This window comes from Watersipora subatra, chromosome 7 (genome assembly GCF_963576615.1).
Source record: "Watersipora subatra chromosome 7, tzWatSuba1.1, whole genome shotgun sequence".
Lineage (NCBI taxonomy): Eukaryota > Metazoa > Bryozoa > Gymnolaemata > Cheilostomatida > Watersiporidae > Watersipora > Watersipora subatra.
Window position 1 is genome coordinate 15,811,373 of NC_088714.1, and position 72,089 is coordinate 15,883,461.

General features: G+C 35.1%; 4 protein-coding genes across 5 annotated transcripts in view; 3 read left to right on the forward strand and 1 right to left on the reverse strand.

Moving 5' to 3' along the window:
- Window positions 1-16,235: 16,235 nt before the first annotated feature.
- Window positions 16,236-29,737, reverse strand: LOC137400465 (probable tubulin polyglutamylase TTLL2). The gene is made up of 8 exons (XM_068086789.1): window positions 29,618-29,737; window positions 29,071-29,221; window positions 27,812-27,964; window positions 24,944-25,737; window positions 24,145-24,304; window positions 20,641-20,805; window positions 18,316-18,430; window positions 16,236-16,347 (listed from the first exon to the last, which is right to left on the reverse strand). The coding sequence occupies exons 1-8, from the start codon at window positions 29,705-29,707 to the stop codon at window positions 16,236-16,238; spliced, it is 1,740 nt and encodes a 579-aa protein (XP_067942890.1). The 5' UTR covers window positions 29,708-29,737.
- Window positions 29,738-31,491: 1,754 nt separating this feature from the next.
- Window positions 31,492-45,369, forward strand: LOC137399485 (uncharacterized). 2 transcript variants are annotated; one of them, XM_068085619.1, is made up of 11 exons: window positions 31,492-31,601; window positions 34,105-34,192; window positions 36,106-36,203; window positions 37,456-37,564; window positions 37,697-37,740; window positions 38,989-39,060; window positions 39,981-40,004; window positions 41,664-41,764; window positions 41,979-42,116; window positions 44,362-44,532; window positions 44,739-45,369. In XM_068085619.1, exons 1-11 carry the CDS (start codon window positions 31,524-31,526, stop codon window positions 44,944-44,946), a joined length of 1,131 nt encoding a protein of 376 aa, XP_067941720.1. In that variant the 5' UTR covers window positions 31,492-31,523; the 3' UTR covers window positions 44,947-45,369. The 2 variants fall into 2 exon arrangements, with proteins under 2 accessions (XP_067941720.1, XP_067941721.1); XM_068085620.1 differs by lacking the exon at window positions 39,981-40,004.
- A 789-nt stretch (window positions 45,370-46,158) lies between these two features.
- LOC137400467 (potassium channel subfamily K member 9-like) lies at window positions 46,159-52,290 on the forward strand. Its single transcript, XM_068086790.1, has 5 exons — window positions 46,159-46,341; window positions 47,210-47,423; window positions 48,429-48,619; window positions 49,337-49,565; window positions 52,100-52,290. Exons 1-5 carry the CDS (start codon window positions 46,159-46,161, stop codon window positions 52,288-52,290), a joined length of 1,008 nt encoding a protein of 335 aa, XP_067942891.1.
- An 18,328-nt stretch (window positions 52,291-70,618) lies between these two features.
- The window catches only part of LOC137400468 (protein rolling stone-like), a 6,202-nt gene continuing 4,731 nt past the window's right edge, over window positions 70,619-72,089 (forward strand). The window contains exons 1-2 of the mRNA XM_068086791.1: window positions 70,619-70,708; window positions 71,288-71,356. Of these exons, the coding sequence (XP_067942892.1) occupies window positions 70,619-70,708; window positions 71,288-71,356 (159 nt within the window). The remainder of the gene's footprint in view (window positions 70,709-71,287; window positions 71,357-72,089) is intronic.

Below are 72,089 nucleotides of genomic sequence, written 5' to 3' on the forward strand. Positions count from 1 at the left end.
TTTTATTATTTGTGATCGTTTTTTATGTTTGAGGTAGTCTGACTATCAGGATGGTTCAAGATAAAATCAACAAAACTTGATCACACTTAAAACTTTCAGATCAAGCGAAAGTGTGGTTATGTCATCTATAAAGTGTGGTTATGACATCTATAAAGTGTGGTTATGACATCTATAATTGCAAAAAGACTGACAGAATAAAGACGTGAAACACTGCAACTGGGATGCAAAGTCCAGTACCGACCATTAACTAATGCAATGATAACAACTAGTGGCGTCATTTTGCACATAGTTTTCTTCTAAGCATTTTGAATGCGATCAAGTTTTGTCGATTTTAATCTTGAAACATGCTGGTAGTCAGATCACCACAAATATTAAAAACAATCGTAAAAGATAGAAAAATACCGATACTTTCTGATAAAATCTACTAAAGTGTTTTGCAAGGTCATCTTTTAAGGTTGACTTGCAACAAAATTCACATTACAGTTATTTGGTATCAAAAGATTCACCATATCTTACTCTGCTGTGTTGCAGGTGCAAAATATGTAGAAATGTGATTACAAGCTCTTAAAAGCTAAAAATCGAACAGTTAATCGCAGCTACCACGAAAACGCCGTAGGTTGGAATCCCTTTATTTCGATAATGTACTCAACTCGACATGGTTATTGTTTTGACAAGTGATGTTCTCATGTGAATTAAAAGGTCAATAAAAAGGTCAATATAAATCGCCTCGAAGCACTAGTTTATGACAAACACTTCGGGGTCTATCAAAAAGCCCGTATCAAATATAGATGCTCGCCACTTTACAATTTCGTTTCAGCTTGATCTAATCATCTAGTCGTAATCTGATCGGGTAACTCATACTTCCTGCCAAATGACGCGAACAATTTCTACAGCATTTTTCGAGTATCACAGGTGACCAACAAGCTCCTCATGTTTATCAGAGGATGATATGCGCACCTTCGAGCTAAGGTTAAAAAAATAAACTAATTTTTAGGTTAGGTTTGAGATATCATTTCTCAAAGTGACAGCATTACAATGATGATAAAATAGACGCGTGAAGACAATAGACATGGTTTTATTGAATGCCAGAATTATATTTGTAAAAATTATTTCGACGAATGAGGTTGCATGAAAGTGTAAACAGAAGCACATCCTGTTCAACTATGTCACATTTGAGCCGTTTTGGAAAGAGATTCCAACCTACGGCGTTTTCGTGATGGCTGCGATTAACTGTTCATTTTTGAGATTTTAAGAGCTTGTAATAACATATCCTCATATTTTGCACCTACAACACAGCAGCGTAAGACACAGTGAATCTTTTGATACCAAATAACTATTATGTGAATTTTGTTGCAAGTCAACCTTTAAGAACACTTAGATTAGTTGTACTACTTTAATTACCGTACGTTTATATAATGTTAAGTGTTGTTTTTAAGATTAATATTTAATAACAATAATTACTGATACACATACTTGTTGATGTTAAGTCTTTCACCTCTTACCAGGCGCTGCATTGTTTTCTGCAAGCAGATACCAGCTGATTGGTACTTGTAGTTCACAAAGTAGCAGGGAATTGTCACATGTCATAACATAACGTAAAGTGGAAGTACAGCGTAATGTCACAACTAACAAGCTATTGAGAAATAGATGCATCAATGTGTAAGCAACAGTACAACTGCACATAATACACAATTATGTCGTCAACACATATTTACCAAAAGCTTTAACCTACACAAAAGATTATGAAAAGGCATTTGAAAAGTTCCCTTCGAGAATGTGAAATTTAGCCAAAGAGAACTTTTTTCTCTGGTTAAAAAGCCCTGATCTACAGCATGGCTGTTTTACCCTGTAGGTACATAAGCATCTTAAAATACACCTTTATTGTGACTCAATCGTAAACGCTCTTGTATAGCATGTCAAACATAGCCTACAAGTCTGTTGTCTCATTTTAGTCTTAGCTTATAATTCTGTTTTCCATCCCCTAGCAACGTAGACATCAGTTTCTATTTCATCTGTTTTCTTCTTTAATTAAGCTCAAAACTTTAGCCTTAGTACCAAAAACAAAATTGAAAAGAATCTTTCAAAATTTCAAAAATTTCCTGTCTAACCATTGGCCTTCGTTATATTTTTCCAAGAGCTAGAAAATACAAAAGCTTATCTTTAACGTGGCCATACTTTTCCTACACATTGAAACTTTCGCATTATTTTTAGCTTTTAACTCACTCCAGTTTTTGTAAACTTCGAAACACTATTTTATTTCTTTTAAATATTTTGCTTTTGCATCGTGGAACTATGAATCTCACTTTAATGAAAATATTGGTTATTTTTCAATTTTATTCATATTTCATTGCTATGTTTGCGCTGCTTTGCAAAGTGACAGGAAATAGACATTGTTTTAAGAATGTTTGTAAAAAACTTCTAAAACAATCGCAAGTATTTTTTTCAGGAAATAAATGTATCTTTGTAATTTGCTTGACTCATATCATCAAATTTAGGAAAACTTTCAAGAAATACATTTACAACACTAAGAGAGAATATTATTGGCTGCTGGTGTGTTTTAGACATGAAATAGGAATAGCGGCTGCTCGAAGCAGCCTCATCATTGCTACAGTCTATGTTCTCCAGCCAAGAAAAAGTTAATAACACCATTGCTAATCTCAAACAAGCTAAAAATACTCTGTGTCCATCAGTTGTTTTTTAGACAATTCTGTTCTGCACCCTGGAGATCCTCTCACATTTGATGTATCTTCTAGTTCTTGAACAAATATTTAGAAAAATATTATTTCTAGTTGTAAGATATCATAATATCTCAAAGAAGAAGACCGCCGGAGTTGACCTAAATATGTCAGCTGTATAGGAGAACCATTATCTCTTCATAATAACATCACAGTAACATTCCAAGACAAGAATAACACTCATTTACGCAAGCTATGCAATGCTTACTGTTTTATTTATATCGACAGTCATTGCTGACATTAATTACTATGAACAATGCCTAAAGCCAACAATCTCATCCTGTCTCTGCCTTCAAGATTTATTCTTGATACATTTCATCATACCTAATGATATATTCTGCGGTGAACTTTTGTCGTGCCATCGGTGTCTAAAACATACAATGTATATTTTGTCTAATGTTGTGCGCCACATATACCAAGTTGTGTTTGGCAATGTTTATACTTTGATGTCAATCATGCTGTCACAGTTTTTGTATATAAGAACGGTTTTTAGCTTTATATCAGCAGTTAATTTACAAGTGATTGCTATGTACACACTGTATCTGACTCAAATATATTATCTCGCTTAATGCTTAGAGTGAACGTCTTGTTTCACGCCGAACCCATAAGTGTGAGGACAGCACCCCCTCACATTCTGGTGTCAGAAGTTGAGGAAAGAGTTGGAAGAGAGAGCGCCAGTTGTCGAGAAAGACATAATTAAAGAGATGGCGGATCGTGACCAGCAAAGAGCTGAGGAGAGGCGAGAAGATGACACGGAGACCATGATCACGCTGAGTGAGGTAGAAGATGAAGAGATAGATGCCATCGAGGCACTAGAGAGGAGGATGGAAGAAAGACACGAAGATGCCCGCCTGTATGCGGATGAGACATACCGAATGCTGACAGACCGTGTAGAACGCCAGTTGGATGAGCGGACCAGACGCTTGGAAGATATGCTAGAATCTTTAGCAGTAAAAATTGACAATATGGACAGGAGAGAGCCAGCCTTAACAAGCTCTCCTCTCCGTAGGTTCCGGGACAATAATGATGACAGGAGGGAGCCAGCCAGCACAAGCTCTCCCCTCAGTAGGATCAAGGAAAATCGGGGTAAGTACAGCCATTATACTAAGTATGCCAGTAACAGAAAAGACTGGGTAAAATTTGGCCTCTCTTTTACAGGCAAGTCGATAGACGAAGATTTTGAGACGTTTATCGAAAAATTTGAAACGTGTTGTGTGCTAAATGATGTCCCGGAAACGGAATACATCGTTATTTTGCCAGTTTATCTAAAAGATTTGGCCGCAACGTACTGCAGAGAGATTGTAAAAGAAAAAGGCGAACGTGTTAGTTATGGCACTTTAAAACGTTTATTGAAAAACAAGCTAAGCGCTTCCCGAGGGGCCGAGCAGGTGGCGATGGAAATTTCGGCAATTAAACAGGGTGAGAGCGAAACCGTGAAACAGTATTACGAAAGATTCCGAAAAATTGTGAGCCAGGGTGAAGAATCGGAGGAAAGTTCATTCGTATTACTTCACTTTAGAAAAGGCCTTAAGCCAAAAATTCGGGAGAGTGTGTTAGCTTTGGCAGGAAAATCTTTGCCCGAGCTTTTGCAAGCTGCCACTAGCGTAGAAACCGGGCTCACGAGCAATGAAGTCGATGTTGCTCTCAACTACAGTTCAAGTTCGGATAGCTATAGAAGGTCAAACAGATTCCCTCCTCAGAACAACCGCTTTGAGAAACGTAGGGAGACGAAGAGACAATGCTTCGAATGTGGAGACGAAAACCACTTGTCTTTTCAATGCCCTATCCGAGGGTCAAATACAAAAAAGAATTTCAATGCAAATAGAAGCTTTCGAAATGAGAGAAAATTTCAGAGCGGAAACCCACAAACAGGCGCATTCCAATCCAATAGCTACTCACCTCAATCGTGGGAGCCGCCGAGGCAACCGCCACAAATGGCTGGATACCCGTGGATGCCACCTCCGTGGTGGTACGGGCAAATGCCTGCGGAATTTCAAGCCACTAAACCAGTCTCTTCTGTTGCTTCCAGCAGTAACAATCCTGATAAGGTTTCTGCTGAAGATAAAGCAGAACTCATTGATAATTGTACCATCTTTGCATCTTCTGCAAATGTTTTGTTTGAAGACAGTATGAATGAGATAGAATCTCAGTACGAAATAACTTGTTTTGCGGATGCCGAAGACAAACTTTCACCTGAGTTTGATAATCTTGGTGACATAATTGAAAAGAGTAATAGTACTGATGAGACAGCTGCGGTTGTAATGACTCATAACAAAGCGCTTAGTGTCGAGGTTGAAATTGAGGTTACGGCAAAAACTGTTGTTGAAGCCCCTATAAGCAACTCCCTTGAGGCAGCCGAGCCACTCCCTGTAGCTTTAATTCTAGAGAGCAATATAGAGCTTGAAGAGACAGTAGCGTTCAATGCTTTTCAATGCTTTGAAAAAGCTGACAAACGTGTGCATATTGTAACAGAAGAGTGCGCTGCTATGCCAATGTGCGCTGAGCAACCCCTATGCTCTAAGCAAGGGAATTCCCCAATTAAACAGTCATCAGAATTCATTCATGCGTACCAAGCTAATCGAAAAGTCCCCATTAGAAAGCTCCCCTTGATTCATTTAATTGGCATATTGTGTGTCGTAGCATTTGTCAGTGCACAAGCAGCGATGATCTGCAAAACAGGTCAAACAATATCCAGGTTTCTGTTACTGTCATTGTTTTTATGTGTACTACGTGACACAACTGCCTTTGAACCGCTGATTGAGAAATATTCCAAAAATCATGAAGAGAAGCAAACTGTTGAGCCTCGAATTTTTGAACTACTACTAATTTGTACCAAATGCCATTACACTTGGATACTAGCAAAAGACTATTTGAGACACATAGACACACTGCTTCGCTTAGACTACTCAACTGGTAAATTGCATTTATTACCATTGTCAAAAATAAATGCAAACACACCTACAAAAGCTCAAGAAGAGCCGACTTCCGACTTGTCCTACCTGTTCCGACTAACATACTTGTTTGTGACACTCTTACAGCAGTTCATGAAGAGCAAACCCTTACTAACTGAATACTTTCAACCACCGACTTACTACTCAGTTGAGCATAATGATGGTGATACCTTAACTCCATCTGCCTTTGACCCTGACAAATGTACTCACGGATACATACAAACCAGACAATAGTTGTACCCCTTGCCAAGCTAACTATTGTCTAACTTCATTTTGGCACTTTGACAACAGAAATTTGAGCCTATACTTTTGATTTGTATATAATATTTTTCTTTGCTTTATTGAACAAAACAAAAGTTATAGAGAGAGGAGTTTGTTATATCTAAACAGAAATACTTCTTATTTTTTATTACTGTGCTAAAAAGAATTGGAAACCTGAACAGTAGAGTAAGGTTTCATCTAGTTAGTAGCTATATATTTGTCTGTTTATTTATATATTTACTAAGATTACTGCGCATTATGTGATATCTTTTTCCAGAGTTCAAAGTCATCGTATAAGAGCACCACAAGTGACGTGTCATCGACAACTTGGCATATAAACGCACCAAAATTTTGTGAGATTCATTAAACACCCAGGCACCAAAGCATCACATAAACGAGAAGGACATTATATGAGACAGAACATAAGCTTCCTGTTTTCCTTCCCAACATCCACTTCAAAGCAGCGCTACTTCCGTACAGTCATCTCTTCAGTGACTAGTATGAAAGAGCCTTTTCAAAGAGGGAAGGTGTAAGATATCATAATATCTCAAAGAAGAAGACCGCCGGAGTTGACCTAAATATGTCAGCTGTATAGGAGAACCATTATCTCTTCATAATAACATCACAGTAACATTCCAAGACAAGAATAACACTCATTTACGCAAGCTATGCAATGCTTACTGTTTTATTTATATCGACAGTCATTGCTGACATTAATTACTATGAACAATGCCTAAAGCCAACAATCTCATCCTGTCTCTGCCTTCAAGATTTATTCTTGATACATTTCATCATACCTAATGATATATTCTGCGGTGAACTTTTGTCGTGCCATCGGTGTCTAAAACATACAATGTATATTTTGTCTAATGTTGTGCGCCACATATACCAAGTTGTGTTTGGCAATGTTTATACTTTGATGTCAATCATGCTGTCACAGTTTTTGTATATAAGAACGGTTTTTAGCTTTATATCAGCAGTTAATTTACAAGTGATTGCTATGTACACACTGTATCTGACTCAAATATATTATCTCGCTTAATGCTTAGAGTGAACGTCTTGTTTCACGCCGAACCCATAAGTGTGAGGACAGCACCCCCTCACATAGTAACCAACAGTTACTAAAGATTTATAATTTCACTTCTCTTTCACAGCTTGCAAACCTGATTATCACAAGAAAATTGGCTGAAAGTTGAGCTAACTGTGTGCGTTGAATAGCGCAAATTAAAATTGAGGTTAGAACCTAAAGCAATGATTAGCCAAACATGGCTATATACAGCTTCAGCCAAACATTTAACATGTTTGATATAGTAACCATCGATCACAGCAATAGCTAATAGCACTGACTTAAATGCTCCATAGGTTTATATTTTTGTGTATTCAGCTACATGTAAATATAGTTACATGTAAATGTAGCTATAACTACATAATAACTATATATGACTATAATCATAACTACACCTAGAGAATGAGAACTTAACAGCGAAGCTATTCAATAGAAACTAAATATTTCACGTTTATCAGGATTGACTCCACTGACAAATAGTGATAGTGATAAAAAGTACATGAGATGACAATTTAGATTGAAGAAGACATTAATTTTATGTAATAAAATTTAGCAAACGAATTGATAAACGTATTAAACAAGTCATGTGCTGGTATTAATGAGGGAAATACACAAATATCATAAGGTGCAGATAAATGGACAGCTCTGGTGAACAATCACCAAAAAATAACATGTAATTCTAGCCAACATCATTATGTGATTTTACGTAGTTATTTTTTGTGGCTTTCATCTTTGCTGACCAGTACCCAGTTTTTATGTTTAGACTAGCCAAATGCCTGGCATTGCTCAAGCAATAAAAAAATCTTTGGGCAAAAGTTTTATTGTTATTTAACATATAGCAACAGTTTTCATTCTAACTTTTAAACTTGATATCAGGAAAAAGGGTTTTGTGCAGTTGAAATAAATTAGGAGAAAAGTAAAATAACTGCAAAAGAGTTTAATTGTAAATGTAAAATAATTAGCAAGTAATAGCTACATATAGTCGATCTTGCTACGATTACAATAAAAAATGATCTCGTAATGGGGCAAATAATACAAACCGAGAAACAAAACAAAAAGCATGAATTTGTTGAATTATTAATATCAATTAGTGCATAGATGTGTGTATAAGAAAGGTTACTATTCTGTAACTTTAGTGTATTTAGTGGTTGTGATCTGAAATAAAATGTAACATTACAATGTACTATGTGAAATACGTACCATAGGGAGTTCTAGCCTTTGAAACAGATGTATAACATAAACTTCTGTTTAGTTCAACTTAAATGAATTTAGCTTGCTAAACACATACTTAAAGCTAAGTTTTAGTATGTATTTTACTAAACTAAACTTCAACATTATCATTGGCTAAAATTTTATCACCGATCTGTTTCTGGCTTCGTTTTCACTATAACTTATAACGAATAATGCTGAACTGAGTTAGAGAGTGAGCATCGTATTTCTTTCATGTATGGTGGGAGGGATTGCGGCAAATAGCCTGTCAGCATTTTTGTCATAATCAGTAAAAAATTAATTTTGAGAACATTTTTTGTTGATATCGTATGACAGAAAAAATTGCTCTATTACAGCGAGGGCGAAAAAGCTCCATGTTTCATAGAGTAAAGCAAAAACCTTATAACAGGGGCACCGTAACTTGTGGGCACACTGCGATAATTAATATTTTAGCGTGTGCAATCGCGAAAATGCTATACAGTACATGGTAAGAGGAAAGGATGTGACAAGAGTGGCATAGCCTTGTTGCTACACACGCTCATTAGCAGATATACAATTTAAATGATGTGAGTTCCAATCCAGTACGGAGGTGACTTTTTGTTGCTTAAAACTTTATTGCTATAGCTAGACAGATGAACAATGACAAATTTTGCAATATAGATGAGAATCACGCTACTATTGAAAAATTGTGTGTTGATCTGTAGCAACAGTTTTTAGTAAAACTATTGCCACAAGCATTATAATTACATTATATGTAATTATAATAATTTCAATACTGACAAATACAATACATCAAGCTTGTGTGGTTGCAACTTTCCCATTCTTTAATGATGCATTTATCTATTATGTTGTTTTCTCTCTTTTATTTCTTCTTGTTTGTCACCTCTCTTTCTTTTACACTCTTTCAATATTTAAAAATTTTTTGAGTTTGTGATCTTTTTTAGTGACTTCATATAGAGTTCAGACAAAAAAGCCTACAAGCGTTTGTCTTGCCATACCTTAACATCTTCACAGTTTTTCCTTAACTACTTTCATATCTACAATTCATATTTCTTACTGTTTCTTTAGGTTTGACATCTTTATGTCTAAAATTTTGTTGAAAAAGCGATTAAATTCTTGACCATTCTTGTTATTTTAAGAACCAAACTCACTCTCCAAACAATTATTTTCAATTTGTTCTACCAATTATAGACTGATCCTAAAAGATTACTTTGTGCTTAAAAAATACAAAAAATGATGAAAAGCGATAAAAATACAACTCAAATGCAGAAAATTATTATTCATAATGTGCTGTATTCTAGTTGTATTTTTAAATAAATTATATTTTATAAACATTTTACCAGTTTTCATTACTATTGACTAACTTTTCTTGTTCCCTATGTCTTTTATTACTAGTAAACTCATTAGATATGGTAAAAGTGTTTAACATATTTCTCTCATCACAGATTTTTGGGACCACATTTAGATATCCATTTTTATACATCTACAAAGCTACAAATTAATCCCATATTATACATTATATGACCTAATTAATATAGAGACAATTTATAAAAAAAATTGGAAAAGATTAAATTTCAAATGAAACTCACTTAAGCATTATGCGGTATGTCAGCTTTTTGTATTGCAATTGCATATTTGTAGTCCTATTGAGCAATAGGTGGAATATCGCTTTACTTTTTTATTCATTCCCCTATTAATTTTCAATGTTCACTGCTTATAGTCTAGACACCTCATTTTTTCTGTTTGAGAGAAATAAATATCAGAAAAAACTACTTTCTAAACCTTTTGCTCGCCGTTTGCACATCTAAACTGAGCAAGGGCAGTCTAACAGCCAAAATATATACCAGCTAATCTTTTTCTAATCTTCCTATACCTTCAGAGTTTTCTACATTCTCATGATAATTGTTTGATCCCCAGTTTTTTCTGACCCTAAAACTTTTAGCATAGTTTCCTTTAGGACTTGTGCTCAAGGCATCAGTATTACGAGCATGCATGTATTTTTAGACTCAGTGCTGTCTCATTTTTCTGTTTGCATTATTATTTATCACTAGAAATTCCCCTGTCATACAGCCCACAACCAAAGTGGTATTGGAAAAAAGAAAGGGTACTGATGGTTGAGAAATGCAATATTAGCAGTCAAATGGCACTGCAGTGCAATAGGAGAACTGCAATGGTAGCCGCAATGGTAGCTGTAATGTACTGGGTGTTATTATGTACAACAAACAGCAATAATGAAAGAAAGGAAAAGATTATATGTTTATATCTCTCCCCTGCAATAGGAGAAATGCAATATTAGAAGTAAAATGGCAAGCTGCTGTGTAATATACACAGTTTGAAAGTTGGTTGTGTTGAATGTAGAATGGTTTTGACAGCGATTTGTAACCAAAGTGAAGAAATGGGTCATGATCACAGAAACCATGGTTAAGTCGGGTGTGTGAGATTTAGAGTTATTTACACTAGCAGAAGGAGAAAATTCTCAGTTACTTTGCAAAAGAAATTTGATTCCAGCTTAATTACAGCAGATTTTATGGTCAATAAACTGAATGCATGTTTACCATTAGTGCGAAAACATAGTTCTGAAAAAACTGGTGTTAAAGTTTGAGAAACGAAAACCAATGCACAATTTTGTTTACATTTCAAAACGTCATAGCAACCAATATCAAGAAGTTGTGATATTTATGTAGATTTTTGTATTTATATGCAAATAATTATGCTGAATTTAAAAATCTAAACAGATTTTAGTTGGTTGTCATAGAAATAGCTGTATATCTATAAAAAGTGAAGGCCTATAACTTAATTTTGCAGATATTAAAAACGGCTTGGCAGTACCGCGATATTGGGCACAGCCGTAGTATTATCAACAAAATCTTTAGAAAAATGATATTTAGCAACATATTGCCCACTATCAGTCAATATATATTTCCATCTTGTGAGTTCGAATGAATATTCTTATAATTAAATCTTATAATAATCTTATGAAATCAGATAATTATTCCTATAATTAAATATTGTAATAATCTTATAAGAATCATTAGAAAAATATCATCGTCATTTCTTTTATACTTTCACTGCTTTAGACACCAGTTGGAATACCAAAGTACTCATTATAAGTGTCCAAAATGTCAGTTATCTTTAAAATCGGCAAAAAAGAAACGATTACTTTTCAGTACTTCTATGTTAATCACAGAAACCTTCGGCAATTTGACAATGCCATATACTGGTGAAATGTGCACGTTTTTTTTTGTGAAATGCGCATGGCTTAATGGTTTTACTCTCTGTCACACGGCTTTATAGGCGTTTTGTTGGCCGGTCTTAATTTTGATTAAAAAAGGCTTGTCAGGTTTTAATGGTGATTTTAAGCCAAATTAATCTGCCTAGTTATGTATTATCCGATCAGGTGGGTAAGTTTTAGGATATTGTCGAGAATTTTCAAAGACTTGGTAATATATTTAAATAGGTTTAAGTGTGTTTTGTATCGTTGTTATACTTAAACGACTCCATACTAAAATAGTTAAATTTGTTGATGAGATTTCGGTTCAAGGGTTTGGGTACGGCGTTGATGAATAATTTTCGGAAGTTGTGTGCGCATATGCATTTATCATAAAACTCTTAAACAATCGCTTCGCTCGTGTTTGGTCGTGGGATTAGCCACAAGTAGCAACTAACATGTCATAAACAAATAAAAAATGATATGTACTAACTATTTCTGGTATGCATTGTTATCAAATGACCAGTAACGTAGTTGCTATGTGAAATAGCTAAGTTTCAGCTTGCTGCGGTGTCATTCAGTATCATATTCAAAACTACTTAGCTTATTGTTTGACAGCTTCTAACCGTTCTGTCTACTGCATAACATCTACATGTAAGTGTTTTGTTTAGTATTCTGAAAGAGACATGTGTTTTAAATTTAACTGTACTGTTCCTAGTTACAACAAGGTTTCTTCAATATATTTTATTATAAGTGAAAATTCTATAAAAAACTAGTTTCTACTTGATATTTTTGTTAAATGTATGTCTACTGTACGTAATGTTAAAACAGACACTTGTTTTTTTCTCTGTACTATACATTGTTCTATTTTTAAACTGCATCAGCTTTCTTAAGTGGTATAAGTATGAGCTTAGGATAGTGCTTTTGATTGTGTTAGACTTTTCAACTCTGGTTGATGATTGGACAAGATTGATGCTTTTTAATCGTTTGTTGTTTGCAATAGTCTTCAACTTCTAACAAAAACTTCAACCACCCAGTAGCTGCTGTAATCGCTGGTGCTATTTTTCTTTCTATTAATGTTTTTACTAAATATCTTTCAACCTATCTAAATTATAATCCGAAGACAGACAATACCAATAGGTTTTCCATGAAATAACTGTTCATTATCATGATCTTCAGTCTGATTTGACTTGTCGATTCTATTTTTAGTACTATCTAGCACGTTCTAGAACAGTCTAGCACCTTATAAGAATCCCTACTGACTGAGTTATCTCTTAAGCTTCCTGTAGGTAGCCAAACTAGCGGTACACTACCACTGCTTGATGGAGCATAAATTTTCAAATATTTCATAGTACATCTTAAAAATAATAGTAAATTAAAACTATCATATCTCAAGGTATAACTGGACACTTGAAGCATAAATGCTATTATGCAAAAACTCAACAAAAAGACAGTTTAATGAGACATGAGTCCAAATATAAAATTCATTCAAGTCAGAAAACAAATAAAAATAGAGACTTGACTTTAAACTAACTCGAACAAACTATGTCGATGGTAACTTGAATAATTGTTTTACAACAAGTAGAAAACTGCTATTGTTCCGAAATTTAAGTTTTAGTCACACTAATACGCAACACTGCAAATCAGTTTGATTCACCACAAAGTACAAAGAGCTGATTTAAAATCCAATGAAGGTATTCAAAACATTAATAAATTGCTTACTCTAGTCAACATCATCTTATTTGGTTTATCAAGCTGCCAAGAAAAACACCAAATCGTACTTTAAATTTTGGGGAAGATGAAAAAAGCACATAGGGATATTTGAGACTCTTGAGAGGATAATTTATCTTTTATTTTATAGACTAAAAGTATAAAGAACGTTTCAGACAAATTATTATTATCAGAAGAAAATGATATTCAGAATCCATGAGAACTATCGATAAACACTGGCAATAAAGATGAAATTTTTTAAAACATTTTAGGCTCTCAGTATTTACATTTTAACGTCGTTGATTATTTATCACCAAAAGAAAATTTTTGCAACCTTCTGATTTTTATGCCAAAAATAAGAAGCAGAATGTTATCTAAATAAATGTATTCACATCACATTGGTCCATAGAAGAAGAGCCCGTCGTTTGTTCCACTTACTTATATACTACCCAATACTGCCCCTAATACTAACTAATCCACTGGCTTTATCTATTCACTTTATTCACTAACCGTAATTGCCGCGACCACCTGCAACTGCTTTGAGCTCAGACACCAATATAGCCTGAGGCCAACAAATCTCATAATTCAACACGGTATAAATTATTTTCTGCTTCAAGAGTTTCTAAAGCTAGGTTTTTTGACAGTTGCACTATTTTTATGATATGTAAAAAATTAAATATCTTCTTTTAATACTTTAATAGAGCAAGTTGAAGTAAACATTGAAATTTACATTGTGAATTCTCTATTTACCCACTTTGAACAAACACAGAACTAGAATATTTAACGCAAAGAAAAAAAGCAAAGAAATTGGCAAACAGTATTAGATATTTGGTCATTTTGTAGTCTTTTTCAAAGTTACCTAACTTTTACAATGTAATGTCATTTGCTATTTTCTCTGTTTTTGCCTTTATTTTACGCTATACATTATAGCTCTCTGGCTGCGGTTTTTTTTTCTGAACCGGCAGTTATCGGATTCCACTAGACTAGTGATTTAAATGTCACGAGTTCAAATACAGTCCAAGGGAGATATTTGGTTGCTATAACTTTATCACTATAACTGGACAGATGAATGACAGACAGATGACAGAAAAACACTCAGATATATATTTAGACTAGCGGAATGTCCGGCGTTGCGCAAGTATTAAAAATCAGTCTATAAGCAGTGATAGTAATGCCACATTTGTAAACTCAGTTAATAAACAATGTCATTTGCATTTAGCCTGGCACATTGCCAATGGCTACATGTAATTCAAGTAAGCTCTTACTAATTCATGGAATGATGTTGCGCTGTAGCGGAGAGCGGTAGCGTATTTGCACCAACATAGCAACATACATCGCCTGATGAAACCATCTCGCATAGCTAAATTGGTAAGGCATTTGCTTGGTGAACGAGAGTTTCCGAGATCAAATCTTCTGCAATAAAGATTCGTCATTCCAATGTTTTAATAGCTACAGCTGGACAAACTGAACTATAGACAGCCTTTGAGAAATATATATATATAAAGATTGTTGCAAATGGGATACAAATCCTCACACAGTTATTACTTAAAAATATTCCTTCTGGTCCAAGTGTACGTGTTGTAAGAACTCACACAAAATAGGTATAAATTCTATCCCTCCTAGTGTTTCCAACACAACTTAGGTTATACACTCTCAGTTGCATGTTTTCAATTTTTCAATGATGAAAAGCGGCATCTGCTTTACTTGTTGCTAGCAGAGGTAGTAAGGTTTGTAAGAAAATTGCTGAAATGTAAATGTTCTTGTGATTTTGACTAGACATGTCCAAGATCAGTGACAAAGCAACTTTGATGACTGAAGACACGCCCAGTTGTAGAGAGTGTCTCAAGATTGGATGCCAACCCGGTTGCCACCAGTGAAATTCTCTGGTATCTTAACTCTAACCTTCATATTCTGTAGAAACAAAAGGTATTCATAATAATTGTCTTAAATAGTGTGAGTTCATATGAAACATTATCATTAACCTCTGTAGGAAGGATAATACAAGCAGCTGATCATGTGAAGCACGTGGCAGCACTAATGAGATACCCCTGCCTCCATGTAAGACTGATCCTACAAACCCTAAACAAACTTCTTCTGTAGTGTCATTATATTGTACTGAAAGGTTGGTCTCTACCTTCCTCCTTACAGGCTCTGGCTAGGTTATCTATCTTAACTACATTCATGTGTTATAGTAGTTTCTAAGTTCAAATAACTAGCATCAACAAAATCAATTGGCTACAAAGTATTTTCTGTATCTCTTCACTTCAGGCTGATTATAGCAACAGACATAAATTATGAGGTCTTACACCTAAAGCATCCCATTGGCATCAGATGGTGACTAGAGCAATCTCTATGGCACAGGCCATATTTATGTCTTGCAATCACTAGATATGTCTCCATGACACAGATTATTGGCATTTGGAGTTGTGCACACGTTGATTATAGCCACAGACATGAATTATGAGGTCTTACACCTAAAGCATCCCGTTTGCATCAGATGGTGACTAGAGCAATCTCTATGGCACAGGCCATATTTATGTCTTGCAATCACTACATGTTTCCATGACACAGATTATTGGCATTTGGAGTTGTGCACACGTTGAGTTACCATGCAATGTGTTTTAATGGACATGCGCATGATGCGGATTAATGCAGACGCTTTTTTAAAAAGATGAGGATTTCTATGCCAGAGGTCATAGCAATGCATTCGAAATTTAGTAAACCAAAATAAGAATGCCTGACATGTGGAAAATGTTTACAATGGAATAGCTTCATGTTCCATCTCCATTTTTTGTAAGCATAAAACATTCGGTAAAAATTTGTGAATAATAAAACTCACTTGACTTGTGGATTTTCCCATCCATCTTGCAGATAACCCAAAGTTGCGGATTAACCACATCGTGGAAGCATAGTGAATGAAATGATTTGCGGCAGTTTAATTGAGGAACCAACAGGCTGTGATAATGTACATGTACATATCCAGATAGTTTATTCGCATTAAACCATAAAAAACATAAATATACATAAATTTATTTATATCATATAATGATTGCCTATAAGGAAGAATAATAAATAGATTTAATCGACCAGAAAACTTAGCACCTGACTGCAGGAAATGGCGATACAATAGTAGTTGTAGCTGTCTTGCGCTGTCTCAAGTCGCCAGACATGTGAGGAGCTACAGCGGAGGAATCGGAAAGGTTAGCCCTGCAACAAACAGTTTGAAATTAACAACTAAACTAACAGTATATCAACACATGATAATGAGCAATTCAAAAGACTACAAACAAGCACACCGCTGGTCGTGATGGCAAATATGTACATGTACTTTCTAGGCATCAAACAACTTTCACAGCCAGCTGGGATGTGCCTGTTTGACAGAATTTCAGAATATATAAACATTAAATATTAATATATGCCAAAAATTAAATGTTTATATTTTCTGAACATTAAAGGTTTATATATTTTGAAAACTAAATGTTTACTCATTCTATAAATTAAATGCTTACATATTCTGAAAATTAAATGTTTATATATTCTGAAAATTAAATTTTATATATTCTAAGAATTAAATGTTTACATACTCCGAAGACTGAATGTTTATATATTCAGCAATTTTTACTGCACTCAATTTTTGTTGTTAATATTTCAAAGCTGCAGAGCCTTCTACTAAGGCTTGGGCTACTCTTTTATGTGAGAAGGCTAGGAAAGATTACTTAGTAATAGGAGCGTGCATTTAATATCCAACACAGCTAAATGGAGGTATTATGAGCTTTATTGCTTTTACAAAAAGCTGAACCATGCTGGAGGTGAGACGAGGAGAATTGCTAGACGTCAGTACTAGCATTAGCCTTGCAACAAAAGTTTGCAAAGCGAACTGGAGACATCAGATACTACGGTAACATTTTGGCCTTGACACTTAAAAAAACCAAATTTGATTATAGCCCTGTAATATAAACTGTATATTTTTAGGCATTTTTAATAATTTTGCTTAAATAGGTTTTCATTTAAAATGAAATGTATCCACTCAATTACCTTGAGCTAATACATTTCATTTAAATGTATTAGCTCAAGGCAATTGATGTTTTATTTCTGCTGAACTATTTTTGATGTCGCAGACTCTCAGATATTTAACTAGCCAGATATAAAAAATTGCAGGAAAATTATTAAGCACTCCATATACACAGCATACACCTATACAGCCACTGCATCAGTGGCCACGAACTCGCCTAATAATTCACTTGATTTTTCTCTGGTGTTTAAACTTTTAAGCGCTACTACCTTTGTTATAATAGCTCAGCATTATTAATAAGAGGTGTGTAAGTAGTCAATGATCAGTGAATCAGCTATAGTACACACGTACTCAGTACAGTTCAGTATCACTGTGAGAGATCATCATGTGAGCCGATAAAGCACAATGAATAAGTATTTGCACAATTATTTTGCACTGCAGGAAAGCGGTTAATTGTTAAGGATGGCAGATTGTTAGTTGAGGAAGTGGTTGATGCGTTGGCCTACCAAACTGAAGGTTAGGAGTTCGAATCCTGTATTATGAAATCTTTTTTCCCAACCGAAAACCATAACCTTGGACAGATAGACATGGCTCATGGCAAGGATTGACACAAGGTTAACAATTCAAAATTCTTCATTACTCATATGCCAAATATATTAGGCTAGTGCGAGTCTATTTCGTTTTCATAGAAAACAGGCTAAAAAATTGTTCATGTTTATAGAAAAAATAGCTCTATGACATTTGCAAGGCCCTCTTAAATATTATGAAGATATTATGTCACCTGCTAGCAGACCATACCCTAGCACTCCATGTAGCAACCGACCGTGAAAAGTTACTGCCACGTTTACACTAGCAAACAACCTCTTATTTGATGTCAGTCGAGGTACATGGTTAAGCGATTTGAAGCGAAAATTCCTACAGCCCCTATTTCAACAGACAGCATCAGACACAAGTTTTATTTTATCCTTATTGGCTGTCATGACTCATGGTAACAAACTAAATCTAGATAAGAAGTCAAAGCTGAACAACTTTATTTAAATGCTGACAATTAATTAAGTTTTTTGAATGATCGATCAGCCAATCAAGTTTTCCGATAACTCTGACCAATTATCGACAGAGGTTTCAGCGACTAAGCCAATCAGAACATTGAGGTACAAAATAACCTGATCATCTGCTGCGTCTCAAAAACCATCTGCCTGGGACTAAGGCTTTTAGTGGTGGTTGAGTTGAAAGGGTAAATCTTGTGGAATCCTCCAACTACTGCTCTGGAACCAACTTCTGAAAAAGACACACAGCGATATCGACAAAACCAATCCATCCCTATTTTTCGGCAGATCTATCAGGGTTGTACATCTACAATTTGGAACTACATTTATCAAATGCGCTATACTCAGGTTAGTACACTAAAGCACGCAGATGCATTGTTTAAAGATTCAGTACTTTATACACAAAGCGTCCGTCATTTAAGCTTCCAGAACGTAGTTCTACATCTGTTGTGAAACAGCCCTGCAGATTGTCATGCCATTGAAGCTTACAATCCCTATCTGAGTCTGATTATTCTCAACAATATTGGTTTCATGTAACGAATACACTAGCAGCTAATAAATTTTCCCAAACAATGAAAAACAGCTCTGTAATGCAAACTCTCTGATGCCGTCAGTCGAGGTCACTAAGACTATCTATGATCGCATTCAATCGAAATGGTGAAGTGATTTCTGGCTTTTGCTGAACCAGATTGACACTTTCGACAGGAAGGAAATGGTATCCAGCAGGCAAGAACAGGATGAGACATACAAGCATTTTCATCCTGTTGCAGCGGCTGGCCAATAAATAGGTTTGTTTATCCCTACCCTCTAAATGCTACCATAGTGCAACACTGGAATACCCTAGGACACTTATATTTCGCTAGTATTTAGTTTCGTGAGTACCATACAGAGTAAAATTTCGCAGCAACTTAATTTCGCAGCTCTGATGAGTGCGAAAATATAGTGATGTGAAAATAAATGCAGTGGAACAAACATAATTAAATTTCTCAGGTTCAGTTCACCGATAAAAAAAATTTCAATTTGCGCCTAGTTTGTAATTGTGAACCGCAGGTAGGATGGTGTGGGCAAGGTCGATAATGCAATTTGATCGCTTGCTGCCATTTGTTTCTTGGACTATCAACAGGCCCGTATTCTCTGGGGCGGCTGGCCGGCTGATTCGCCCCAACTTTTTGGCAATTTTTCACGGCTAAGTACAGTCAAACTCGGATAACTCGCCCTCGGATAAAATGTAACATTTCATCTCAAACACAAGGTTAACTAGAACGGATTTGTTTGGTCAGTTCCAACGCACTGATAAATTGCTTCAGATAACTCGACCTCAACATCATTTATTCGAAAAGTTATTTGCCCAACGGCCATGGACACGGTTTTTATCGCTGTAGAATATCCCTTCATTCCAAGCCATAGAGACAAACATCAACTTTTAGTAGTTCTTAGGCGTCATTATTATCATCATTAGCGGCAAAATATTCTTGTTAACGACTTTTATAAAGGTTTACAAAAGATCAAGTTTTACCAAACACCCGCTTGGCCATGTCCCATCAAAAGCGTAAAATCTCCGAATGAACTTAAAATAAAATCCGCAAAATTGATCTTTGTTAAAACGCTCAAAAGAAAAAGATGTCTTTTTTCTGAGCGTTTGAACTGCGATCAAGTTTTGCCTATTTTAATTTAAAAACGTCTCGTCAGTCACATCACCTAAACAAAACAAATCTCAAAAAATAGAAAAATGTTGATACTTTCTGATAAAATTTTTTAAAACTTCACATGAGAGGCCCGGCTGAGGCCCTACATGAGAGAAACCTGTTGGGGGCTTACACCGCCCCCCTCCACACCCTAGGTGTTCATAACTAGTTGCCTAGCATTAGCCACCCCAACTTGCAACCAGTGAATACAGGCTTGACTATCAATGAACAAAGCTATTAAATTTCGCGTTTTCACTCATTCATTATGATAGTTTGGTTTCGCGCATGAAATTTTCGCGAAAGGATGACTCCGCGAAAACGCGAAAGTTAGATGAGGCGATGAGGTTAGATGATACATAAGTGTCCTAGGGTAGGGTAGTGCAGTGATGTTGTCTTCAGTTCTGTAAGGATGTACAATTCACCCTCCCCATTTGTATGAGGATTGACAGTTTAGTCTCTGTCGGTCTGATCAATGTACAGGTGGTACTGGATTACATGTATTACTGGTAGCAGGTTCTTATAGCCTCACCTCACCTGACCTTCACTACTGACAAGGATTCAAGGCTATGAAATAGCAATAGACCACAAAAGATATTAACCAGACAGAAAAGATAAAGGCAATTTAAGATGTATGAAAGCTCACGGACTTTTATCCCCTAACGAAGTGATAACAGGCCAATCAAAGGCAAAAGGCTTTAGAGTTTGAACTCGAAGAGTCAAACTAACTGAATTTTCATGTGGTACTGAGGCTACCTACTTGTTTGCGTTTTAGTTTGGCCGAGTTTTTGGATCTTGAGAGTTTCAGAATTCTGCCTCCAAGGCTTGTTATAGCACTTGAGTCTGGCGTGTGACTGGGTGGAGTGGTGACTGCTAGGTGGCTTCTGCTCCCACTTTCCATGCAGTCTGTTGTATGTCCCATTGACTGTAAGAGTGGCAATAAAAGCTTGTAATGCGTAGTTCTAGAGCTTTAGTGATTGGGACAGTGTTGATAGTGAGCCCGTACTTTATTATAATAGACAATGATGCAATGTGAGGCGTGTAGCCGGCAGTTTTGTCTGCATGTTAGGAGTTCTGTGAACTGTTACTTTTATTCTCTCTTATAGTACGACTTTAAGAATAGGAAGAGTAATAAAACATAAAAATAAAACATAATTAAAACATATAAAGAAGAAATAAAACATATTTCTTCAAAAACCATCAGCTGATTCTCAAATCTGGTTTATCTACTTAATGCACAGCCAGCCAATCGGTTAGCCTTATTTTCAGGGAACTCCATTCTAAAAACAAATACATGTATGGGACCAGGTACTACTTCAATATCGGTGTGAGAATGCTATGAACATAGCTAAAATCATCAATACTAAAGCATCTGTTGCCATCAAACAAACAAAGAGTCTGCTTAAAAAACATTAGAGAGATCCTGGCAAAAAACTACAAAAACACCCAGGTTTGAAGCTTAATTTGTTATATACAAACAGTTCCCTGATACTAGACAGTATTAACAATTTTCCATCGACTGTGAAAGTACTTAGAATAGCGCAATTCCTTGTAAACTGAGTATCATTTTGAAGCTTCAAACTTGCAAAAAAAACTCAGTAAAAATAAAAACTCAAATAGAGTACATACTTTTTCCCACTCTCTAAAAGAAGGAATGTTTTAGAGGTAACTGAAGAAACATAATGGTTGATGCACAGCTATTCTGATAAAGTGTGTATACTTGTTATAAATAATTAAAAAAAAAAAAAAAAATTTTAGTGTTACAAAAAATGTCAATCAGTGTGTCTTTAGAAAATAGTGTTCTGTCAGCAGCCATTTTTCATTTCTCGGTCGGTTAGAAGTGCCCTTGATATTTCAATGAAGTAAATTGTCAAGAAGTATTGTCCAAAAAGAAATTGTTCAATCAACTTGAAACTTCAGAATGATACTGAAATCATATTTCGTACAGAGCGAGCAAAATTTTCTACTTTATATATATACTTCACAAAGCATGTGTGTAGATCTGTGTGTCATTCCGGCTATAGCCATTAAAATCTCGAAATAAAGAATCCATACCAAAAAAGATTTGATCTCGGACCCTACCATTCACCAGTCCGACACCCTACCCAATGGCCACAGAGAATGAGTTGTTAACAGGCTGATATTAGTCGCTATATGAGCGCACATACTCATTGGTATGTTGGGTATGCATCATATTAAGGTAATATAGTGCGACATTATTCTAAACCTCGTGGTGAAAAAATGCTAATGGTAAACAGCTAAGCTAGATATTTATAGATAGTAGACTATAGCTGACATTTTATGAGAGTTTTGCCAAATTGCCATGTAACATTCACACAAACTTGATAGACTATACGCATAAGCCCTGTAAACGGATATACCATGAAATCTCTATTTGAGTGCTACCTTTATTTGAATGCCACCTCTAATAGAACACCACAATAGAGGAAGGGTTGAAAATACAGCGCCGCCCTTAAATTGAACGCCACCTTTAATAATCCGCGACTTTGACATTAACTATGTTTGATCTTCATGAACTCATAATAAAAAGTGATCAGAGAAAAATTCTTCACAAAATTACACTAACGACTAAATTACCTCAATAACTATTAATTCTTTTTGTTGTTGTTGTCGTAGTTGCCATGGTTTTGGTGAAAATGTGCCTAAGATCAATAGCCAGAATCATCATAGCTATACACTGATTCGACGTCACTGGAGTTATAAATTCAACCAACTCTCTTCAGATTGGTCCATTAAGTTTTTCACAACTTTACCAGAATACTTTACAACATTTTGATAAATGATGAGGATACTCTTCAGTATTAGCGTACGATGTAACAACAGCCATTATTATGGCGTATCAAAGTCCATTTTCTAACTCCAAATTCTTTTGGTTTTTTCCTCAGAACTTTGAAAAGAGCCCTATCAAAATAAGTAATAAGTGTATCAGTCTATGTTTTACTCAGAGTAGTTCCTTGTTTGACTGGGGCTGATACTTCGACGTATATGAAAACTTGTTTAGCAATAATGCTGATGCCGAGGGCATCAACATTGCTCTGCTCAAGAGACTCAAAATATAGGTGACATTATTATCGCTTTGCCCGAAAAAGGGTTAAATTTATCTTCCCCAAACTTTGACCAGCTAATCAAAAAATAAATCCCAACCCTCTTCTTGACCAATACATCTAATAAAACGCCACTATCACGGAAAGTTTGAAAAATACAGCGGCATGACGCTCAAATAGAGGTTTTAAAGTATTTTGGTAGTGCAGACAACTACATTTCCAAAACCCTTGAATAGAATTAAAAACTTGATTAAAGGTTGACTTGCAAAAAAATTCACATTACAGTTATTTGGTATCAAAACATTCACCATGTCTTACTCTGTTGTGTTGTAGGTGCAAAATATGTGGAAATGTAATTACCAGCTCTTAAAAGCTCAAAAACGAAAAGCCGCCGTAGATTGGAATCTGTTTATTTATCTGACGTAGTCATTCCAGTTTGGTTATCGTCTTGTCACGTATGTTCTCACGTGAATTGAAAGGCCAATAAAAAGCTCAATATAAAACTTATCGTAGCACTAGTTTATGACAAACACTTCGGGTTTTACCGAAGACCCCGTATCAAATATAGATGCTCGCTACTTTACAGTTTTCTTTCGGCATTATTCAATCATCAAGTCGTAATCTGATCACGTGACCCAATACTTCGCAAATAATTTTTGCAGCTCTTTTTGATTATCACAGGTAACCAACAGGCTCATCATGATTATCAGACAATGATATATACTCCTTCGAGGTAAGGTTAAAAGGTTTAACGATTTTTTACGGTAAGTTATAAGATATCAGTGCTAAAAGTGACAGCATTACAATGACAATAAAACAGACGCGTAAAAACAATAGACATGGTTTTATTGAATGCGTGAAGTATATTTGTGAAAATATTTCGACGAATGAGGTTGCATGAAAGTGTAAACAAAAACCATCCTGTAACAACTACGTCCCATTTGAGCCATTTTGGAAAGCGAATCCAAACTACGGCGGCCTCGTGTGGCTGCGATTAACTGTTCGTTTTTGAGCTTTTAAGAGCTTGTAATCACATTTCCATATATTTTGCACCTGCAACACAACAGAGTAAGACATGGTGAATCTTATGATATCAAATAACTGTAATGTGAATTTTGTTGCAAGTCAACCTGTAAATAAATATTAAATTGTGATGACGAGAAACACCTACAGCCTAGAACTTAGTTAATAGGACGCACCTGTGGTGGAAGAGCTGACCAGACTAGCCGGGAGTGTATTAATTTGACTTAGACTACATGACAGTATATTGCTGGGCTGGCAGCTTTCTTCTGCTTCATCGTCAGTGTGATAAGCCTCCGAAGTGTCATTGGCTGACATGCAAAACCTCTTCTTCATCTGCTGTCCATATATAACTATGATAAGCTATGATATTAACTATGACCTTGCACAGAATTTTAGTAGATTTTACCAGAAAGTATCAGTAGTTTTCAATCATTTGAGATTGTCTTTGATGTTTGAGAGGATCATGACTGCCAGGATGTTTCAAGATTAAAACCGACAAAACTTGATCGCGAGTAAAATGCTAAAATCAAGCGCAAGCGTGACTACGATGTCTATCATTGCCAAGAGACTGAAAAAATAGAGATGCGCAACTTTGCAACTTCGAAACACAATAGCCGATATTAATATCAATAAGCCGAAAACATCATCACTAGTTGTGTGGCTGCCTGTCGTTCTCGATATTTATAATGAAACAGACAGGCGGCCACGCGACTCATGTCATTTCGACACGTAGTTTTTCTGAGCATTTAACTGTGTGTAAGTTTTGTCGATTTTAATCTTGAAACATCTTGACAATCAGATCACCTCCAATATACAACACAATCACAAATGATATAAAAATACTGATACTTTCTGGTAAAATCTACTAACATTTAGGGTAAGTTCATCTTGAAATAAAGAGAATAAAACATGACTGCTTCTGACTAACAATCACAGTGGCTGGTTTGCTCAACTAAAATGAATTCTAAAACTTACAGCATTGATTTTAGGAAGCATGGTCACCATAGACTGAGGCCTCAAGCTTAAAGATTTGCTAAAAGGCTGTTGAGATGTAGACTGTTTACGGGTGGTCCGGTAGCTACCCTGACACTGCGGGTGTAAACCATCTCTGCCTTGCAAAGAATCATCAGATTCAAACTCCATGAGATCGATAAGATCAGAGAGCATATTCTTCTTGACACCATCAGCGGGACAGTCAGTGTTGAGAGATGGTGAAAAGTTCACCTCTAGTAACCAAGGCTTCAAGTCCTTATCGATAAGGATATCAAAGCCGTAAAGTTCAAAGCAGTTATTAACCTTAGGAACCTCAGATATTTGTGGAATTAGGGTGAGATTAACTATAGCGATGATCTTCCACCACAGATCTCTGTCATTAACATGACGTTGGTGTAGGTAATGTCTGAGCTGCTTAACAGTCCACTTGCTTCCTTGACCGATACCAGCCTTGTCGACGTGGTAGGACGAAGAATGTTTGTTAATAGACGTGTTCGTTAGGTGAGCATAGATGTTACCAAGAGATGAGAGATCGTATTTTTCGCAAGAGAAACGCGCGATTCCATCGTTGTAGAGGTGAACGATGAGAGGATGATAGCTTGTGACCACCGCATAAAGTCGTATATCAAACTTATAGCCGTGTATAAGGAAAGGACTAGTAATGTATTGCTGGACGATAGTGTTGGTGTCGTACTGAAGCTCTGATAATTCTCGGATGATGGAGATTCCTCTGCCTCTAGACATGTCAGCTGGCTTGCAGATCCAGCAGGAGCCTTCTACAAGCAATCACTTTAAATACTTGCTACCTACTGGCTGGCAGTTTTAATCAATCTGAGTTTTTGTTGGAAATTTCATATCAGCCCAGTTCACTCTTCACATGTTTCTAACAGTTCAATTCAGTCTTCACATGTTTCTGTTAGAGAATAGCCTATATATACCAAATATCTGTTATGGCAGTACTACACTTAAACCTCTACATGCAAATTTAATCCATTCCAAATTTTCTTTTGTAAACTAAAATCGGTGTATGTTAGAGCAAATATTATTATCAGACTACATTGTATTTCAGTTAATTCGTTCCACAGCTCCAAACCTAAAGATAAATAATTCAGGCAACTATATATAGCATTAAGCGAGTACATTATACAAAACTATTTAAAAACTGAACATGAAAAAAATGACATATAGGTAAAAAAACTAAACTCATGATAAATAATAACAGGGATTCATAATTATGTCACTTTTTAGCTTAAAGGCAGACGATAGAAGAGATAGATGGTGCCCAGGTAGAGGTGATGAGTAAGATATGGAGTTGCCTTACCTTTGACTACATAAACTTTAAACTAGCATAACTTATTTAAATATTTTGTTTTTAAATTTAATATTTTTACGTTTTATCTAAAGTTGATTATTACATTCAGTTTTTCACTTTTACTTCTTTCAGTATTTTTCCGTTGCATCATTTTTTTCTGACTACAAGAGTGCTTCATAGATTTTTTCAACAATAGATTCAAAATAATTTTGAATTTTTCTTTCAACATCACTTTTTGTTCAACGTTTAACTAGAGGCTACTCAGCAAAAACATCTTCTCCTGCGTCTCCGACTATTATCACATCATGCCATACCAATTGCCAGCCTAGGTTACAAGCCTTTCAAAACACAACCACATTAAAAAGGGCTTTACAAGTAAGAAAAATTAATCAATAACATAACCAACTTAAAAAAGTTGGTCATTGAAATTGGAATAAAGTGAAATCAGCAAACAAACATCGAAACTATAAGCTTTTATATGACTGCCTTGCGTGTATCAATAGAACTAGAGGTCTCAAAAGGCCCGCAGGAAGGGATATTCAAGGAATAATAAAGCATTACATAATAAAAGGGTTCAGTAAATATGACAAACGGTGTATGAAAGGCTATGAGGTTATCCAGTATAGGAGCGCGGACAGCGTACCAGTTTAATTCAAATAAGAATGCGCAACCCGCAACACTGATCAGCTGTAATACATGGAAACTATTCATTTATATTCTACGTTGAGCATCATTTACTGAAGTAGGCCATGAACTAAACTTGATAAATAATGATAAGATGATAAATATTCTAGATATAGGTATACTGAAAAGGTCGAAAAGCAATACACTGGCATCCTCAAATATCTTTCTAGTAACACCTGATAAAATTATATACGGTATGCAGTTTTAGTCAGCAGCCAGAATGGAGAGGTCATGGTGAACAAGCTGAAATCCATTGGCTGAATTTTGGGTCTCACTAAAGATCATTGGTGGATCGGAAAAATAATGAAATAATAAACTTTCCGTTTATTTTCCTTTTCGTGATACCAACATAAAAGCGCACATTCATCCCCTCAGGTGGTATTTTGACCAAATGTAATAACTGCATAGAACACATAGGCCTAACATCCTGCCAATATCCTGATGGTCTGATTGAAATGAATTCTCTTTTATAACTGCAAAACTAAGTTAATTGTTCATTCGAGTACTATTGGATACACTTGCGTCATCTTTTTACATGATTAAAATGAGTGGATAGTTTCAACAGAATTCTCATCACTTGTCAAACTAAGCTAAAGAACTTGAAATTTAAATATTTTAGTTGCTATTGTTGGTACCATTAGAACATTTTATAATGTTTTCACTTTTTTTATAATTCTTCGTCAGCTCTTTTGACTTCCATTTACAAACAGAGCTGGAATATTTCTAGGAATTTTAGACACTGAATTATGAAAACAATTTTACGTGTCAATAAAAATATTTGCTGCTGATCTGTGTAAAGGTTTGACATGAGGAGGAACTAAACAGGTGCCTAGAAAGCTATAGTTATGACTTACTTGAGCCCTTATCCGCCAGTCTAATACACTCTTGAGTGAATTTTCTATAATCGTTAGGAAGGATAAAGGAGAGAGGTGCAAAGTTATAAGCTGACCCGTGAAGGGCTTGCTGCAGCTTGAGAAGTCGAGCGAGGCAATCTTTCCTAGTTATGCCTGCAAACAAACAGTTGATGGGTGAAAGCAATACGATGTCATAATAAAATATAGAGTCAACTCAATTATCTTTCAATTTGCACAAAAATATTACAAAATTAAAGCATAATCTCTTGCCTGTTATTCGTATACTGTCTAGTTAAATTTACATGTATGTACAAACATTGACAAGGTGCTGCCTAGTTATATTTACATATTTACAAACAATGACAAGGTGCCAGATAATCACCATTTAACAGCAAGTACATGACACTTGATAAAGTGTTTGCAAATTTCTGCGTGACACGAAATGTGTGTCCACAGACTTCTATGTAGCACATGCAACGAGTGGGTACAAATTTTATATAAATAAATTGTTACAGTACCCTATGAGTTGAGAGACTCGAAGCCAAAATGGTAGCCTACATTGATTTAGTTGTTAGAGGAGGTAGAAGAGTTGGACTCCTTTTATGAAAATGACTAGGTAGAATTGATTTAACAGTTAGTTACATTGTAGAAAGGTCAAAATATGAAAACTGGGTTTAAAAGTTGTACTTCCTAAGTTAAAATGGTCCCGAAGGTTTTGATGTTTAGAAAAAGGTTAAGCCAAAAGTTTTGAACCAAACACAAGACCAATTTGGTTCCGTGAGGTTCCGTGAGTTTGATAATTTATTATAAGAGATGCAGTTGCTTTTCATGCCTTCACTACGAACCTATGAGCATCATAAATTTAGCAACAAATGAATCGCCTGAACACAGATGGAAATAGTCAAAAATGATGTCACTCTATCAAGATGGCAAAGCTCTTCGGGTTTGCTTAACTATTATTTATCTCTAAAAACACTATTTTTACTAATCTGTTTCGTTATTGTTTATTTGATGAGAATGCCCTTTGATTTGTACTCCGACAGTTGTTCACCAAAACCTTTGGATATTTTAGTTGAGATATGCCCACTTTTACTGACTGACTCCCGTAATCATTCCTTAAAATTCAACCCATTTAATGAAAGTTCATCAAACACCGAAGTTCAGCCATCGCCTACACACATGTCGCGAGTGAGAGATGATGGTTAAGTGTCATTTTAAGGATGCCAACTCTAGTAATTAAGGGATAACCTTTGAGTCACCTGTAGTCTTAGGACAGTGGTTGACTCTCTGCCAAGAATGAAGCTGGTTATAGTCTGAGGTTTTAAACCGTGAAGTCTTCCACCAGACATTCCACTGTAGATCATTATGCACTTCCTCGTCATATTCCGTCCAACCTTTTTCATTAAAAACCTGCAAAAAACGATGAGATCGCCTTCCATCAAAAACACGATTCTGACAAGTACAATGTATATCGCCCTTGAGCATTCAAAAGCTCACTGCCAAATTGAATGAATGGTACATCACATCTTATCATCCAAGCCATCTTATTTTTGCATTCAATTCTAAACTAACGCATTTAAGTTGTCACTCATTGTGCCTCCTTTTTGGTCCTCACTGATATTTGCTAGTCTCATATTAGCAATATAATCTATGACCATTACTTGCATAAAATGTCAATCCCTTATCACATATCATTGGTTCAAGTACAATCTATTTACAAAAAACTTTGATCATCTGCAGAGAAATTTAGTTGGACGTTATATGCGTCATGATTTCAGTTATTTTGTTCATTTAAATGCTAATTACCTCTTTCAGCACCTCCGGTCCACTACCATCGTCATTTAAACGATATATTAAGCTTGATGATGCCTCTAAACTATTGGACTCGTCTCCCATGAGTACATTTCACAGTCTAGTAACTTTCTCTTGTATGTCAAATTTTTCAGAGTTCTGTGGTCTTCTAGAAAGTCACCCTACAATAAAATATATGCCAATAACTAAGGAATACTGACAGTTTTTAGTAGCCAGCAAATATTCCCAGACATAAGCAGACATCTAAGACAACTAAGCTGTGGTGGTATCATCTAAAATTTGGCAGCAAACAAATTGGCAAGAGCTGTGTAAAATAGTTTTATCTTAATGCTTTGCAAATATTACTGGTTTATGTTTTTGAATGTCTAAGTGCATGACAGTTGGCTTGTGTCTGCTTCGAGTCAAACCTAAGTAGGTCGCTTGTTGGTTGAATACCTAAATAGCATTTGCCACCTAAAAATTCTGTATGAGCAAGCAAATAAATGTGCAAAAATGAGGAATTACCGAAAGGAGCCTTGACTATTTGATTGTTTTTAAATGCCCATCAATGTTCCAGATTTGATATGAGCACTCAATTTCTATTACTCCAGAAACTAGTAGGTGTTTAGTGAGAGAGAAGGTAGAGATGCATGATAAGTAGACGGACAAACCATGAACAGCCAAACCTGTAAAAGTCATGTACTGCTGTTTGAATAAAGTGCTTAACTATGCAAGCTCAATTTTAGTAGGCATATTCAAACATGATTTCAAATAATACTGTTTAAAATGAGAATTTGGCAACCTGCTTCATGTTGTAACAGCATGAACAGGTCTGCCAACCCAAGAGTGGGACAATACTTGAGATTCGGTTTTGGGGCAATTGATGTATCAGTGATAGTATATATAAAATTGTCGAAATCGGGGCAAAAATCTCAAGCATTTTTCACTCATTTCCATTTTTTTCTTTGGTGTGATTGCGTGAGTCTTAAGCCCAATGCATGGGATTTCGCAGGCCTGAGCATAAAGCAGGTTGCCAAGCAGGTTATAGCCTACATATTTCATGGCATTATAGTTTTAGCTAAGTGGTTAACTATAGTATGTCACATTCTTCACACTTGTCATGAATCGACCATTTTTCAGCAGAACAGTCTTGGCTATGCCCTAAAAGGAATAAAAACAGTACGACATTCCTCAAATCTACAAATATATAAATTTCTCCCATATACTTTGATTTTTTGGTGTTAAAATATATCTTTATTCGGTCAACATTTTCACATCAATAAGCCTAATTGCTAACTTTAAATGGCTAGTAAGTAGAGCCAATATATCATTTCTTTTAAAAAAAATTAAAAAGCTTTAAAAAGCATACTTCAGCCCTATACTTAAAATACATATCCACACTCAGAATTACTACAGTTGATTAATGCTAACATAAGCAATAGAATGTCATGCATTTAATCAGCTAAGTAACTTCGACTCTGCTTTTGAAAGTCAAACGAGAGTTGTTGAACTTACAGAAATTGCTCATAAACCGTACAGCACTTGTTTCCACCTCTAAATATCACTTACGTCCATTGCAGTGCTTATAAGCAAAATTTAAGTTACAATAAAACAATAGACAATAATCGTGTACTGACAGGCGTTTAGTCTAAAAGTACCTGTTTGATTACATGTTGCCGCTTCGCCTGGTTGATATCAGTATTCTATACGAAACAGGCATGGACAGTAAGTATTCCCTTAGGAACCTACAAATTTGTAACCTCAAAAACAACAATTGTTTTAATAACGCAAATTTATTTAATTGTTAATCACAATATTATCAAATAATAATGTATGTTTAAAATACGTCGTTTCTTAATAGAAAAAAAATAGATTTTTGGTGCGCATGCTCACGAAGTTCATCCTGTTGTGTTTTCTGAAAATGGTTTGTGTAGTAGGTAAAGCTTGTCCTGGCATTAAAGTTCGCACCGGTGCTTATGTAGCTGCATTTTCAGCTTTGGTAAGTTCTGAAAAGTAATTTTTGTCAATGAATGCAGAGTGAAATTGTATGTCATATTTAAGAATTATGTTTTAATTTAGAACCGCTTCACCAAGCATCGATGTTATGACCTACTTTATTATTATTATTCGATTTGATTGATTTTATGATTTACTTTATTATTCGACAAGGTGCCCCACCAACTTTTAATACACAAATTGAAGGCTTACAGATTTGATACAGGTACCCTCAAATGGATAGAAGCGTGGCTCAGAAACAGAGCTTCTGTAGTTCAAGTGAATGGTTATACATCACATAATTTTAGTATTAAATCAGGAGTACCTCAGGGCTCAGTGCTGGGACCCCTATTGTTTATTCTTTACATCGATGACTTGCCACTCTGTGTGAAAGACGCTGACTGTCGACTGTATGCCGATGATACTCTGCTGTGCATGGATTTGACAAACACCAGCCAGCTGGCTTTGCAGACTAACGTTACAGCATTACAGCATTGGGCCACACAGTGGGGCATGACATTTAATCCAGAAAAGTGTATCCACATGCAGGTGGGCAGGTCGACACCAGATTTTAAACTTTTTATGAACGGAATTTTTATACCACAGGCGAATGGTCTGAAATATTTGGGGGTTTTCATACAAAGCGACATCAAGTGGCACGAGCATATTTTAAACATTACTAAGAAAAGTAATAAGGCACTCGGACTTATCCGACGCTGCCTTTTTAATGCAAGCATATCAACAAAAATTGTCGCCTATAACACAATTGTTCGACCATTACTCGAATATGCCTGTCAGGTATGGTCACCGCACGCAAAAGGCTTAACTGACAAATTAGAAACAATTCAAAGACGGGGGGTTCGATGGATTTTCAGACTCGGGCCTATGGATAGTGTCACAGAGTGCATGCGTGTAAATAACATCCAAGAACTAAAAGATAGAAGAGAAGATTTGGATTTGAAATTTTTAAAAAGAATTGTGTTTGGTCTATACGATCTAGACCTCAATAACTATATCTCTTTTAACCCATCCCACCAAACCCGTCATGGAGTAGTCCACCCACATTTTAGGATAGACCAATATAAGCACTCTTTTTATAATAGAATGGCACCGAATGTTGTGGGTCAGGGCGTTGTTGACTCCCTCAGTTTTTAATACGATCTTGGTATTGCAACAAATTAGGTTTTAGCGTTCTTATCAATCATTTTATCTCAAATTTTATGTTCATATAATGCCCTCGGGCGTATTGGACAGATTCGAATATATATATATATATATTACACGTCGAAATTGTCCTAATTTTTCCATCTTAAAGATCGATCGTTAAAGATATATATTATTGGGACCAGTATCATGTGTTGTGTTCGTGATTTTTGATCTCGGTCGTTTCTGGTTTGTAATCTATCCTCTAAAGTCTAAACAGTCTGTACTCTTAAAGAATCACACTTAGGGTTGACCATACCTGCCAACTCTCACGCATTGGGCGTGAGACTCACGCAATCACCCCAAAGAAAAAATGAAAATGCGTGAGAAATGCGTGAGATTTTTGCCCCAATTTTCACAACTTTATATATACTATCATTGATATATCAGTTGCCCCAAAACCAAATCTCACGCATTGCCCCACTCTTGGGTTGGCAGATCTGGGGTTGACTCTTAGTGTAATTCTTTTCGAGTACGGCCTGATGAGATGATAGATTGCATCCTTTAACCGGCAGCAGTTAAAAACTAAGTAAATGCTATTCTTCAAACTAATTATATATTTTTTGTTATTAAAGTGTATCATCGCCAAACTTGCTATTGAACAATGAAGCATTTTAGTTTTTGTTTAGCTGAACCAGTATGATGTCACCTAAATACCTACAAATTTTACTATACATTGTGTTAGTTGCTTTGATTGTGACTGTCATGCCTTTTATTTGGCCCACTGCTTTGGAAGCAGTTATAGATCCATATATTGTAATATATTACTTTATCAAATTTGTCTGGTATGTATTCCAGCATTTTTCTATGACATTTATAAAGTATTGTTTGGCACTGATAGTGAGATATGTTTAGGATAGTAGTCTAGGCAGAAGCATGTCCCAATTTGCTTCCAAAGGGCAAACAGATCAGACGTGTTTCTATGTATTTGTGTATAGGCATGTAAAAGTTCATCGGTTTAGTTAATAATTATTATGTCTTGGAATAAACCTGATTGGTTTTGTGTTGCTAAAATGGCTGCGCTTCTGCTCACTTGTGATGTTCAACAGTTTCATAGATTGCAATAACAATTGCTAACATCATGTTTAAACTATGGTATAGTAGGCATTGGGTTGAGGCTGTCTCAAAATTAGCTGCTCTGACTTCTGGTATGTTGCTGGTGGTAAAACAGATAAATCATTTGACTTGGTTTGAACTGAACTGCTCTAAGATAAGCTCTGTTTCAAATCACTAAAGCTGCGCTGCTATATCATCTTTCTATGCTGATTGCACATGGATAAGAATACTGTTATAACTATTTGTAGTTTCTAGCAGCATGCCTGATTGTCACCACTATATTGGCACTGGTATACACAAACGTAGAGCCAGATGTCGATCGGCGAATGAACCCCGGTTAGTTTCTCATAAGATTCTGTCATATAGATGTTCAACACTATAGTCTGCTTTTACTGTTTTAGGTTGTCTAACACCCTTCTGAGAAAATTTTTTCCGCTGAATCATATCACAATCATCAGGTTTTGTGGCTCAAAAACACTTATATTAGAGTACGTGTAAAATGCTATCTCTATGGATGGAAAGTTGTTACAATCAATTTGGTAATAGGTAGGCTATAGGTAAATTTGGTAGTTATCAAGTGAGGCAGAGTCAAAATAATACAAAGAATAAAAAAGTCTGGGATGTGTGAAAGCAGAGAATTTAGCTGTTGTATTAAGATTAAATTTTAGAAAATCATTACTGTGAAAAACAAAGAACGCGTATAAGTAAGTTTGCTAGTTTATTGTTGATGTATTCTTAGATGAGCTCCACACTTTTAATGGCATTTCACCCGACTTTGGTGTGAGCACAAAGTTACCATAAAAAACAAAAGTAACCTTGTTGCTTGTTTATTTAGTAAGGCTTTTATGTAATGCTTGATTTTATGTAATGCCTTTGTTTTATCGCTAGATGTAATTACCTGAAATATTTATCATATACCTTTCAAGGTATGACACGAATTAAACCAAATATAGTGTATTCTTGTAATAATATTTGCTCAAACATCGATTTCAAAATATGAAGTAAGTATCGGAAACATTTAACTTTGTGCGTCGAGGTTCAATTATTCAAACAGAAGTATGTTCACATCCTTTCCATACTTAATGGATTGGCTACACACGACATATTTCAACAACGAACATGTTGGTCTAGTTCGGAAGAGATAATATCAATGTCACTGTGATTGGCTAAAATAGTTTATTATAACGATGTCGATTCAATTTTATTTGTTTCTAACATAACAAGTTGTGCGCTAGATTGACTTTTGAATGAAAACAGCGCTTCACACAAACAACTATTTATACATGGAAAAATATATTGTTTTTGTAAGTCATATGACAGCTACTATTACAAATTAAAATGTTTTATAAGACATTTCAGATTATCTTTTTGGTAATTAAATATATTAAAATCCTTTTTGTTGCATGTTATGAGCTTGGAGTATTTTTTACTTGGCTGTGTTCTTTGTTAAAATGTAGTGTTTCTGTTCTTGAGCAAAATATAGCAAGACAAATAGCTGCACAAAGGTTATTGCTATTCGATAATCCATATTAGATACTAAATTACTTAGATAAGCGTACTGGAAAATCTCGTAAGGTCGTCATGGCCGATGGGCTTCGCATGAATGAGGCCGATTCTTATTGGTTAATCTAGTTGTCACCATGACTTAAAAAATATCAGTAGAGATTGTTTTTGATGGTAGAGGTGATCTGACTGCCAGGATGTTTCAAGATTAAAATCGGCAAAACTTGATCGCGGTTAAAACGCTCTGGGAAAAAAATACATGGGCAATGACATCACTAGTTGATATCGTCGTGATAGTTGATATTGGATACCGCGATCATGTTGCAGCGTTACGCGTCTCTACTCTGTTGGTTTTGCAACTGTAGACGTTATAATTGCACATTCGCTTGATTTGGGCATTTCAACTGCAGTCAAGTTTTGTCGATTTTAATCTTGAAACATCCGGCGGTCAGATCACCTCAAGCATCCAAAGCTATCACATGATAGAATATATTAATATGGATACTTTCTGGTAAAATCTAATAAAATTGTGGGTTTTAATAAGTTCATCATTAAGCTTTGGCTAGGTATGTAAAGCTGAATAACAAGCCGTTTTATGGCAGAAGATAGTAAATTTTGTAGATCAGTTGGTTACCGAGTCGTCCTTGTTCTTTATGTCGTTTTGTATTACCTTATAGCCTTGGTGCACTGGTCGCAAATAAAGTTTATATTCATTCATTTTTTACATTTTCAACTTGGTCTTTCAGTGAAGCTTGAGATGGTAGAATGCTATTTCGGTGCAGGATTCGCCATTTGGGGAGTATGGGCTATGTTTACCATAGTTCTTCTCTTTGGCATCATGGTGGTATGTATACAGACACTCATTTCAAATCTCAATGTCACATTTATCTCCTTTGTCTTGTATCACTCAAGGAAATACCAGATATCTGACGATCTACAAAATATGTTGAACTTGTAAAATCTACAATACATCACTAATGAGAAAGAAGACATGCAATGAAGACTTTTGATCGTACATTTTTATGTGCTTGCAGATATCTTACCCAGCATTTCCCCGCACTTTTCGTTCAACTACATGTGGTACAATTTAAGAAATGTTGGAAGCTGTTTGTCTTTTTACAGCTATGTTAGGGAAAACTTTGTTTCTAGTTTTGCAATATGACATTACAATAAAAATATGATAATGGTGTATTTTTACTGCTTTATCTTCATGTATTTTATCTGCAAAAAGTTACTTTCAGTTAAATGCAGTTCTCAATGTATAAACTATGTATAAGATGTACAAGTTGAGATGCCCATGCACACTTTCCAGTGTTAGTTTAACCCCTCTTGTTCTCTGTAATGCTCGCAACCTCCCTCTTACCTGATATCCTCTGTCTAATCGTTTTCTGCGTCATGTTCAACCTCCCTCTATCCAATCATCTTCTCCCAATCATCAGACTAAAGATACGCAGAATCATCATTTCTCATCTTGCTTATAATACTTTTGGTGTCAGAGGCTTCAATGTTTGCACGATTTCAATTGTAAAGGTAGCTCAAAACTTTTAAATACTTTTTGCGCAAAACCGTTTGTTCGTTGATGTTGGCACAGTGAGGATAATTTTAGTTTTGCTTCCAATTTATCATTTAAAAATTGTATTCGCATAGTAAGTATGATTACTGTGGACTCATTATTTATTCATTTTTAATTGTTGTAATTACTGACTGTTTCATTATGATGTCAATAACAAGCAGCAATTGAGAGCTGGTCACACTAGCTTGTCACCGTGTGTCAGTACGGAAAGTCAGCTATGCTTTTTTTTTATAAAAATGACTTATTTATTTGCCTTCTGTCTAAATTAATCCAGTTTTCAAGTTATTTGTATGCTTTCTTAACAGCACTGGTTCAATCGTGTCATCATTGTTAGGTTTATGAAAGGTGTTCATGCTATTATTTCAAGATATTGACCATCTTATGATGGTGCTATGTTTACAATAAAACCTTTTGTGATCGTTGGTTGATATGGCACACTCTTCATTCTTGCCATGCAATGATACAAAACTCACCTTAATAGAAGTGTTTTGTTTATGCCAATTTAGTTTTTATGCTTTTGTAGGAAAATAAGAGAGCTCTGGGTCTGTGGTTGCTGTTTACAGCTATTATACCAGTCTATTTTGTTTGCGGTCTCATATTTCTTGTCGTGATCGATAGCGTCAGGGATTGGGGTGAGTATCTACAACTTTATATCCAATTAGAGGTCCTTCCTATTTAGATTCCTCTTTAGTAACATCTCTGCTGTAGCGTTTTATGAATCCTTTACTAGCACCAACATTTCATTGCTTCTCTTCTGTTTTTAGTGGTGCCGTATGTCGTCGTCCAAGCAGTCAATTTACTAGCTCTGGTAAGTTCACTATTCAATTCTCCCAAGATCTTGACTGGTCTAACAATATTGTCTGCCTCAGGTTTCAGTGTTTTGATCTGTGGCTAACTTCAAACATGAATCACAACAAACAGCCACTGTTTAAATTTTAAAGCTTCAGCTTTGGTTTATCTACTGTTAAAATTATATTTCGGTGCAAGTTGCTGTTGATTGAGTTTAATCTACAGTGCACCCTCAGGATACGATTACTCGAATATACAATTTTTTCAGCTTACAAAGTGAAACGGGATAATTTTTTCGCCTCACCTTACGAGTCTTATTTCACCATACGAATTCAACCAAAATTTCGCCCGAGTTCAAATTTTGCAGTCAGTGTGCTTATTATGTACGTCAAAATAACAAAGACATCGATATTCTGTTTGCCAAAAATATTTTCACAAACACTCAAAGAGACATGATAACCGATTTCACTCAGTTCAGCAATTTTTGTGTGTAAAACAGTAATATTTTTCCTTCAAAACCAGTAGCAAAGTTGGAGTTGCGATCCCTTCATACAGATCCTTCATCCCTTCATTCCTTCACTTGATTGTGCCAATCAACTACCCATTGACGTTTCAGAATACTGGTGTAGATAATTGATACACAACAATCTTTCACACCGCTCGAGGCTACCAGGGTACTAGTAAAAGATAAATTTAAGAGAATATAAAAACTAAAATGTTTCAAAACTATTTATGCTAACTCAAAGTTGATGTAGTCCTAAGTTGGCCTTGCTCCATTCTTTAATTCCACCTTTTACCTAGGCCTTTTACCTTCTGTATCCTCGATGTAAACCCGATGAGATAATGAAAAGCTTTCTCAATCATTTATTTAGCTTCTTACATGAATGTAGTTTTGTTTCTTCATTTATTTTTTGCTTAGTTTATATACTGCATTTTGTTAGCACTATGTGTAATTGCCTAAAATATTTGTCTTAGGTCTTTTAGCTGAAAACTAATTCAATGAAATGCTTGTTATTTTAAACGATTGATTGAAACATTCAATGCTTTCGAAATATGAAGTGTTAGAATGGAGGAACTCGGTATGTCGAGGTTTGCATAAACCATTTTGTCAGCGATGCCCATACTTTTAACAAGTAAATGGCAGGCCAATAGGATAATCCCAAATAAGAAATTGTCGCTTGAACATTTATGCAATATAATAAATTTTTTGTGTCATATTTTGTTAACGAATATTGTTTATGGCATACTTACTGTACTTATCGTGCAGGTGTGGATTTGTCTCGCCATCTGGGTATATCTTGAAGAGGTTAAAAAGAGGGACAAAAATCCTGAGCTACGAGTAAGTCGTTGAAGTTGTCTTTCCTTTCTATTCATCAGTGGTTTTGTTGTGAGATTTTGCTTAGCCATTGCATGACTGTTGCTTATTGCGTTCTTATTTTTGGTTAAGTTGTTATGTAGTGGCACCATAGTTAGTCTCATTTTGTGGAATTATCTTCCCCTCCTTGCAAAACTTGAGCCACTCCTATACGCTTGCATTATTAAACCAAAGTCTCAGCGCTATTAAGCTGCTGGTGTAATAGCTATAGCAGGCTTGCTAACTGCGTATTAATAGGTGTTCCACTACCTAGTATTGACCACTAACTAGTATTGACCACTACCTAGTATTGACCACTACCTCGTATTGACCACTACCTAGTATTGACCACTACCTAGTATTGACCACTACCTAGTATTGACCACTACCTAGTATTGACCACTACCTAGTATTGACCACTACCTAGTATTGACCACTACCTAGTATTGACCACTACCTAGTATTGACCACTACCTATTATTGACCAGTGCCTAGTATTGACTACTACCTAGTATTTACCACTACTTAGTATTGACCACTACCTAGTATTGACCACTACCTAGTATTGACCACTACCTAGTATTGACCACTACCTAGTATTGACCAGTGCCTAGTATTGACCACTACCTAGTATTGACCACTACCTAGTATTGACCACTACCTAGTATTGACCAGTGCCAAGTTCAGGTCTTTATTTTTGAGAATAGATTTTGGACGGCTTGTCGCCTCAAAACACCTCAATTGGGTTAAAAAAGATTTTGGTTAAAGCACAGCGCATTTTTGCTTTCACAAAAAGGGAAGGTCTCGACTTTGCAGTTGCACGCATATCCCTGTCAGCATGCCCGTGATCGTCGCAGCAAGCTTGTCCTTTTTGCATACATGTGATATTTAACATTGTTATATAGGTGGATGAGTTTGTGAGAAGAAAGGTGAATCATCTTATGCTAAATTAATAGTGATTAATAGTAACGGCTGCTTGTATGCTGGCAGCACTGCATGTCTCATGTTAGACCCTCCCTTAGCACTCTAACCACAAATTCACGTTTTGCTTTGAATTCTAAACCTTACAATTATATTTGTTTTCGCACTAGTTCTTCAATTCAGGGCTGTGGTGTCAATTATCATGCGGAGCCTGCTTGTCTGCCGAGCCACTATTTAATAAAATCTCTCTCTTGCTGTGATCCACTGCTAATTTTCTGTACCGGCCAATTTTCTTTATCACATCGAGTGAGCAATTCACTGTTTGCAGTTTTGCCCCATATTGAGAATACGCTAGAACTAGTGCATGACAAAATGTAGCTGAAAATGATTCGCTCATTGGTGCATGTCTAGCTAGTACAATCCGAGTGTTTCATGCAATCATGGTGGTTTTCTTTTTGCCTTAGCGATGCTCATTAACTGACAGTATGTTATTGTAATGCCTACATCTCCGGAAAATTGTAGGTATTAGCCTCTGGATTTTATACTGCAGCAGGCTTTGCTCGCTCTTTGTACTAGGTAAATTTAAGTCTCATCTAAAAAAATTCCTTTAAAAATCATTTATTATTGAATTGTGAAAAATGGAAATTATACAAACTGGGATACATTTAAATGCAGAAGTTAGATTTGTGGTTACGCTATGGGCTTGGGTCTAACACTAAGGCACGGTTTATGCTAAATTTTGCCTCTGATTTTCCTTGTCTGCATTCCTTTGCTGTGACACACTGGCGTTAATTTGCTCTAGAATGCTGACTGTGATGGTAGCTGGAAATGGTGCCTCGGCTGACTTCTCCGTCTAGTATGTTCCATTCATCTTCGTGACCTTATTCAGATCATTGTTTCAGGAAAGGTTGTCTACTCTTCTCACCATCATCTCTCCTAGCTCCAGTTCCAGCTGCCATCACAAAGTTCCCTTCACACTAACCCTCTCTTCGGCTAGTTTGAAGTTTTACTTTCTGCTTACCTTGTTTGTCTCTCACTGTGGGCTCAGGGTGATTGCAAGATTTATTTTTGATCAAACCTCTGCTTCCTTGCCTCTTCCGTGGTCTAGATTTATGTGTTGGGTTTTGAGACAGCCATTGATCTGGCGTGTTCATGTACAACATAGCTTTAGTTACAAATATTATATGGGAGGTCAGCAGAGGCATCCTTTCAGCTTTCCCATAAACTGTTAGCTTCCTCTTCCTTCAGCTAGCTCTGATAGTCTTAAGGGCTGGTCACACGTTACAAAAAACATTGATAATAAAAATGTGAGGGTTTCATATAACAAAGAGACCTCTATTTGAATGTCATGGCTCTCAAATAGAACTTTTACAATAAAAGTTGTAAAGAGAAAACGACTCCTAATTCATCATGTAGCGCTACTAATCAAGGAATCAATTAGTTCATACCTGAATTACTTGTATTCATCAGCCAAAAATATGTCCGCTAACTTGTTAGCTACTTATCCATTGTACATTGCTCCTCTTCAACTGTGGGTGTGACCAGCACTTTAACAGAATATCATTAGATAGTTTGAACTGGCGACCGTAACAGCGTGATTGTGGCTCACAAATCGAAGTTCATTGTGTTTTGTTTAGTGATAGCATTGCCATACATTTCACTTGTAGGAAAATGAGATGATGTTTGCACAGCCGTTTATGGGAGCTATGCCTCCTGCTGGTTCTTACAACCCTGGTTATGGAGCACCCAGCGGTGGTAGTATGAGCAGGTAGAAGAACTAATTTTGTAATTAACCTTTATTAGGTTATGATCCAAAATGCAGTTTGAAGGTTGCCATTGGCTGACACTTGTTACAAGCAAATTAAACATTTTGTTGTAGAGTAGATGTGGTTTACGTCTATGTATCCACTGTCTATGTATAATGCAGCGTAAGTGGCATTATGGTTAGGTATGACCTACTTTAAATATGACACATTCTGTAGCATACCTCGCAGTCAGAAGAGCCGTCACACATACGCTCCAACCGAAGCTGGGGAGTCTGTAAGAACAGTTCCTCGACAGTCCAGATTTGATCAGTACAAGGCTCAGCTTGTCGACCCAGAGCCTACCAAGCAGGACTTGTGAGTTACCCTACTCCGTACAATAGCAGTTAATCCTATCTATTGTTTAATATGTTTAATAATACATAATTTTGTTGTATTACATAATTTAATTAACATAATACAGTAGACTATAACATATACTTCCTATAATGTAAATTCCCGATAATTTAAAGGATTTATGGAAGTTTTTGCTTCCTAGTACATAAAAAAATTCCATATAACGGGAAGCATCAAGTCGGGTAAGTTCTCAATTTCGATTTGGATGATTATCTATCTCGCTGCACTTGTCAAAGAAAAAACGATGTACGTTTAGCGTTATATCTATTATACATATACAGTCAAACATGGATAACTCGCCCACGGATAGCTCGAACACATGGTTAATTCGAACGGTTTCTTTGGTCCGTTCCCACGTAATGATAAATTGCTATAGATAACTCGAACTCAACACTGTTAATTCGAACTGTTTTTTTGCCCAACGGCTACCGAAACGGTTGTTATCGCTTTAGAAAATCACTTTATTCAAAGCCATAGAGGTAAACCTCATCTTTTCATAATTCATAAGCGTCGTTATTACCACCATCGGCAAAATATTTTTGTCAACGACTTTTCTAAAGGTTTGGTGAAATTTGATTTATACTGCTATACGATGGAATAGCACGGGCTAGCCGGGTCACGCGCGCAAGGATTTTCGCCACGCACATACAAAACAAAAACAGCATGTTGTTTTTGTTTTGTATGTGCGTGGCGAAAATCCTTGAGTGCGTGACCCGGCTAGCCCGTGATGAATAGTTTTCCGACGTTGATTCCGTGTTGAATCAACGTCGGAATGTTGAATGTTTAAAACGTCTTAAAATTGTTGTAATTAAATGTATATGTTGTCTTAGCTAAAAAAAACTATTCATCGTTTGACCTAAACACAGAATACGTGTGTGCATTTAATAAGTATCCATTCAAAAAGCGTGAGTGATATACAATGTACCGTAAAACCTCATAAAACTTTTAATTGAACTGCCTCGGAGTGTTGTTCTTAACGAATCCCAGGTAAAGTAAGGTAATCTTTGCATAAACTTAAAGAAAGATCGGCAAAATTGATCGTAGGTAAAACGCTCAAAAGAAAAAGATGTCTTTTCTTTTGAGCATTTCAACAACGATCAAGTTTTGCCAATGTCAATCTAAAAAACGTCCTGGCAATAACATCACCTCAAACAACAAACCAATCTCAAGTGATAGAAAAATCTCTATACTTTTTGATAAAAACGTTTTAAACTTTACATTAGAAGCATTTAATTTGAAACAAGCCATTTGTGCTTTTGATTTATATTATAGTTTGTATATGTACATGTATCTACTAATAAATAAGTAAATACATGGACTTGTGACAGTGCTCTGATAACTTGAACGCTCTGATAATTCGAACACTTTTGCTCGGTCCCGTGAAGTTCGAGTTATCCATGTTTGACTGTATACAACTTCCATGACATTTTAGTTCGTTGTGATAGATCGTCAGATGTGTCGGGAAAAACGGAGAATAGGTAGCTGCGCAATTGTTAATCAATACTTGAAGGCGATCGATTGGTGCAGGTGTTACAGCGTTGGTCCACCAATTTAAATGTCACGAGTTGGAGTATCGTCAAAAGTTCTTGTTTATCCTAACCTTGTCCCTCAAACAGATAGACGACCAACAGGTATTACCGCTTTTTGTAAAATACTCTGTGGTTTTGTAGACAAATAAAATCTTGTTATTAGTTTTACTTTACAGAGTAGAATTTGCTGTTTAGAAAAAATAAGCAAATCGTTTTAAATGAACGTCGAATTTATTTTGTTCGAACGTCGAACAAAATGGTTTGTTAGTTAGTTAATTCAAAATAAACGAATGAAATATTGTCAAAAATTGGTTACTGAATGTTCATAGATATTCTACAAAACAGTTTAATAATAAATAACTCTTTACTAAATATTAGTAATGAAAGTAAATCTACATACGATTTGAAAATGGGATGTAATCAATTACACAGTTACACTAGCAGTGGAACCCCAGCCTTTTACAAAGTTGCATTTTTCTTATACTTTAAAATTGCTCAAACATACTAAATTTGTTGGTCTTCCTTTTCCATTTTAGGTTTTCAAGATTCAAAATATACATATGACTCTCCTAGAAATAAATTTTAAAACATTTGGGTTTTTGGCTCTCTCAGTCAAAAAGGTTCCTGACCCCTGCTCTAAAAGGTTGGTACTTGATTTTATGTGTGTATCGATCTAGGTCTGGTGAGAGAGAGGGAGGCACCACCTACCATAGATACCAGTATAATCCTGATCAGCGGAAAGCCCCCAACGGCTCATCATTTCATGGTAGTCAGGGAAGTTTGAGTAGTCGTCCAGTACAGCCTCCGCAATACCAGCCTGCCCGATATCAGCGCCCTGATCCATCCAGGTATAGATTTATTCTCACATATATCTTAGCTCTATGCTTACATGACGCTAAGCAGTTGTTGTATTTCTTATATCGTTGTATTTCAGCTTATTGACCATGCTGAAGCATAGGTGTCTAGATTGAATACTATCAAGGAGATTATGGTGTTCTTTTCTGAATGCTATGTATTGGTTCTATTGTCTTCAGTTCGATCATCTAATTTGTAGCCATGGGCGAGTGAGAGGCAGTCAAGGAAGCTTGGGAGGGCGACAGCCGTACCAACCTCAGTCACAGCTACACGCCAGCCAGGGCAGTCTTGGAGGACGTCAAGGCTATGTTCCTCGTCATTATAATAGCCAAGGTAGTCTTGGAGGCCGACCACAATATCAGCTGCAAGCTCAGGACCCTCAGGAAAGCAAAGACAGTGAAGTGTAACGCAGGGGATGCGTGTCTCAGGGGTTGATTACTGGTTATATGAATACAGAAAACTTTGTGTTTGCACTGTCTGATTACATCATTGCTTCTTACATTCCTGGATTTTCAACTATTCCATTTATACATCTTTTTGGCTCTTTTATTTGTTTCTCAGTCAGGATAAAATACATAGTTATTTTAATACAATATTCAAGCAAACATCCCACTAAGTTTCAGCTACAGAACATTCTTACTTTTATTACTAAACATTCCATTTTCCATTCCGATTCAGAAGTGAGTTTTTATATATTTTAGCCATCAGGTTTTTGTACATACTAAAGGCCTCTGCTAGTTATTTCATGGAATTTTAATTAATGTATTTTGAATACTGTATTTTTTAGTATTTTATTGGATAATAGTAAAATATATGTGTTATGACTCCAATATTATAAAAAGGCATCTTATATTTATTAAGAAGTACTATATAGTTGTTTAGTATATTATAGATGTGTCCTAGTGAATGCTAGTTGGTTTAGCTAAACCAGCTGTATGAGTTTCACATTCTAGAAAGATAATTACTTTTCAAGCTGATTTCATCATAGAAGTTATCTTCTCTTTTGTGTAAGGGAAGGATAAAGCTTGCTTTTGCTGCTTTTATGAAAAATCTGGTCCCACATCTCAAATGTAGGTACAAACTTATTTAGTTGATTACCAACTATAGACCAAAGAATGTGACATTTTTATGTGCACTTGAATTTGGTACGAGTAATGATTATTTGTAACATGTTGAACTAGGTTACACCAGCTATGTGAGGTATACATGTGGAAACTTGGAAATATAATAGACAAGCTGATAAAAATTTGCAATTAAAGTGCATTGTTTTTCTTCAATGCTACACTGAAGAAATGTCGTAAAGGTTAAAGTTGTTTTTAGTATATCATAAATGTTAACCAAATGATGGGTAAAGTGAGTGAAAGGTGAACATGATATGCATTGCTTGACTATTTTCAAATTCCGTTACAAACAATTGGTTTGTATGGAATTTGGAGTTGGTAGTGCATGTACGCAACGCCTACCTTAAGGTCAACATGCAACAATGACTTCTGATCAACAAGTAGCCTTCATATCGCATTTTGTTGATTTCTTAGGTCTTGCTTTTTGTACCTTGATGATTTTAAATGCTCTAGTGGATTATTTGATGGAGCTAATGCGGCGACACCAGTAGCGGTGTGATGGCAAGGCAGCTGCATGACCACCAGTTTAGGAAGCTGGCAAAGTCAAAACAGGCAAGCTCGATCTTGATTAGGGTTGTAACCTATATCTTGTCAACTCTTGGGTTGCTTATGATGGTCGTCCTATACTCCATCATCGGTGGCTTCATCTTTAGCTGGTTGGAGAAGGACAATGAGCAAAAGGTAATCTCCATGTGTAACTATAACTCTATTGATCTTGATTAGGGTTGTAACCTATATCTTGTCAACTCTTGGGTTGCTTATGATGGTCGTCCTATACTCCATCATCGGTGGCTTCATCTTTAGCTGGCTGGAAAAGGACAACGAGCAAAAGGTAATCTCCATGTCTAACTATAACTCTATGGTACTGTTACTTGTTGTTAAAAAAACAATGGAGATGACCCTTCTTCTACGCAGTTGTTTTAGACAGGATACGTATAACTCTTTATTGACATTGGCAATCACCAACAAAATAATGTTGTTTTTATATGTCAAAAGAAAGGAAAAAATGGGAAGACAGAAATCAGGAATTATTGAGTGAGTTGAACAAATGTTTTAACGTTGCTAATCCAATAGTATTGTGGAATACTTGGGATAGCAAATTGTAGTAACAGAAAGTTCATAAACTGAAACATATGATGGTAGATGTGGTATGTCGGTGTCACAAAATAGAAAACGATGTTGGTCATATCTGTGGAAGGATAAATATAGGTATTCTGGACATGGTTTATGGAGGATTTTGAAACCCTTAACACAAATGTGAAAACGAGCAAGATTGGGATAAGGCATTATTTACAAAGATTTTGTGATGTGATAAAAAGAAGTCACATCACAAAAGTTTCAAACATGTTTTTCTTACTTATAGAGTGGCGATCTTTGTTCAGTAAGTCGACGCTTTAGAGTTCTAGCTGAATTTATTTTTTAGCTGGGATATCTTGAGAGAGTGTCTATACATCAATCTATACAGCCTTCTACACTAACTAGCTATAGCTGTACAATTCCGCATACTGTATTGCTCATTAGCTGAGTTGTTTTGACATGTCTTTGACAGGCAAAGCTTAGTGGCCGTGAGAAGATAGTGGCTCTCACTTATCAAACCGCTACAGAAATTTATAACACCTTGGAGGAAAATGCCAAAGCGGGTGGAGTACTTGCTTCCAGAGATAACACTTTAGAGTTTTTGGAGAACCGTACAAGCCAGTTCTTCAAGGATTCATGGCAACTGACGAAAGATGGCACATGGGATGGCACCCGCGAATCAGATGGTAGCTAAGCATGCTTGCAAAATATGGCTGGAGTAAATAGGAGTTGCCTACTCTCTTTTAGTTGAAGATTACTTGTAGAGAATAGAATCTGATTTCCTATTTGTTACTGAATGTTCATAGATATTCTACAAAACAGTTTAATAATAAATAACTCTTTACTAAATATTAGTAATGAAAGTAGATCTACATACGATTTGAAAAGGGGGTGTAATCAATTACACAGTTACACTAGCAGTGGAACCCCAGGATTTTACAAAGTTGCATACAAATTCGTTTTTCGTAAAAAAGTACTTTTTACTATAACCATTTAATTCGTTTTTTTAATTTAATATTATGCTTACAAGTTTAGTGCCATTTATTATGTTCTTGCACTTAACTAGCCTCGAAAGCAAGTACTGTGGATGACTCACCCATCCGACCACTTCTATTTGCTGTTCATCTATGGACGTTGTTATGTGGCAAATATATAAGCCTTGCTCCTTCTTTTGTGCCAAAAAGTAAAGCTGTCTTTAGATGAAAATACATTTTTGTTATCGTATGTAAATAGTTTTAAACTAGTTTTAGTGAGTTCCCTGGATAGCAAAGAGTTTGCCGTAACAATGATTTCGAGTTGCATCTATGCGCATATTATACACGTATATATTTGAGATTCTGGCTTAGAGCTTTGGCATACTGAATGGAATGTTTAACGGACATGAAAGAATTGAAACCATAGACCTATTAACTATACAGTATAGTAATATAGGTATAGTATAGTTAATAGGTCTATGATTGAAACTAATATGCGCCTAACAGTTCTATTCAGTGCATTATTCAGACCAAAATAAAATCATAGAGTTGAGAAAAACCACCTCCTCAACACACTCAAGTTAATCACAAACAGTTGCTCATCATCGGGAAATATCCAGTTATCATAGAAATACAAATGTTACAACTCTCATAGGATTGATATGGCATATATCTGTTGATGAGCATTGAATATATTCTTATTGTCTTCTATATAAGGAGAGGTGGTGCTCGACTGGACATTTACCGGGGCATTGCTGTTCTCAGTGACAACTATAGCAACAATAGGATATGGCAACATAGCCCCAAAAACTACTACAGGTAGAATCACATGCATCTTCTACTCTATCTTTGGCCTACCAATCACCATGCTGTGTGTTGCCAACATTGGAATTTGGTTTGCTCAGCAGGTAAAAGATTTAATATTTACAATAAACGTTTTTTCCATATATTTAAATAGATACATATATGCATGTGTATTGTGTATATATATATATATATATATATATATATATATATATATATATATATATATATATATATATATATATATATATATATACACTAGCTGTATTACCCGGCTTGCCCACGTAACAAAAAAGTCTTTCGACAGAAAATGTATTGGTATTTAACATATAACAAAATTTGCCATTCTAACTTTCAAGCTGCATATCATGAGGAAAGTGTTTGTATAGTTGAAATAAATTAACAGAGAAAATAAAAACAACTGTAAAGGTTTTCAAACTTTGTCAAACAGCTGTAACTTTCCAACTTCATATCATGAGGAAAATGTTTTGTGCAGGTCAAATAAATTAAAAAAAAATAAAGACTGCTAATTACAGACAACTTTTTATATCATCACAGCTTATTTAAAATATACTTACATTTAAAACTGAATTGCATTTTTTCTTGAACTTTATATATAGAAATAATATATATTATTTATACAAGTATTACTTTTTATATAAATGCTTGCTTTTAGAAAGCCTATTACAAAACTCTAACCTAAGCGATAGAATGATGCTTATTGTTGCTTTATCAAAGGCAATTAATATTATTAATATTTATTATTATTATTGTTATATTTATTTACAAACCAAAATATTTCAACCTAGTTTTTTGTTTAGGTTCGTCTGATGCACAAAAAATTGTCTGCCCGCTGCCGAAAATCGACCACAACGCAAGTACAAGAGGTGCCTGTGCTATTTTCACTGCTGACAATGATAGCCTATGTATTCTTAGGCACAGGAATATTCAGTTCCTGGGAGGGCTGGTCACCCATAGACGCAACATACTTCTGTTTTATCACCCTTACAACTATTGGCTATGGTGATATTGTACCTGATGTTTATAAAGGTAAGAAGGTGTTTAAATATTTGCTTTATGTCTGAAGATATATTATATTTTATTAGGCTTACTTGTAGCTTCATGAGTAAACCCTTGCTTATGCGCAGATTCATTGATGACGGTGAAGTGTTTTAGCAATTGAGACAGAGATAAATGCTGATATATGACATATATGCTGATATATGACATATATGCTGATATATGCTGTGTCACCTACAAAAATAAATAAAGATGATCATCGAGTCATGCATAGACATAGAGCATTCAGTGTAGCTTTTACTCAGAGAAAACTTGAGTATCAGTCTATTTAAAAGAATGGTGTTGAAGAAAAAATAAAAAATGGAGTCACTAGAATCATTGAGTGAAGGAAAGCCAAAATTTAAACCGATCATGCTGAATGTGAAAAAAATGATGCATCACTGAACTTCAGAAAAGATAAATATACCATACAAATCTTCTTATGTATTGAGTAGAAATAATATAGTTATGGTAGCTTCTTAAGGAAGATTAGTTCTTATCTAGAATGCACTCGATTGGTAGTAGCAAACCAAGCCTCTAGTCTACGATTATGATGTGTTGTTTTCTGCATCTGGGTCTAGAAAGAGTGAGTGACATCACCAGCAGGACTGGTTCATGATGAACTATACGACAATTGAAAGTGTTCCTCTTGGGTTCTGTTTTCACCCTTTAAAATTCTAATTTCGTCGAGTTAAAGTAATGTTAATTGCAAGTCAATGGTTCAGAGCTGGTCTAGTTGTGGTACAGTATCAGTACTGCCAACTTACAATATCAGTACTGTCAACTTACAGTATCAATACTGTCAACTTACAATGTCAGTACCGTCAACTTACCGTATCAGTACAGTCAACTTACGGTATCAGTACTGTCAACTTACAGTATCAGTACCTTCAACTTACGGTATCAGTACCGTCAACTTACGGTATCAGTACTGCCAACTTACAGTATCAGTACCTTCAACTTACGGTATCAGTACCGTCAACTTACGGTATCAGTACCGTCAACTTACGGTATCAGTACCGTCAACTTGCGGTATCAGTACAGTCAACTTACGGTATCAGTACTGTCAACTTACAATATCAGTACTGCCACTTACAGTATCAGTACCGTCAACTTACAGTATCAGTACTGCCAACTTACAGTATCAGTGCTGTCAACTTACAGTATCAGTACAGTCAGCTTACAGTATCAGTACTGTCAACTTACAGTATCAGTACTTTCAGCTTACAGTATCAGTACTGTAAACTTACAGAATTGAAAAAACAACATTGACTAAACACTCAGTAGTAATAGTAACACATTATACTGTCAGAAACAGTCGAAGTTGTCCATTAGACTCAGTGTGTGGGCTGCCTACTAATATCTGATTTCCCTTATAAACAGGAAAATGCATAAACGGGTGTCTGCTTTTTTACGAACTGATAAAAACAAGCAAAGCCATGCTGTCCTCAGTTTTATGGTGCACACGCTGACCATCATGGCAGCTAGTCATGTGTACAAATACTATTATATTACCCACTCAATGGATTTTAGCAATCTAATCTGTTTTTGCCCAATTTGTAGTTTTTGTTGATGACTTGTTAGAATGCATAAATACTAGCTGATATATACTTTGGGGTTTCTGTGACACTAGCGCTGATAATGGCATATAGTAGTAATTTACGCAACTTCCTGTTCATTTATGTGAACTCTAATTTATACTCAACTTCTAGTATGAATATTACTATTATCTCTCACTACTGACTGAACCCTATTTCTGATTCTCCCAAAAACTCACTTTTAGTCATAATTGTGCAACATGTGTGGTACTTCACCAGCTACCTTTAAGGGTTGAACTAAAGAAAAGTATGCATAAAAATACTTATGCTATACAAATTGAGCCAGTAGAAAGTTGTAAAAGCAGCATTCACCCACAATCTCTAGTTTTTAATTCATGTCAGCCAATGGGTTTCACCTCTGTTAATACTTAATAATATTATTTTGCAAACTTTCATGGTAACTTGATTACAATTCATTGGACCAATCTTCAGTTTGTAAGAACTTTTGTCCTTTTCTTTGGTTCATTAATTGAACTAACCTATGCTCTTCTGGGCACCAAAAAGAACCAAAGCAGAATGTTTGCTTGCTTACTCATATGATATCATTAGGCAGTTGTAGAAATAATTGTAATGAGTTGAGGTGACAGCGGTCTTCTTGTATGATTCTCTGATGTTATTTTAGAGTTAACTGTATAAAAACTTAGAGAAACTTTTTATATAATAAGGCCAGTGTTGTGGTAAGAGCTACCTGACAAAATATATCGGAAAGCTATGTATGGCAGAGTCATCATGCCATAAAAAACGATAACTTACCAAAGTATCGCAGTAAAAATTATCAGAGAAGTTTGCTAGTAGACATTTATATTATATTGCTGCCACACAACAATTCATGGTAAATCAAGTTGAAGACTCATTGGTTTGTCTAAATGCTGACACTTCCAAACTGCTAGTAGAAGGTAGTATTCACATTCATATGATATTTGGCAGGTGGAGGCTCGTGGACAGGTAACCCTTCAGAGCAAACATTCAAGCTAATAGTATGTGGGTTCTATCTGTTTTTTGGCCTTGCTTTGCTCGCTATGTGCATGGATTTGATGAAGGAAGAAGTGAGAGCCAATTTTCTTTGGCTCGGACAGAAAGCTGGTCTTGGAACATCAAGAAAGCGAAAAGTGAAATAATTATTTAATTATCTACAAAGTCTGCAAATGCCTGACAGGCTGGTTTTTATGATTCGTTGCTACAGAACCGAGGCAGAGGCTGCAACAGTAATGACAAAGAAAAGGATTTGTGTTTTATCGGCAGCGCTGCTTGTTAATCGATGACTGGCATAACTTTTTGCCCGACCCAGTCAAGCATGCAGTCAAGGGCATCATTGGCCTACACGCAATGTTATATTTACATTTATATTTGAGCCTATTGTACCTGATCATCAAGCATGATCTCAGTTCAGAGAAATAAAAACATTATAAATTCATAATTGATCATGTATGGTTACAATGCCTGTATTGTCAATGGCCAGTTATCAGGCTTGGAAAAATTTTGTGCCTGCCCACATGTTAGCTTTGAAATGATCATATCCTTAGCTTACAGACTCATTACACCACTCTTGGCTGCCAGCATGTCATTTAGAGCAGATCTCAGAGATGAATTTACAAGAAGAAAGGCTGGGTTTGGAGATTGTACACCTGAAATGATGTACAAATCCAAGGTAGGTTTTGTTTATAATCCATCTTTCAAACAATCTTTCTCAATTAGGCAGATTGTTTGCTTGTTACTTTTTAAAGATATCAGAAAAAAAAACATACTTGGCCCATACTTATATGGTTGGTATTTTGTTCCTAATACAAAACCAAGGTAACTCTGACCCTTTTAATAGAAAAGGCTAGTGTTGTGGTTTGTGATTTATTTTCATCAACAAAATTATTTGAGCAAAAGAAAAAAGCTGGAGGAGTGATGAAGCCCATAATACGCAATAGCATAGCTAGTCATGGCGTTGGGCTTGTCGTCATCGGTTTTATTCACATGTTAAAAGATACAACCTGAGTTCTTTGTCGAAACTGGCCACCTTCTCTATGCCTTTAATAGATTTAGGGAGTTGATTCCAAAAAACGGCTTGCTGGAAATCCACCCTGCGATGGCCTGCACGGGAAGAAGATTGTGGGAGATTTAGACAGGAATTTGATAATCAGGTTTGATGTATTGTGCGAGGGATGTAATTACAATGAAATTCTTGATGAGCTAAAAGTATAATGCGATATGAATATAGTGAATTGATAGGTAGTATAGATGATGATTTGAAAAGAGGTTTGGTGTGGGTGAGGCGAGGTTTTTTGTGAATGGTCCTTATCATGCGTTTTTGAAGTGTTATTAAATTTGTAGAATGGGTGGGAGGCGCATTGCCCCATGCCTCAATGCAATATGAAAGTTTAGAATTAACCATGGAATTGTAGAATAAAAGCAGAGGTTTGTGGGGTAAATATTCAGATGTGCGGTAAAGTGAGCCTGATAAGGGTCTCAGTTTTTTTTAGTAATTATTCGATGTGTTTTTTCCAAGTGAGATTAGAATCAATGAAAATACCTAAGAATTTAGTGTGATCTGTCTGACAAATTGGTTTGTTGAAAATGAAGAATGGATGAGTGTTAGTTAGATGAAATTTATTTTGGGGCTTTTTTAGTAACATGAAATTAGTCCTATCAACATTTAAGGTAAGTTTGTTAGAAGTGCACCAGTTTTGAATAGCGAGAAGTTCATTATTTAAACAATCTATGTGCTCGTTGATGTTAGAGGATTCGAAAAAGAGATTAGTGTCATCTGCATAGAGCAAAGGTGTGAAAAAGTTGGTGATATGTGTTAAATCATTTATGTAAATTAAAAAAAGAGTTAAACCAAGGATGGAACCTTGAGGTACACTACATGTTAAATCTAATATGGAAGATAAATTGTTACCAATAATAGGTTGTTGTTTACATTCGGTTAGATAGCTTTTGATCCAGTGAAATGTGGTGATGTCAGAATTAAGATTGTGGAGTTTTGAGTACAATATGTTATAATCTATTGTGTCAAAGGCTTTACTATAAAATCTAGAAAGATGCCAAGAACACATTTACCATCGTTTAAGGATTTTAAAACATTGTTAGTCAATTTAATTAGTGCATCCTTGGTGCTGCGCTTTTTCCTAAAACCATATTACCCATCTTAAAGCAGTAAATTACCCTCAAGGTATTCCATAATCTGTTTATTTAAAGCTTTTTCAATTATCTTACTTAGCGCTGGTAGCAAATTAATGGGTCGGTAATTAGAGTAAAATTTATTTGAGCCTTTTGTAAACAAGGGTTTTACTTTAGCTATTTTCATTTTACTTGGTACTTGAGAAGTTGTTAAGCTGGAGTTTAAAGTTTCAGTTATTACAGGAGCAATAGCTTCTGCCGGATCATAAACTAATTTTGATGGAATTTTATTAAATCTGGTTGCTTTGGCTAGATTAACCTTTTTTAGAAACTTGATTACATCATTGACGCCGACTTGCGATAATTTGAAAGTTAAACTTTTAGTTGATATCCTTTGTGTTAGCTTTACTGGATTATGATTAAACTTTTCAAAATTTTGTGCCAGAGACGGACCAATAGAAGTAAAATAGTTGTTAAAGGTGTTGGCTATATCAATCTCTGTAGTCAGTTCTTTTTCATCATGTGTTATAGATTTTGGGGCTGATGATGATTTAGGTTTGCCAATCCCATTATTTAAAATTTGCCAGAGGTGTTTAGGCTCAGAAGCATTTTTTATTAGGGATTCAAAATAGTTTGATTTGGCGTTGTGGAGTTCCATGGTTATTTGATTCCTTAAATTGTTGTATCGAGTTTTTAACTTTTGAGTTAAGTGGTGAGTTGAGTGTTTGAGAATAGAGGTAGTCTCGCTTTAAAATAAGCTTGTATATACGAGCTGAAATCCAGTGTTGACGCAATGTTTGTCATATTATTGTAAAGGTAGTCGAATATCTCTTAGAAGCAGCACTCACTGACCAAGAAACAACAAGACTGAATATTGTTTAAGTTAAGTGTACACCTACTATGATGTGTGATGAGTTCAGGTGGTCTACATACATAAATGTACTTGCTGAATGCCCGGGGTTGCAAGGGTAATAAAAAAATTTTTGTACAGAAAATTTATTTTTAATCAACGTATTCAACATTTACCATTCTAACTTTTAAATGAAGGAGTTTGTTTATTATTGTGTACTGTGCTATTTATGTTTACTGTGTTTATTTCTGTGTAATTCATACCGTACCGGCTGCAGTGTCTAATACAGATCTATACTGATTACAGTAGTCTAGTTGACTATATGAGTTTATGCATTTTCTTCACTTATAGGCATGCATTTTCTTCTGGTATGACTTCACAGAGTTTTTCTGGTATGGCTTTATGTATAACGCTAGCTGCAGCGTTTAACGTGAAGTCATAAAAGATTAGCATATATTCCAAGTATGTGCCAAATCTATTCCACAGTGAGCCAGGTGGACAGTGTAGTGTATTGGATAAATTAGATGTTTGTAGAACTGGTGGTTGTGAGTTCAAATCCAGTCCGCAGCAGTTATCTCATTCTTAAAACTTAATCGCTATAGGTAGACAGACGAAAGTACAGACAGGACAAACGTTGAGATTTATATATATACCAGCTGTACAACCCGGGTAGTAAAAAAGTATTTAAACAGAAAATGTTATTTGTATTTAACAAATAACATATAAACTTTTTCAAACAACTGTAATTATAAACTTCATAACTTGAAAGAAGTGTTTCGTTGAAATAAATTAAAAGGAAAAATGAAAATGTAAAGGTGCTTAAATGTAAATATAAAATCGTTAGCAATTAATGACTAAATGTAGTCTGTTTTGCTACAATTACAATAAAAAATGGTTTGGTATACAATTATATGATTTTAGTTTGTTTCAGTGTTGGCATGCAAAAATTGGCATGCCAATGTTCGCGTGCCAGTGTTGTCACGTGAAAATATCGTAAGCTATAGACGTACATAGAGTGGTATAGAAACCCATAGTAACTATCTAATACAATCACACCCTGATAAAAACCAGTAAATCTTGGTAAAAATTAGGAACAAAATAATATGTTACCCTTAGTAACTATAGGTACCTACAATGACTTTAGTGCATTTTGTGGTTACGATCTGTAAAATAATATAACATTGTAATTGTAATAATGTAACATAAACACTGAATCTGACTTAAATGAATTTAGTTTACTAAACACATACTTGAAGAATTTTTTAGTATGTATTTTAGTAAACTTCAAACTTGTAACTAAAATTCTATCATTTATTTGTTTGCGAATCTGTTTTTACTGTAATGGATACCGCTGAACTCCCCCTGGCAAGCAACAAATAATTATCTCTTAATAACGTATATAATCAGTACACAAATCGCCAAATTTTAATTTCGAGAGAAATTATTGTTGATATCGTGTTGCAGAAAAATCCGCCCTAACACAAAAATAATGAAAAAACATCGTTGTTTCTTAGAGGTATGCGAAAAATATCTTATAACAGGGGCATCATAACGCGTGGGCGCAATGGTATAATAATACGTCATTTAGCGTCTGCACATGCTATAGGGTATATGATAGTGTCTTTGCTCAATACGCCTTGTATAGCTCAGTGGTAGAGCGAGTGGATTTGTGGTCACAATCTCCGTGAGTTCAAATTTGTCAGCATGCAGAATTTTACTTCCACGATTTTAATAGCTATAGCTGGACAGACGCAGACAGGGCAGGTCCGCAGAAACACAGACATACTTTGAGATTTATATATATACTAGATGGCTTGTAATTAACTAAGTTCATTATAACTTGAAAAAGTTCAACGTAGAAAAGTTCACTAAAGTTTAGAAAAGTTCATCATATATTTAGTTGGGAAGTCACCATGGTTTAGAAAAGTCCATCATATGGTACAGAGGTCCACACTAGTTTAGAAAATTTCAGCATATAGTACAAAAGTTTAGAGAAATTCACCATAGTTTAGAAAAGTCTACTAACATTTAGAAAAGTTCATCTCAGAGTATAGTAGTTCATCACAGATTTACAAAAAAGTATAGACTTGACTTATATAATTGACTTAAATAACCATAAGGAGTCTCGGAGCTAAGCATCTACTCGAGCAGTTTAAAGAATGTAGGGTGTAGGCAGCTAACAATGATATATAGTGATGTTATCGCACTTACCGGTAGATAAGTTTTGACATATTTTACTTACCTTATTGACTGAAACGTATTGTTATTTAACTACCACGAGTATTTATTCAACTTAAATTCATTACAAATGTGTTTAAGCGAGATGATTTTTATTAACCAACCTGAAAGGCATTCACTTTACGGACAACTTTTAGTAAGATGCTATATACATATTCAGATCCATGATTATTTCTACTCCAGTATTTCTTCAGATATTTAGTAGCTTTATCGTTTTTACCGACTGACTCTATTCAAGCATTATTCTACTCTCACATATTAATATTTTTCTATCAACTAGTTAGAACATTTGTCTTCTCATATCCTTTGACTACCAGCGTCTCTTCTCAGGGCCATTTTACACATATGCCTAAATATCTGCCCGTCTTCATAACTACAAAATAGCATAACCCCATGTGTACATTCTGACATATCTACACAGCTCATCATACCTACACTGCATTGCTTACCTATGACGGTTATATTCTTAAAAACCATCTATTTTCTTCTTAAAGAATTCATTGAATATAAAGCTGCCACGGCTGCAAATCCTATAATTCTCGTTTAGAAAAGGGGCAAAAACTAGGCCTAAAGGTTAACAATGTGAATGACCTATGAGTAAAATGAATGAATAACCAATGAGTAAAATGAATGAATGACCACAAGCAATTTCAGTACAGTAAACAACTGTACTGGAAATGCTTGCGGTGAACATACAGCGAATGCCAGCTGTCATTGTTTTAATTGTGTCACTTGTTTGGCATAGGTAATAGAGCCCTGATTTTTCACTAATTGTATTATGTTATCGTTTTATAAACAATATTAGATTGATTGTGAGTTTACTTACTTTTTATACACTATGTATAGTAATTTTCAGCAGCACTCAATGGCTTCCTATCACACGCTGTGGCTGAATGGCGCTAGCATTATGAGTTGCTCTGGAATTAGAACTCCGGCATCATTATATTGGTGACATAGAGATTCCCTAATGACTAAAACTGACCATTTAATAATTGATAATTCAATTCAATAATTCAATAATTCAATCAAAGTAGTGCAAGTTATTTCCGAAACAATTAATATCAAAGTATAGGCACAAAAGCTATTCTAGAAACTGTAGCTACATAAATAAGAATATGTCACTAGACAATTGTAAACTAAATTGTCCATGCCATAAAATTCGATGTTAACAGCTGATCCCCTGTTTAGATTCTCTTGGGATGTTTTTGATAATCAGCAAAATGAACTGCTTCTGGACAGAATTTGAATAACAGTAGGTAACCGCTGTTATGTACGTATCTTATTATCCAATACTTACTGGGAAATTTCTATTTATGCACAATTAGCAACTTTGCCCAAAGCAAGGTATAGTCAACAACTGAGTGGATCTTTCTTTTACTGTCTATGAAGCCTAGTTTAGAGAAACCAGCAGAACTAACAGAACTAACCTTCAAGTTCCTGAAATATTCAGTAGAGACCACCGTGTTGAGCATTACAATGGGACTGTGTAGCTCGGTATAACAATGTATATAAACAAAGAGCAACTATGGTGCAACTTTAACATAACTCTCTAATGTTATTAAGAACTTTAACATAACTCTCTGATGTTATTATGTCGTTTATTGATTTAAATTTTACAGGTTTTATAACTTGGAGATTTTACCTTATTAGGAGGTTTGATGTAGTTTATTTGTCTTGGTTAGTTAACACTCATTGATATTATTAATCTGCACTTATAGCTGTGCATTAACTGATATGTATTCGTAGTTTGGAGAAGGAGCTATAGCTGTATATTGACTAATATGTTACATGTAGTTTGGAGAAGGAGCTATACCTGTGTATTGACTGTTATTTTGTATGTAGTTTGGAGAAGGAGCTATACCTGTATATTGACTGATATGTTACATGTAGTTTGGAGAAGGAGCTATACCTGTGTATTGACTGTTATTTTGTATGTAGTTTGGAGAAGGAGCTATACCTGTGTATTGAGCGTTATTTTATATCTAGTTTGGAGAAGGAGCTATAGCTGTATATTGACTGATATGTTACATGTAGTTTGGAGAAGGAGCTATACCTGTGTATTGACTGTTATTTTGTATGTAGTTTGGAGAAGGAGCTATACCTGTGTATTGACCGTTATTTTATATCTAGTTTGGAGAAGGAGCTATAGCTGTATATTGACTGTTATTTTATATCTAGTTTGGAGAAGGAGCTATACCTGTGTATTGACTGTTATTTTGTATGTAGTTTGGAGAAGGAGCTATAGCTGTATATTGACTGTTATTTTATATCTAGTTTGGAGAAGGAGCTATACCTGTGTATTGACTGTCATTTTGTATGTAGTTTGGAGAAGGAGCTATACCTGTGATGGTGTATAGACTGGTGGTTCTGATCTTTTCACTCACCATATTCTCGCTCGCCATTGTACCCTCTAAGAGGAGCTTCATCTACTACACTAATTGGAGTTATACAGTGCTCATTCTTTACTTCCTTCTAGCTTCCATTGTCAGGTAATATCATGGTACATAGGCTAAAGCTTCAAGAGAATTCTGTTTGAAGTGCTCTCAAACCCAGTCAGAATACTTACTGTATATAGACTGCCGTTAGCTTTATCAGTCCTCCCTTGATATCAATGTTGATTGCTCAACAATACATGCCCAGATTTTTCATTAGCTATCAATGCTGTATGTGAAAGGTGGTTTCCACCAACCCTTTTATATTAGTATACTAGCTGTGCTACCCGGCGTTGCCCGGGTATTAAAAATCAGCTTATGGACAATGAGGGGTAATGAGAGTTGCCTGTCACTTGCTATTAGCCTAGCACATTGCTAATAGAAAATTTCAGTAGGCTTACTAATAAAAACTACGGCTTCTAAGGTGTGCCATGACTGCATCATGGTATTTGCTCCCATATAGCCACATATATGGCCTAGTGAGTCTATCAATCTCTGCGGCTGAATCGGTAAGAGGTTAGACTTGTGAACGGGAGGATCTGAGATCAAATCTTCTTCTATGCAGATTCTTTATATCAACATATTTATAGCTAGAGCTGGACAATCAGAACGACGAATACACATACATCTAACTTTGAGAAATATATATATAGATGACTGTTCTGGATTTGTCACATTTCTCCCTATACTTACCCTTGTTAAATAGAAAGCTGTATGTATGCATGTATGAATGAACACCTGTTTATTTCTATCAGAAATAATCACCAACATAATGTTTTTCATTAAATTCCAAGAGAAAAATGAGAAGACAGAAATCAGGAATTATTGAGTGAGTTGAACAAAAGTGTTTTAAATTTTGGTAATCTAGAAGTATCGCCGAAGAGTCAGTGAATGAAAGGTTGTAGTAACAGAAACTACATAAACTGAAATATATGATGGTGAATGTAGAATGTAGGTGTTGTGGAATAAAAAATAATGCTCGTCATTTGTGCAAATAAATACAAATACTGTAATCGATGCATAGTTTATGAAGAATTTAGAAACCTGTTTTTGCCAAAGCAGTTTATTAAAAAACTTCATCTGGTATGGAGGTAATTTGACTCTCTGAGTTCACTTTGAGAATAGTTAGGCTAATAGTTATGCTAATGATGGCTCAGTAGCATAGAATATGATCAACCCTAAAATGTTTAAAGGTTTAAATATCTAACTATCAAATTTTTATTTCTTCATGTGCACTTCTCATATTCTGTATAATTTTACAACAGAGCTTACAGAGCTCAAAGGTTTACCCAAATTGTTTTTCAATATGAATATAAATAAGAAATATCTGTACAGAGGCAAAAACATTCAGAATGATAAACAAAATATTTAGGTTAAAAACCGGAAGGAAAAAATAATTTAGTTATAAAGTTCATAAAGTTGTTCTCAATACTTTAGCTTGTTTTAATCGCTATTCGTTATATGTGGAACTTATTAATTTAGTTGTGCTGACTTCTGAACTTTTAGTAGCAGTCAATATTTTAGCTGCATACTGCATAAACAAAACTGCTTTACAAGCCAGTGAGTAACAATTGTGCCAAGTTTAATTTGCTTTTATGACATCAGCTACTATTTATTCTGCAATTAGACAAACACATAAGACTGAGTCAGCAATATTTTTATAGTTATTTGGTACACCCAAACACATACAGTAACTTAGTGCATGCTCAAGCATTACATGGGATATTGTCATGATGTACAGCAATGACCAACCATGACAACTGTACATAGTTCAAATCTTTACTTTTTGTAATGCTGCCATGTACAACGTTGTGGCATCAACAACTTTCGAGTTCTTTCTTGTATCATGAGTCAGTGAGACTTATTATAATTAGCTAAGACAAAAGCAACAGTTTTACAATGCTTGCTATGACCTTTTTCAGCTGCATCCACTTACCTGGAGAGATAAAAAGATGCCGCAGGAAGAGGGCGAAGATACAAGAAGAAATTGCAGAAAATGGCAAAGTGGTAAGAAACTAACATATTACCAAAACAAATTTTCAAATTTATTTTAAAATAGTTCTATAAAATTCAAGGCTTGAATATTTTTATTATTTATGTAATGTTGAGTTCTGTTCGCTTCCTCCATCACATATGCCTTTAAAATGAACTTACATAACATTATAGTAGACTTTATCAAAAAGTGTCCGTATTTGTCTATCATTTGCTATGCTTTCGATGTTTGAGGTGATTTGATTATCAGGATGTTTCAAGATTGAAATTGATAAACGTGATCGCAGTTACAGATTAAGATTTGATTTTAAGATTAAAATCAATATGACTTGATCGCAGTTAAAACGCTCAGATCAAGTGAAAGTGAGATTATGACGTCTCTAGTTGCAAAAGGGACTGACAGAATAAAAGCGTAGAACCCTACAACTTGAGTGCAACATTCGATATCAACTATAGCAATGATAGCAACTAGTCATGTCATTTTGCATATATCTTTCTTCTGAGCATTTTAATTGCGATCGAGCTTTGTTGATTTTAACGTCAAAACATCCTGGCAGTCGATCACCGCAGACATAAAATAAAATCACAAAAGATAGAAAAATACTGATACTTTTAGGTAAAATTTACTAAAATTTGGTGCAAGTTCATATTTAAATTATTCATGTACATTCATATTTACTCACGTTGCTTTCAATTAGAAGGTATCTGATCTGGTGCTTACACGGCTAATATAATACATTTATAGTAGATAAATGCTGCAGTTGATTGAGCCTATCTACACTTATGTCTATGGAATGCGTCTATTGAATGTGTCTATGGAATATGGTGCTAGTCGTTATAGTAGTTTAACTTCTTGCTGAAGCTCATTTGTACAGTCTTTGCCATTCACATATATATTAGCTAAAGTTCTAACCTAAAATCTATCTACTCGTGTCTGATTATTTGTGTGAGTGAAATATTAAAGTTCTAATATAGCAAATCTCATCACTTAGTTTAAACCCACTTACTCAAGAATACATTTGTAGAACAATACATTATGTATCTGCTGTAGGTTTACATATTTTATATTTGTATCCAAAGTGTGACAAATATCTATTAGAACGAGTACTGGAATAAAGCTAAAATGGAAGAATTTGTTGGTATTACCGTTTAAAAATTTATTATTTAAAAATTTATTGAAAAAAAGTTTTTTTTAGCTATTTGAACCAATCCACTGCAACTAGCAGTATTTTTCAGTGTAAACCTTTTCTGGTAACTACACATCACCAGTCAGCATTTTAATGGATTCAAGAAACAACACCAAAAAGTATGAATTTTTTCAATTTCTGCCACTAACGTCGACCCTCAGACTCGCCTGAATTCACTACCAATGCTTACAGGAGTGCAATGATGGAGCCGAAGCTAAAGAAAAAGAAGCTAAGGATGTCAAGGCCATCTCTTGGTACATGAAAATTCAATGGATTCTATACAATGTCTCACTCTCGAGTTCAATTTTTGTCACACTCATCTACTGGGGAGTCGTTTTTGCTATCGCTGCTCCGGACACACAGATAAACTTCTTTAACGTCAGCGTGCATGTGATCAACTGTGTCTTTATGCTGATAGAACAGTATGTAGCCAGCATTCCTTCTCGTATTGCTCATGTTTATCACTGTGTTGTATACGCATTTCTCTATGTTATTTTTTCCGTAATAATGCACTTTGCGGAAGGTCTAATTATATACCCTATCGTACTAAATTGGTCAAACCCTGTGCTGACTACTGGTGTTGTATATGTCCTATGCCTATTTTACTTTGTAGCGCAATTTGTGTTTTTCCTCGTATACCGGGCATTGATATTGCGCAGAAAATCTATGAATTAATTGTTTGAGTTGGTAATAAAAACGTTTTTACATTCCAAAAGTAAATTGTAATAACATTTTTTACATTTTCATAAAACTTTCAATACATTTGGAACAAATTTGTTGAGTCATCCCAGTTTACCAGCATAACAAAATTTGTACTTTCAATCAAAAAAGAAGTTTCATTTCATGGTTTTTGTATGCACTCAGTATGGTCAAATAAATTTATAATAATGTTTTGGAAAAGTATCTATTTAATCACACTTACTTTGAAATAACATACCATAGTATACTTTACTTAGCTATATGTTATCTAAGAAGGCACGAGACAGATATGAGTTTGATTTGCTTGAGTGGTGATTTACAGTCAGCAGTCTTAATGGAAAAAAGTCAATGCGTCAAGATGTTGAACTTTTAATTTCAACATTTAAAGAAGAAAACATTGAAAACAGCTTGCTGAGTAGTCTAAAGCCTCTTCATTACCAGACAATATCACCATACTGAATGAGTTTCTCATGACTGATATTTCATGTCAGATTTGTACAAGTCTATGTAGACGGAAATAAGAAGTGATAAAAAAGAAGTTGTCTTCTATCATTCCAAGACTTGTTCTGGGACTAGAATAAGTGTAGACAACTACGACCCAGGTCATTTGGCAAAATCATTTAAGAAATGCATAGGTTGTGCCTCGGAATAAGTTATGCTCAACATTTTTAGATCAAGAAGCAAGGCTATTCTTACATTCAGTCACTGCCTATTATTTATCTAATCTACACTTCTGAGTTTCCACAAAGAACACTGATAATTGGTTTTCCATTAGTATTATACATGACCTACATTTATGTCATAATGAGTAAATCAATCATATAAGCGTTTAAGTACAGTCATACCTTGACATAAGAGTGTCCCAACATACGGAAACTTGAAATACGAGCAAAACTTCAAACTAGTTTCTGCCTGGAGATATGGAAAACCTTTGAGATATGAGCACACTAGCCAGTTCTCGATGCATCCACTAAATGGCCAAGTATGCGAGAGGCTGATTTCGAGAACGGCATCGCTCAATCTTTTTCGTGGAAAAAAGGTTTTAAAACTGATGGCTAAAAGTTATAGTAAAAACAGGCAAAAGTTATGCATATGGTTATCGTGGTAGCTACGCGCGTAGACTAAGGCACCAAAGCAGAAAAGATGATCAAAAATTATAACGATGATCAAATTAGAGTTAAGTTTTATAAAAGATTAAAACTTAGCTTTGAGTAGGCTCCTACGTGTTTAGTGCGCTAAATTAATTTTGAGTAAACTCAAAGTTTATGTTACATAACATCTCAAAAGTCTAGTGTACCAGTGCATTGCTATCAAGTCTCTCTAACATCGCCGTTAGCCACTGTGTCTGTCTCGGAGGTGCGAACTCCATATGGTACTGTACATAATAATGTTACATCTATTGCAGATCGTAACCGCTAAATAAGTATTTGTCCTTTTGTGAGCATAGGTAGTGAATTACAACATTTAAAAACATGTTTTTCCATCTTAATATCCTGTTTTTAAGAGATTATTTAGTAGTATTTATATATATGAGAAATAATTTTGGTCCCAGCTTTGTGGGACTCCAAAAGTCACTGCCACGTTATGAGATAGCGGGCCCTTTTAATAGCCACTTTTTGTCTTCTATCTATAAGAAAACTTTGCAACCAATTGCATATGTTCTGGTCTATACCGTCAAAATGTCTAATTTTTTAGATAAGAAGTTTATGTGGGACCTTTTCGAAGGCCTTCTTGAAATAAAAAGTATATCTATATATAGCTTTAATAAGGAGGCAAAGATGTTATCTAAAATAATTGATAAAATGAAGATGTAAAAATACCACTAAAAACACTTTACTACAAATTGTTTCATGCGGTGTGAACAAAAGAGTTGTTAAAATTTAGTTCACACCCACAATCGTCAGGTGTGCATGTTTACTAAAAAAGTGGCTCATCAACTGAAAAATTTCCATGATGCCAATGCGGGCCATAAAAAGAAAGAAAATTTGACGTAAAGTTATGTTTTACTGAGAACCTATTTAGTGCTATTTACCGGAGTGTCTACAGGTGAACACGATCTCGTTATGACGGGTTTGGGTAGACAACTCCGGCTTATATAAAATATGATATTTCTCATTGGTACAAAGCTGGCCTTTCTTACTGTTGTTCGAGTAAGCCCTGGCTTTGTTTAATATTCTTTCATTAGGTGTTAAATGTCTTATTCATATCTTTAAGGTACCAGATGTGTTTGCTCAGCTCAGTGCTATTTCTTTTGCTGTTATTGTTGAACGATGTTTTATGGTTTCTGTGTCTTAATTTAAGTTACATGTATATATGTGTAAACATATAAAGCTATATATAACCTGATATGTTTATGTATGTAATGTATATATACACATTATCAGTTCTATATATACATATATAATATGTATGTATAGTATATACAATATTTATAACAAATTATATATAACAAATACATACTTATATATACAATATATATACTAAAACTTTGTATATCTATATTATTATTAGCCATTTTCCGTCCATCTGTTGGCTGTTTCGGTCATTAACTGCACAATTATTGTCACACTTCGGAGCATGGGTGATTAGCTCAGTTGGTTGAGTGTACATTTAATAAGCTGAATGTCTCATGCTTGTGCCCCTATAAAGCACTGGTTCTGTTCTAATTAGCACAATTCTTCTGAAGCTTCAGAAAGTGGCTGGCAGATCAGTTAGTTAGAGCATAAGTCTAATAGGCTTCAAGTGTAGGGGTTCATTTCAGGCATCTCATTAATTACATGTACTGAATTTTATGATTGCGTGAGAGCTGGCACATTTAAAGCAGCTGTTATATTAATAAAAAACATAAAAGGCTTTGAAATTAATATAAAGCGTGATTTATCAGTTTTGACGAACGATTCAAAAGTCAAATTTTATTAATTAAAAAAATCTTAAATGAAACTGATTTCATATGGAAAAAATTACAACGAAAATTGCATTATGGCCAATGAGGACAACTCACTTCAAAATATATCCATAACCTAATTCTTGGTCATCAATTACGAAGGTTTATGATTGAAGAAAGAGGTTGCTATCAGTTGAAATGATCAATGGTAGTGAAAATACTTGGGTTAATCTTTCTAATTGTAACCATATACAAGTTGAATGATAGCTACTGCTATCATAGCACGTGTATAGCAACACTATATAGCATGTGTATACAGACCCATAACTCAACACTATATAGCATGTGTATACAGACCCATCACTCAACACTAAATAGCATGTGTATACAGACACATCATTCTACACTATATAACATGTGTATACAGACCCATTATTCAACACTATACAGTCAATGTATACAGACCCATCACTCAACACTATATAGCATGTGTATGCAGACACATCATTCAACACTAAACAGCATGTGCATATGTATGCTTTGTGTGGAATCAAAAAACTCCAGATGTTAACAATCACCACCATAGAGGGGCAAATCTTATCTTAATAATCTTATCTTAATAATAATTGATCTTATCTTTCCACTATCATTTATACAAACGTAGCATATTTAGAGAAATGATGAAAAACACAGCATTTGCAACTGTGGCTTGTAATGTATAAAATTCTTCCCACATTCCAGCTCGCACTGTAAGACTGCTAATTACAGACAACCTTTTATATCGTCATAGCTTAATTAAAATATACTTACATTTAAAATTGAGTCGCATGTTTCCGTGAACTTTATATATAGAAAAGATATATATAATTTATACAACTTTTGTGTATGAAATTTTGCTTTTAGAAAGCGTGCCTCTTAACTCTAACCTAAGTGATAAAAAGATGCTAATTATTGCTTTATCAAGTCTGCTTTATTTAGTCAAACACAAACCAAAATATTTCAACCTAGTTTTTCGTTTAGGTTCATCTGATGCACAAAAAATTGTCTGCTCGCTGCCGAAAATTGACTACAACCAAAGTACAGGAGGTACCCATGCTATTTTCACTGCTGACAATGATAGCCTATGTATTCTTAGGCACAGGGATATTCAGCTCCAGAAGGGCTGGTCACCCATAGACGCAACATACTTCTGTTTTATCACCCTTACAACTATTGGCTATGGCGATATTGTACCTGATGTTTATAAAGGTAAGAAGGTGTTTAAATATTTGCTTTATGCTTGAATATACACTTTACTAGGCTTACTTGTAGCTTTATGAGTAAATCCTTGCTTATGCACAGATTCAAGGATGAGGGTGAAGTGTTTTAGCGATTGAGACCCAGAAAAATGCTAATATATGCTGTGTCACCTACAAAAATAAATAAAGGTAATTATCGAGTCATGCATAGACATAAAGCATTCAGTGTAGCTTTTACTCAGCAAAAACTTAAGTATCAGTCTATTTAAAAGAATGGTGTTGAGGTAAAAGTAAAAAATGGAGTCACTAGAATCATTCAATGAAGGAAAGCCAAGATTTAAATCGATCATGATGAATGTGAAAGAAATTGATGCACCACTGGACTTCAGAAAAGATAAATATACTATACAAATACTCTCATTTACTGAGTAAATAATGTAGTTATTGCAGCTTTTTAAGAAGATTAGTTCATATTTAGAATGCAGTTGATTGTTGGTAGCAAACAGAGCCTCTGGTTCACAATTATGATGTGTTGTTTCCTGTATATGGGTCTAGAAAGAGTGAGTGGCATCACCAGCAGGATTGCTTCATGATGCTCTATATGACTACGGAAAATCTTACTCTTTGATCCTGTTTTCACCCACTTTAAATTTTAATTTTATTTAATTAAAGTAGTTTTAATTGCAAGTCAATGGTTCAGAGCTGGTCTAGTTGTAGTACAGTATCAGTGCTGTCAACTTACAGTATCAGTGCTGCTACTTAGAGTACCAATACCATCACCTTACATTTTCAGTACTGTCAACTTACAGTATTGAAAAAAAAACAACATTGACTAAACGCTCAGTAGTAATATTAGCACATTATGCTGTCAGAAACAATCCAAGTTGTCCATTAGGCTTGAAGTATGGGCTGCCTACTAATATCTGATTTCCCATATAAACAGTAGGATGCATAAACAGGTGTCTGCTTTTTTACAAACTGATAAAAACAAGCAGTCACACTGTTTTCAGTTTTATGATGCACACACTGACCATCATGGCAGCTAGTTGTATGTACAGTACTATTATTTTAACTACTCAATGGATAGTACCGATCTAATCTATTTTTTGCCCAACTTTTAGTTTTTGTTGATGACTTGTTAGATGCATAGATACTAGCTGATATATACTTTGTAGTTTCTGTGACACTAGCGCTGATAATTGACATCTAGTAGTTATTCACGCAGCTTCCTGTTCATTTATGAGAACTCTAATTTATACCCAACATCTAATATTAACATTACTACTATCTTTCATTGCTGTCTAAACCTTATTTCTGATCATCCTGAGAACTCACTTTTAGTCACAAGTTTGCAACATGTATGGTATTTTACCAGCGATCTTTAATAATTAAACTAAAGAAAAGTATGCATAAAAATGTGTTCATGATATATATATATATATATATATATATATATATATATATATATATATATATATATATATATAGATATATATATATATATATTGAGCCAGTAGAAAGTTCTAAAAGCAGCACTCACCTACAATCTCTCTATTTTTAATTCATGTCACCGAATGGGGTTCACCTCTGTTAATACTTAATAATATTGTTTTGCAAACTTTCATAGTAATTTGATTATAATTGATTGGACCAATGTTCAGTTTGTAATAAATTTGTCCTTTTCTTTGGTTCATTAATCTAACTAACCTATGCTTTTCTGAGCACAAAAAAACCAAAGCAGAATGTTTGCTTGTTTACTCATATGATATCATTATGCAGTTTTAAAAATAATTTTAATTAGCTGAGGTGACAGCGGTCTTCTTGTATGATTCACTGATGTTGTTTTAGAGCTAACTGTATAAAAACTGACAGAAGTTTTTTATATAATAATAATAAAGTTTTTTATATAATAATAATAATAATAATAAGGCCAGCATTGTGGTAAGAACTACCTGACAAAACATATCAAAAAACTATATATGGCGGAGTCATAAAAAAACGGTAACTTACCAAAGTATCTGAGAAGTTAAAAATTATCAGAGAAGTCTGCTTCTAAACATTTTCATTATATCGCTGTTGCGCAATAATTAATGATCAATCAAGTTATGAGCTCATCGGGTTGTCTAAACGCTGACACATCCAAACTGCTAGTAGAAGGAATTATTTGCATTTATATACTATTTGGCAGGTGGAGGTTCGTGGACAGGTAACCCTTCAGAGCAAACATTCAAGCTAATAGTATGTGGGTTTTATCTGTTTTTTGGCCTTGCTTTGCTCGCTATGTGCATGGATTTGATGAAGGAAGAAGTGAGAGCCAATTTTCTTTGGCTCGGACAGAAAGCTGGTCTTGGAACATCAAGAAAGCGAAAAGTGAAATAATTATTTACTTATCTACAAGGTCTGCAAATGCCTGACAGGCTGGTTTTTATGATTCTCAGCTACAAAACCCAGTCAGAGGCTGCCATTGTAATGACAACAAAAAGAATTTTTGTTTTATCGGCAGCGCTGCTTGTTAATCGATGACTGGCATAACTTTTTGCCCCGACTCAGTCAAGCATGCAGTCAAGGGCATCATTGGCCTACACGCAATGTTATATTTACATTTATATTTAAGCCCATTGTACCTGATCATCAAGCATGATCTCAGTTCAGAGAAATAAAAACATTATAAATCAATAATTGATAGTGTATGGTTACAATGCCCGTATTGTCAATGGCCAGTCATCGGGATTAGAAAGATTTTGTGCCTGCCCACATGTTAGCTTTGAAATGATCATATCCTTAGCTGACAGACTCATTTACACTCTTGGCTGCCAGCATGTCGTTTAGAGCAGATCTCAGAGATGAATTTACAAAAAGAAAGGCTGGATTTGGAGATTGTACACCTGAAATGATGTACAAATCCAAGGTAGGTTTTGTTTATAATCCATCTTTCAAACAATCTTTTTCGATTAGACAGATTGTTTGCTTGTTACTTTTTAAAGATATCAGAGAAATCAGGAAGATATTAGTCGCTTTATGTTTTTTGCCACTGACTCTTTTTAGGCATCATTCTACTGTCACATTAATTTTCCTATCAAACTAGTTTAAACATGTGGTTTTTCGTATCATTTGACTACAACGTATTTTTTCAGTGCCTTTCTTTTATACTCTGAGTATAGAGCTTAAATATATGCCTAAATATATGCACATCCTCATAACTACAAAATAGCATACTACATGTGTACATTCTGACATATCTGCACAGCTCATTGCGTACATACCTACACTGGGTTGCTTACCTATATACTTGCTTAGATAGGTACATTTCTGTGTACTTGCTTAGATAGGTACATTCCTACATACCTGTCATAACTCTCATTTTGAGCTATTATAGTTTTGATTGAACCTTCCTGCAGTGGAAAATCAAAGACTAGATTCAAATAGTTGGGTTAATTGTTTGATTGAGATGGTTATATTCTAAGAAACCATATATTTTCTGCTTCAGGAATGCATTGAATATAAAGCTGCAAAGCATAATTCTTGTTCAGACAAGGTGCAAAAACTAGGCCTCAAGGTTAACGAAGTGAATGACCAATGAGTAAAGAATGAATAGATCCAATGAGAGCTTTTATATTTTGACTACAACAATTGTACTGGAATTGTTTGTGGTGTACATAAAGTGAATTCCGGCTGTCATTGTTTTAATTGTGCCACTTTTTGGCATAGATAATGAAGCCCTGATTTTTCATTAATTGTATTATGTTATCGTTTTATAAACAATATTAGATTCATTGTGAATTTATTTGCCTTTTATACACTATATGTATAGTAACTTTCAGCCCCACTCAATGGTCACCTACCACATGCTGTGACTGACCTGCGCTAGAATTATGAGTTGCTCGGTATTTCGAACTCTGGCATCATTATATTGGTGACATAGAGATTCCATAATGACTAAAAACTAACCATTTATTGATAAATAATAGTAATCAATAATCAGTAAATAATCAATATTGATGGTGAGTAGTTATCTGCGGCCACAAAAACTAATACGCTTTGGGCATTATTTCACCCAAAAAGAGAATGTAGTGCAAAGTGTCACTTGTTATACATGTCACTTGTTATACATTTCACTTGTTATACATGCCACTTGTTATACATGTCACTTGTTATACATGTCACTTGTTATACATGTATCTGGAGATTTGGATTTTAACTCTGTTCCCACCCACATATCGTTTTCAGCTTGCATATGCAACAGACGTAAACGATACGTAAGCTATATGTAACAGATGTGAATGGTAAAG

Coding starts and splice junctions, on each gene's coding strand:
- LOC137400465 (XM_068086789.1), bottom strand. CDS start 29,707: ATGGGAGACGAGTCCAATAGTTTAGAGGCATCATCAAGCTTAATATAT. Junction 20,806..24,144: donor GGTCAGCTCTTCCACCACAG/GTGCGTCCTATT, acceptor CCACTCTTACAG/TCAATGGGACATACAACAGA. Junction 16,348..18,315: donor GAGACGCAGCAGATGATCAG/GTTATTTTGTAC, acceptor TGTTTGTTGCAG/GGCTAACCTTTCCGATTCCT.
- LOC137400467 (XM_068086790.1), top strand. CDS start 46,159: ATGGCAAGGCAGCTGCATGACCACCAGTTTAGGAAGCTGGCAAAGTCA. Junction 47,424..48,428: donor TGGCACCCGCGAATCAGATG/GTAGCTAAGCAT, acceptor CTTCTATATAAG/GAGAGGTGGTGCTCGACTGG. Junction 49,566..52,099: donor TGTACCTGATGTTTATAAAG/GTAAGAAGGTGT, acceptor GATATTTGGCAG/GTGGAGGCTCGTGGACAGGT.
- LOC137399485 (XM_068085619.1), top strand. CDS start 31,524: ATGGTTTGTGTAGTAGGTAAAGCTTGTCCTGGCATTAAAGTTCGCACC. Junction 31,602..34,104: donor TAGCTGCATTTTCAGCTTTG/GTAAGTTCTGAA, acceptor AACTATTTGTAG/TTTCTAGCAGCATGCCTGAT. Junction 40,005..41,663: donor ATGAGTTTGTGAGAAGAAAG/GTGAATCATCTT, acceptor TTTCACTTGTAG/GAAAATGAGATGATGTTTGC.